This window comes from Gossypium arboreum, unplaced genomic scaffold (genome assembly GCF_025698485.1).
Source record: "Gossypium arboreum isolate Shixiya-1 unplaced genomic scaffold, ASM2569848v2 Contig00185, whole genome shotgun sequence".
Classification (NCBI taxonomy): domain Eukaryota; kingdom Viridiplantae; phylum Streptophyta; class Magnoliopsida; order Malvales; family Malvaceae; genus Gossypium; species Gossypium arboreum.
The window spans coordinates 68,150-140,238 of NW_026440307.1; the positions used below are offsets into that span (position 1 = coordinate 68,150).

General features: G+C 33.7%; 1 protein-coding gene, 2 long non-coding RNA genes and 1 other non-coding gene across 4 annotated transcripts; 1 reads left to right on the top strand and 3 right to left on the bottom strand.

Moving 5' to 3' along the window:
- Window positions 1-16,672: 16,672 nt before the first annotated feature.
- LOC108466518 (glyoxylase I 4-like) lies at window positions 16,673-18,074 on the bottom strand. Its single transcript, XM_017766884.2, has 3 exons — window positions 17,744-18,074; window positions 17,521-17,626; window positions 16,673-17,262 (listed from the first exon to the last, which is right to left on the bottom strand). The coding sequence occupies exons 1-3, from the start codon at window positions 17,896-17,898 to the stop codon at window positions 17,014-17,016; spliced, it is 510 nt and encodes a 169-aa protein (XP_017622373.1). The 5' UTR covers window positions 17,899-18,074; the 3' UTR covers window positions 16,673-17,013.
- Window positions 18,075-21,793: 3,719 nt separating this feature from the next.
- Window positions 21,794-24,203, top strand: LOC128288277 (uncharacterized). Its single transcript, XR_008278709.1, has 2 exons — window positions 21,794-21,869; window positions 23,934-24,203. It is a non-coding gene; the product is annotated as an uncharacterized LOC128288277 (long non-coding RNA).
- Window positions 24,204-34,293: 10,090 nt separating this feature from the next.
- LOC128288276 (uncharacterized) lies at window positions 34,294-37,454 on the bottom strand. Its single transcript, XR_008278708.1, has 2 exons — window positions 37,343-37,454; window positions 34,294-34,544 (listed from the first exon to the last, which is right to left on the bottom strand). It is a non-coding gene; the product is annotated as an uncharacterized LOC128288276 (long non-coding RNA).
- A 12,243-nt stretch (window positions 37,455-49,697) lies between these two features.
- LOC128288278 (small nucleolar RNA R71) lies at window positions 49,698-49,804 on the bottom strand. The gene has a single exon (XR_008278710.1). It is a non-coding gene; the product is annotated as a small nucleolar RNA R71 (small nucleolar RNA).
- Window positions 49,805-72,089: the final 22,285 nt, after the last annotated feature.

Consider the following 72,089-nt stretch of genomic DNA (forward strand, 5'->3'; position numbering starts at 1 on the left):
TTGAATAAATTGCAAAACTTAGATTCTAGAAGCAATTTGCATGAAATTGCTTTAGATTATGAATTAGAAGATCTTGGAGATCAATTTTCCCAAATTCTAAATTTTTGGACAAAAATGGGCTTGCATGGATGAAATTTTAAAGAAAAGGCATGAGGGCATTTTGGTCATTAGGCATTTTAATGAAATAAAAAGGGAAAAATAAAGCAAAAATATGCTCATCTTCTTCCCATAGCTACTAAAATTTGTAGGACACCATAGCTAGGGTTTCTTCAATTTTCAAGCTCAATAGTAAGTGCTCCCAAGCCCCGTTTTTCATGTTCTTTGTATTTCTAAAATCCCGATAACTTGCCGTCTCTATTTCTACCCATATTTCATGCTAGGGTTCATGTTTGAAAATTTACCCATGCATGAGTTGCTTGTATTTTGATGGATTATGAAGGGATATGAAAGGTGAATGTGTATTAAACATCTTTTCTTAGTTGATTTTCATGAGAAACCCTTATAGGGACTATTTTGCAAATGATGTAAATATGTGGTAGAAATGAGAAAATAATGAAAAATGTGGGTTTCCAAAAAAGAGAAAAATGTTCGGTTAGGCTTGGGTAAGATAGAAATTGCATGTGATTCATTATATGAGCATAGAGACTAAATTGTAAAAATGTCAAAGGTTAAGGGCAAAACGGTCATTTGGACTGGGGGTAGATATTAAACTTTAAATGTACAATTTGGGGTATTAATGAGTTAATTTTGCTGTTATAGACCCCGAGGAACAAATTTCGGAGGTCAATCATGGTAAACGCAAGGTTTCGGAATAACCGAAACACAATCCCGAAAAGAATACCAGGTAAGTTCGGATCACTTAAAGTAAACCCCTAATATGCATAATTGAATGATTTATGGGTGCATGATGATTGCATTTATTATTAGCATGAAATATTATGGAAATGCATATTAATGGTAGCATGTGAAAAATGCCTTGGATGAGGTTGACAGAGGGAATTCAATGGATAAACCCTTATTGACATGTGAACTGAGATCCTGCATGTGTTGCAGTAAGGATTTAGCCCGGATGGGTAATCTGTGATCGCAAGTTTGAAAGGGATCTAGCTCGGACGGGTGTTCCTTGAATGATTAAGCCTCCCGAAGAATATATGTGCATTTAGGATTTAGCCCGGACGGGTAATCTGATTAGAGTCTGAATTTAGCCTGGACTGGTAATTCAGATCCAAGCTCACGAAGGGTGTTTGTCGTTATAAAAGATTTAGCCTGGACTGGTAATCCCGACAACACCTTATAAGTTCATATAATGGGATATTTAGCCTTGACTGGTAATCCTGCCATATGATGTGAGGTTCGCGGGAATGTATAAATGAACTGATCATTCGTGTGAATTGACGGATAATGGGTATTCCATCAAGATTTCCTAAAAACTCAACGAGATTAACATGGGATATATATATGTGAATGAAATCTTGAATGATGAGCTCATCTAGTTAAATTACATGATACATGATTATGTGACTAACTCATTGATTGAGTGCATGTGATAGGAAATCATTTCATAATGGATGATTTCAGGAATTAAATATGGATTTATGCTAATTACTCGGTAAGTTTACTTTCTGATTATTCGAGCTTACTAAGCATGAAAATGCTTACCCCCTCTCTTTTTCCTGTTTTACAGAGCTCGAGGACTCATAAAGATTGGAAGACGATTGGAGAAGCAACACACTATCAACTAGTCAAGCTTTGGTAAAAAGACACTTCTATTTTGTTAATGGCATGTATAGGGCTCTGAGTATTTTGTCATATGTGTCATTTGAATTGCCGAATGAAGGCATGTAAAGATGCACTCATCTTTTTGTATAAGGCCATGGAAATTGGCATATTTAAAAGTAGGCTATGATCTGCCTTTATATGCTTGTTTATGCTCTATTATGATGGATTGCTGCAAGTGGCAATGAGTGCAAAAATGAGCCAAATTTTGAATGTGCTACAATCACATAAGAACCCATAAATACTAGATGGGAAATAACCTTTCTGTGTGAAACCAATGATTCGAGGTTTCCATATAACTATTTTCATTAAGATTATTTACAAGCGTAAAATTATGTTTTCTCTCAAACTTGATAACCACTGGGCACAAGTAGTAGAAAGGGGCGACTAAAGGCTTGGAAAATAGGCTAATAAAGTCCACATGGTTGGACATATGGGCGTGTGTCTAGGTCGTGTGTGACACATGGTTCCCTCCTATAGGCGTGTGCTATGGCCGTGTGTCCCCTGCAGTTAAAACTTTAGCTCAAAGTTGTACACGGGTAGGCCACACGAGCGTGCGCCATGGCCGTGTTAAAATGACAGTGTCATCCATGGGCAGGTAGCACGGGCGTGTTCCATGGCCGTGTTGATAAGTCAGTGTTGCCCACGGTTGAAGGGCATGGGCATGCCCCAAGATACACGGGCGTGTGAGTCCACACGACCCAACTACACGGGCGTGTGTCCCTTTATGTTAAGGAAAATTTTCTGAGGAGAGCAAGGTTAATCGAACGTGCTCGTATTTGACCCGCATTGCTTTCCGATATGTTATAGGTCTCGAAGGCCTATACAAGGAAGAGATGTTCATGATTGAAAGGTTTTAAATTCAAATGAAATTTTGTGACCCGAGTTAGTATACTAAAAGTGTAAAGTTTCGGTAATGCCTCGAGCCCTGTCCCAGTGTTGGATACAGGTTAGGCGTGTTATAGTATCATTTTAAAAAGAATAAAAATTTAACCAATTCTCAATGATTCGACATGACGAAGCTCTAATACCACTTGTTAGATTTGTAAAATAAATCTAAAATAAAATTGAATAAACTAGGATCTATCATTGCAAATCATCAAGAATAAATCAAGAATAAAAATAAATGCGAAAGCGTACCTGAATCCATGAATTCCTTGAAGCTTTTCTCGATCTTGGGGATTTGATCTTCCAAATTAGCACATAAGAAATTCAAAGAATATTTACTCTCTCTTTCCTAAGAATGGGATATTAGAAAAGATATCTTGTGTGTAATTTAGGGACCATAACCCTAATATTTATAACATTGGCATATTAGTTCTAATTCCTAATTAGCTCATCATTAAATAGAATTTATTAGAACTTAAATACTAGAGTATCTATACATATTTGACCCATACTTTATTTAATAATTAAAACCCAATAAAACTTTAACCAAACTAGATCACTTTTAATTTGGGCTAACCTATCATGATAGTAAATAATAACATGTAATTACCCTTATTATATATGTGATGTCCATATTTTCCAACAATCTCCCACTAGAAATGCAAGTTATGTAAGTTTACATGGTCAAAAAACAAACAACAATGGTATTAAACAGCAACAACCCTTATTGTTAATAGCAATAATATATTAACAAATATACATGTATAAACTAAAATTGACACACTGCTGGGAACATTATGCTAAAGAAGAGAAGAGTGACTCTCATAAGCACAACAACAATATAAATAGGGATTAATCAAAAAATTAAAAAGTATTAATAAGCAAAAAGTTTCCTTTAATCATATATATGCTTTACCAGTGAATTGGCCCTTGATATCAGTCAATAAGGACATGACAAATGGCAAATTCTTTATTGGATGCCATACACTTTAGGAGTGAAATGAGACAAATTTGATAGTTTAGTTTAAAAGACTAATATGAGAGTTGAAGTACAATTCAGGGACCAATTTACTAATAAATCCTATTATATATATACATTACATACATTGATCACAGTTGAATTCAAGAAGCAATATTACATAATCCTCCAAAAACCAATAATATTACATAATACTACTGCTTGTATAAATTGAATGCCCCACAATCATTGCAAGATTCTTAAGCTTGGCATGTAGATAGTAATTACTGAACCCCACATCAAGTTTCCTGTAATTTCTCAATATCCTATTGTAACAGCCCGTACCCGAGACCGTTGCCGGAGTCGGACACGAGGGGTTTGCAGACTTAAATCACTCGCTTTCACAGTCCATTTTAAAAATTTCCAGGCAGTTGGCTAACTGTGTCACTGTCACTTTAAAAATCATATCTTGAGTTCCAAAACTTGAAAATCAGTTTCGTAATTTTTCCCTGAAACTAGACTCATATTTCCATCTACAGAATTTTTTATAGAATTTTTTGTCAGGCCAATTAGTACAGTTTATTAGTTAAATTCTCCCCTGTTACAGGGTGCAACTACACTGACCTTCATGCATTACGATTTGGATATCTCCCTGTACAGGGATTCAATACTGATGCTGTTTGTTTCTATAGAAACTAGACTCAAAAAGGAATCTATACATATATGGCATGACTTCTAAATGTCTCTGGTTAATTTATAATGAATTTCCAAAGTCAGATCAGGGGATCCAGAAACCGTTCTGTCCCTGTCTCACGAAAACTTTAACATCTCATAATATACTGTTCATATGAGTGTTTCGTTACTTTACTATGAAAATAGATTCATCAAGGTTCTATTACATAATTTATTCGCTATTTAATTCCATTCCTACTATTTTTAGAGATTTTTCACATCCACATCACTGCTGCTGCCAGCATCTATTTTTAAGGTAAACTTTACCTATTTCATGATCCTCCATGGATCAACTAGAGTTTGTCATACATATACCAAAAGTGATCATGAATAACCATTCTCATGACTAACCGTTACCAACATTTCCATACCTCTCGATGGACAACATACAAAACGATTATAATGCTATGATCAAAGTATACTTAAGCCATTTTCGCATGGCTATCCAAATTTACACAAAACCGAAAGGTACATGACCTACAACAAAAGGGTAGTCCTATACATGCCATTTCAAAGTTCAACCAAAAATATACCAAAAGGAGCTTTGATAGTGTGGGCGACTTCGACTTCAAAAATCCCGAGTCCGATAGCTGACGAACCAAAATCTATAAAATAGAGAATCAAAGAAACAGAGTAAGCATTTAATGCTTAGTAAGCTTGAGCCATGAAATTAAACAGAACCAAAATATAGCATTCATATGGCTAAACGGATAATCTCATATGCACAAATTCTCAATATCATACTTACTTCACATTACCGACCCTTATATTCATACACAAAAGATCAACTTAGCCAAGGCCGGAAGCTCATTAATTTACTGAGCGAATATTATTTAAACGGAATCACTACCCCAATGCATAAACAAAACGTACCTCATCGTTGGGTTTTACGAGCGTATCAATCTAACTTATTACAGCAAGATCACTCGTTCTCAAACCAAGTACCTTCGGGGTTTAGCCGGATATAGCCACTAGCTCAAATGCCTTCGGGATTTAGCCCGGTTATGGTAACTTGCACAAATGCCTTCGGGACTTAGCCCGGATATAATAGCTCGCACAAATGCCTTCGGGACTTAGCCCGGATATAATAGCTCGCACAAATGCCTTCGGGACTTAGCCCGGATATAATAGCTCGCACAAACGCCTTCGGGACTTAGCCCGAATATAGTAGCTCGCACGAATGCCTTCGAGACTTAGCCCGGAATTAGCCACTAGCTCAAATGCTCTCGGGACTTAGCCCGGTTATCATCCGAACATTCATGCACATATCAATAAATCATGACACATCTAATTTCATTTTCATAATTAGAATTCAAACACAAGTCACGTATTAAGCATTCCCATTTCGGCTCACTAGCCACATACAAACAACATGGTTTAGTTTGCTTTATAACACGATCTCTATGCACATACGGCTACCCGTCATACGTATAGACTAATTAACTCAACATATAATTCAAGTAAAAATCATCATATCATCAGATATTTGTTATGCTCATACATTATGACTTAATCAAATCATAAACTAAGTCTCATTGCTCAAAACTTACCTCGGATGTTGTCGAACGATTTCGATGGCTATTCGACCACTTTTTCCTTCCCTTTATCGGATTTAGTTCCCCTTTGCTCTTGAGCTTAATTTAACAAATAAATTGATTTAATCATTTGAGCATCAAAAGAGGAACTCAAGGTACTTAGCCCATATATATACATTAGACACTAAAGTCACATACATATGAAACCATGAATCAACTCAACACATTAGCCAATATTCACCTTAGCGGAATTTTCTAAGTCAAGATAAAGCCATCAATATGTTTACCTATGGCCGAACATACACATCAACCTACATACTCATTCATGTGGTCGATTATATTCGGTATGCATACACACATAAAATCAATTTGGATACTCTATCAATCCAACATACATTCAGCAATAGTCCATAATTCTCTCTCTCGGCCACTCATTTCACACTTAACAAAGCTTCCATTCGAACTCATTAGTGAGTATCAATTAACCTAAGCTATCTTTTAAACCTTTATTATCACTTCATGCCAAACCAAAGACCACATTCGGCACTTTCATCCACCATTCTACCAAGCATGCAATATTCAACCACAACCAACTCACATTCGCCCTAGTTCATAACAAGGTAGCGAATTCTTTTATGGTTCAAACACTCATCCATCATCATCATTCACCTAACTTTAACATGAAACAACAAAACTCACCATTATTAACTACCATAGTCAAAAACCTTACTCAATCTAAAATCAAAATTCGTCATGGTTTACAAAAATCACTTGATATCTCACTCAATATCAACTAAAATTTCAAGAGCTAGTACAAACTTCCTTACCTTAATAGTGACCTAAGATGACCGATTGCTTCACTCCTTCTTCTTCCTTTCAATTCGCCAAGAAGAACCAAAGAACACAACTTGTTTTTTTCTTTCTTCCTTAGAACATTCGCCAAGAGAAATGAGAAAAGATGGACACTTTTTTTTTTGTTTTCTTTCTTATATTCACGGCAATGGGGAGGGGGAGAAACAATCTCACCATTCTTTTCCTTTTTCCATTTCTTTATTACCCATACTCATTATTTTATTGTTCCTAACATACATCACTACATAACATGTTTGTGACATGTTTCCACTCATAGCATGGCCGGCCATTAGCTCAAATATTGGGCAATTTGACATGCAAACCCACCATTTCTATAACATGCATTATTAGGCCACTTTACATTTGCCTAGCACATTTCTAAATTTTCTCACATAAGTCCTATGTACTTCATTCACATGCAATTAACTAAATCGAAGCTTAAAAATTTTCGCACATTCCTATTCACATATTTTAGACAATAAATATCACATTCAAATAATTTGGTGACTCGGTTTTGCGGTCCCGAAACCGCTTTCCGACTAGGGTCACTTTAGGGCTATCACAACTCTCCCCCACTTAAGAAATTTTCGTCCCCGAAAATCTTACCGGTAAACAGGTTTGGGTATCGTTCTTTCATAGAGTTCTCGGTTTCCCAAGTAGCTTCTTCGATTCCGTGTTTGAGCCATAACACTTTTACCAATGGAACCCTTTTGTTTCGCAACTTTTTCACTTCACGAGCTAGGATACGAATCGGTTCCTCTTCATAACTCAAGTCAGATTGAATTTCAACTTCTAATGGATTAATCACGTGTGACGGATCAGATCTATAACATCGAAGCATCGAAACATGAAAGACGTCGTGAATCTTTTCAAGTTCAGGGGGCAAAATCAAATGATACGCAACTGGACCAAGTCGTTTGGATATCTCATATGGCCCGATGAACCTCGGACTCAGTTTTCCCTTACGGCCAAATCTGAGTATCTTTTTCCAAGGTGAGACCTTAAGAAACACTTTGTCTCCCACCGATACTCAATATCTCTTCGTTTTAAATCAGATACGACTTCGACGATCCGATGTCGCCTTGAGACTTTCACGAATTATTCTTACTTTGCTCAGCATCTTTAATCCAATCCACTCAAAATTTTACTCTCACCGAGCTCGGTCCAAAACAATGGTTTACGGCATTTACGCCGCACAAGGCCTCGTAAGGTGCCATCTTAATACTTGATTGAAAACTATTGTTGTAAGCGAATTCAATCAAAGGTAAATACCGCTCCCACGAACCATCGAACTCGAGGATGCAACATCTCAACATATCCTCAAGTATCTGAATTATCCGCTCGGATTGACCATCGGTTTGGGGGTGAAAAGCGGTGCAAAAATGCAACTTGGTGCCCAAAGCTTCTTGTAATTTCTTCCAAAATCGTGAGGTGAATCTCGGATCTCTATCCGACACAATAGAAATCGGTACCCGTGTAATCTCACAACTGAGAAACATACAATTCAGCTAGTTTATCCAATGAAAATCCGTGACGACAGGATAAAATGAGCCGACTTAGTCAGTCTATCGACAACAACCCAAATCGTATCCTTCTTACTTGCCGACACTGGCAACCCAGATACAAAATCCATCGTGACTCGATCCCATTTCCATTCAGGTATCATGATCAGTTGAAGTAAACCCATAGGCACTTGATGTTCTGCCTTCACTTGCTGACATACTAAGCACTTCGAGACAAAATCGAAAATGTCTCGTTTCATACCATGCCACCAAAACTGACGTCTCAGATCGTTGTACATTTTCGTACTCCCCGGGTGAATCGACATTCGGCTACAATGAGCTTCGTTCAGAATCATCGAAATGAGTTCTGAATTTCTTGCAACACACAACCGTCTTCTGAACCTCAAACAATCGTCATCATCAATTTGAAACTCTGATTCCATATTCGAAACACATTCAGCCCGTTTTGCAACCAGTTCATCATCGACTTTCTGAGCTTCACAAATTTGATGAATCAACAATGGTTTGGCCTTTAATTCTGCCACTAACACATTGTTGGATAGAACAGACAAGTGTACATTCATCGCTCATAAAGCAAACAGTGATTTACGACTTAAGGCATCCGCAACCACATTAGCCTTTCCCGGGTGATAGTCAATGACAAGTTCATAATCTTTCAACAACTCAAGCCAACGCCTTTGTCGCAGATTCAAGTCTCTTTGAGTCATCAAATATTTGAGACTTTTGTGATCCGAATACACATGGCACTTCTCGCCAAATAAATAATGTCGCCATATTTTCAAAGCAAATACGATGGCAGCTAGTTCGAGGTCATGGGTCGGATAATTTTTCTCATGTGGCTTTAATTGTCTCGACGCATAGGCCACAACTCGACCTTCTTGCATCAATACGCAACCCAACCCAAGTAGGGATGCATCACTATAAATGACGAACTCCTTGCCTGATTCGGGCTGCACTAGTACTGGAGCTTCCGTTAAGTGCGTTTTCAATTGTTCGAAACTTTTCTGACACTTTTCTGTCCATTCAAACTTAACATCCTTCTGAAGTAGTTTCGTCATCGGTGTGGCTATCATCGAGAAACCTTTCACAAACCGTCGGTAAGTAAAGCAAGTCCCAAAAAGCTCAGAACCTCAGTAATATTTCTCGGAGGCTTCCAGTTAAGTATGGCTAAAATTTTGCTCAGATCAACTCGAATACCCGATGCAGATACCACATGGCCCAAGAAGCTAACCTCTCTTAACCAGAACTCACACTTACTGAACTTAGCATATAACTGCTTATCCCGTAAAATTTGCAACACTAATCTCAGGTGCTCAGCATGTTCGGTCTCATCTCTTGAATAGACCAAGATGTCATCAATAAACACAACCACGAACCGGTCCAAATACTGCCTGAAGATCCGATTCATCAAATCCATAAATACCATGGGGGCATTAGTGAGCCCAAACGGTATCACTAAGAACTCGTAGTGGCCGTATCTCGTTCTGAAAGCAGTTTTGGGTATATCCGAATCTCGAACCAGAATCGGTAATAACCCGATCTCAAATCTATCTTTGAAAACACTGAAGCTCCCTTCAGTTGATCAAACAAATCATCAATACGTGGTAACGGATATTTATTCTTTATCGTCACTTTATTCAGCTGACGATAGTCAATGCACAACCTCATGGTTCCGTCCTTCTTTTTCACAAATAATACTGGTGCACCCCAAGGTGAGAAACTTGGTCGAGCGAAACCTCTATCCGTCAACTCTTGCAACTGAGCTTTCAACTCTTTTAACTCAGTTGGCACCATACGATACGGAGCTATCAAAATTGGCGTAGTCCCAGGTACAAGCTCAATACCAAACTCTACCTCCCGAACAGGTGGTAAACCCGGCAATTCTTCAAGAAAAACATCCGGGTATTCACAAACCACCGGCACAGATTCGGGTTTCTTTTCTAACTCTTTGTCATCAAGTACATACGCAAGGTATGCTTCGCACCCCTTTCTTACATATTTCTGGGCCAACATTGCGATATTACATTTGGTAACCCTTTAAGTCCGTAGACTCAACTCGGATTATCTCGTTATTTACACACCTCAAATCGATAGTCTTGCTTTTGCAATTCACAACCGCATCATGCACGGTCAACCAATCTAAACTGAGGATAACATCAAATTCATCAAACGGCAAAAGCATCAAGTCCGCCGGAAAACAGGAACCTCTAATTACTAGGGGGCATTTCTTACACGCTTTGTCGACAAGCACGTAACGACCCAAGGGATTTGACACCCAAATTACGAACTCAGTAGACTCAATAGGTAAAGTCTTACTGGATGCTAAGGTTTCGCATATATAAGAATAAGTAGAACCAGGGTCAATCAAAGCAATCACATTAGTATCAAAAAGAGTAAAAGTACCGGTAATAACATCTAGCGAGGAAGCATCCTCGCGTGCGCGTATAGCATAAGCCCTAGCAGGAGCACGAGCCTTAGATCTGGTCGTAGCATCTCTAGATCCTCTCTGACCACCACTAGCATTGCCCGTATTTCTAGATGGTCTACCTCGAGCAGTGGTAGCACCCGGTTTCCCACCCTGATTTACATTCTGTTCAGACAATCTCGGGCAATCTTTGATAAAGTGGTCGGCTGACCCGCACTTGTAACAGGAGCGGTCATGGAATCTACAACTCCCAGAATGCCATTTGCCACAATATTGGCACTCCGTTCTGTCTCGACGATCATTTCCAACACTGGCGATCGAAGTGACTCGTGTGCTCAAAGAGGGTCGATCGTGATCTCGTCTAGAAAAGCCCGAAGTGTCCCTAGACCGGCCTAAGCCATCTCTAAATTTCTTCGATGACTGTGGGAAGGGCTTCCCCGAAGACCTCTTACGAAACTCCCTTGCTCCCTCCTCAGCTTTTCTTTTCTCCATACTGAGCTCCTCGGCCTTGCAAGCTCACTCGACAAGTGCCACAAATTCTCGGATTTCCAAAATGCCTACATACAGCTTTATATCGTCATTCAGCCCATCCTCGAAACGTTTACACATCACGGCTTCTGAAGAAATGCATTCTCGTGCGTACCGGCTAAGCCTTACAAATTTTCGTTCATAGTCGGTAACCGACATGGAACCTTGTTTGAGTTCAAGAAATTCCTTCCGTTTTTGGTCAATGAATCTCTGACTGATATACTTCTTTCAAAACTCGGTTTGGAAGAACTCCCAAGTTACTTGCTCTCTGGGCACGACAGAAGTCAACGTGTTCCACCAATAATAAGTAGAATCACATAGCAAGGAGATAGTACACTTTAGGCACTCATCGGGTGTGCAAGATAGCTTATCGAGTACCCGGATAGTGTTGTCCAACCAAAATTCAGCTTGCTCGGCATCATCGTTGTCCGTAGCCTTCAATTCGGTAGCACCATGTTTTCGGATTCTGTCAACTGGGGGCTTATTTGACCTTATTTGGTCAGTTACCGGAGGTATTGTAGGTGTGAGGGTGGTATTTGTCGGGAATGGAGGTTGTGGAACAGCCGTATTAGTTCGAATGTATTGGTTGAACCAATCATTCATCACGCTATAGAAAGCTTGGCTAGCTTCATCATTCGGATTACTAGCATTAGGTTGAGAGTCCGTCGGCGTTGTCCCTTGTGCGGGAGCAGGCACTACACTCTCAAGATCATCAGCTATCGCTCGGTCGGGATCGGGATCCATTACTATAAATAAACACATTTGCAAATGTCAGAAATCACCACAATATCAAATAATCACATAAAATGGCATGTATAGCTAAACCCAACGCATTACGGTAGTCCTAGAATCGACTAAACCGTAGCTCTGATACCAATTTAAATGTAACACCCCATACCCGAGACCGTTGCCGGAGTCGGACACGAGGGGTTTGCAGACTTAAATCACTCACTTTCACAGTCCATTTTAAAAATTTCCAGGCAGTTGGCTAACTGCGTCACTGTCACTTTAAAAATCATATCTTGAGTTCCAAAACTCGAAAATCAGTTTCGTAATTTTTCCCTGAAACTAGACTCATATGTCCCTCTACAGATTTTTTTCTAGAATTTTTGGTTGGGCCAATTAGTACAGTTTATTAGTTAAAATCTCCCCTGTTACAGGGTGCGACTACACTGACCTTCATGCATTACGATTTGGACATCTCCCTGTACAGGGTTTCAATACTGATGCCGTTTGTTTCTATAGAAACTAGACTCAAAAAGGAATCTATACATATATGGCATGACTTCTAAATGTCTCTGGTTAATTTATAATGAATTTCCAAAGTCAGATCAGGGGATCCAGAAACCGTTCTGGCCCTGTCTCACGAAAACTTTAACATCTAAAAATACTGTTCATATGAGCGTTTCGTTACTTTCCTATGAAAATAGATTCATCAAGGTTCGATTACATAATTTATTCTCTATTTAATTCCATTCCTACTATTTTTAGAGATTTTTCACATCCACATCACTGCTGCTGCCAGCATCTATTTTTAAGGTAAACTTTACCTATTTCATGATCCTCCATGGATCAACTAGAGTTTGTCATACATATACCAAAAGTGATCATGAATAACCATTCCCATGACTAACCGTTACCAACATTTCCATACCTCTCGAAAGACAACATACAAAACGATTATAATGCTATGATCAAAGTATACTTAAGCCATTTTCGCATGGCTATCCAAATTTACACAAAACCGAAAGGTACATGACCTACAACAAAAGGGTAGTCCTATACATGCCATTTCAAAGTTCAACCAAAAATATACCAAAAGGAGCTTTGATAGTGTGGGCGACTTCGACTTCAAAACTCCCGAGTCCGATAGCTGACGAACCAAAATCTATAAAACAGAGAATCAAAGAAACGGAGTAAGCATTTAATGCTTAGTAAGTTTGAGCCATGAAATTAGACACAACCAAAATATAGCATTCATATGGCTAAACGGATAATCTCATATGCACAAATTCTCAATATCATACTTACTTCACATTACCGACCCTTATATTCATACACAAAAGATCAACTTAGCCAAGGCCGGAAGCTCATTAATTTACTGAGCGAATATTATTTAAACGGAATCACTACCCCACTGCATAAACGAAACGTACCTCATTGTTGGGTTTTACGAGCGTATCAATCTAACTTATTATAGCAAGATCACTCGTTCTCAAACCAAGTACCTTCGGATTTAGCGGATATAGCCACTAGCTCAAATGCCTTGATTTAGCCGGTTATGGTAACTTGCACAAATGCCTTCGGACTTAGCCCGGATATAATAGCTCGCACAAATGCCTTCGGGACTTAGCCCGGATATAATAGCTCGCACAAACGCCTTCGGGACTTAGCCCGGATATAGTAGCTTCATACGAATGCCTTGGGACTTAGCCGGAAGTAGCCACTAGCTCAAATGCTCTCGGGACTTAGCCGGTTATCATCCCAACATTCATGCACATATCAATAAATCATGACACATCTAATTTCATTTTCATAATTAGAATTCAAACACAAGTCACGTATTAAGCATTCCCATTTCGGCTCACTAGCCACATACAAACAGCATGGTTTAGTTTGCTTTATAACATGATCTCTATGCACATACGGCTACCCGTCATACGTATACACTAATTAACTCAACATATAATTCAAGTAAAAATCATCATATTACTGTATATTTGTTATGCTCATACATTATGACTTAATCAAATCATAAACTAAGTCTCACCGTCAAAACTTACCTCGGATGTTGTCGAACGATTTCGATGGCTATTCGACCACTTTTTCCTTCCCTTTATCGGATTTAGTTCCCCTTTGCTTTTGAGCTTAATTTAACAAATAAATTGATTTAATCATTTGAGCATCAAAAGAGGAACTCAAGGTACTTAGCCCATATATATACATTAGACACTAAAGTCACATACATATAAAACCATGAATCAACTCAACACATTAGCCAATATTCACCTTAGCCGAATTTTCTAAGTCAAGATAAAGCCATCAATATGTTTACCTATGGCCGAACATACACATCAACCTACATACTCATTCATGTGGTCGATTATATTCGGTCATTACACACATAAAATCAATTTGGATACTCTATCAATCCAACATACATTCGGCGAAGAGTCCATAATTCTCTCTCGGCCACTCATTTCACACTTAACAAAGCTTCCATTCGAACTCATTAGTGAGTATCAATTAACCTAAGCTATCTTTTAAACCTTTATTATCACTTCATGCCAAACCAAAGACCACATTCGCACTTTCATCCACCATTCTACCAAGCATGCAATATTCAACCACAACCAACTCACATTCGCCCTAGTTCATAACAAGGTAGCGAATTCTTTTATGGTTCAAACACTCATCCATCATCATCATTCACCTAACTTTAACATGAAACAACAAAACTCACCATATTAACTACCATAGTCAAAAACCTTACTCAATCTAAAATCAAAATTTCGTCATGGTTTACAAAAATCACTTGATATCTCACTCAATATCAACTAAAATTTCAAGAGATATTACAAACTTCCTTACCTTAATAGTGACCTAAGATGACCGATTGCTTCACTGCCTTCTTCTTCCTTTCAATTCGTCCAAGAAGAACTAAAGAACACAACTTGTTTTTTTCTTTCTTCCTTAGAACATTCGGCCAAGAGAAATGAGAAAAAGATGGACACTTTTTTTTTGTTTTCTTTCTTACATTCACGGCAATGGGCAGGGGGAGAAACAATCTCACCATTCTTTTCCTTTTTCCATTTCTTTATTACCCATACTCATTATTTTATTGTTCCTAACATACATCACTACATAACATGTTTGTGACATGTTTCCACTCATAGCATGGCCGGCCATTAGCTCAAATATTGGGCAATTTGACATGCAAACCCACCATTTCTATAACATGCATTATTAGGCCACTTTACATTTGCCTAGCACATTTCTAAATTTTCTCACATAAGTCCTATGTACTCCATTCACATGCAATTAACTAAATCGAAGCTTAAAAATTTTCGCACATTCCTATTCACATATTTTAGACAATAAATATCACATTCAAATAATTTGGTGACTCGGTTTAGCGGTCCCGAAATCGCTTTCCGACTAGGGTCACTTTAGGGCTGTCACACCTATAGTGATGTTCATATAACGATAAACATATAAGGATTGTGACCCCAAATGCCAAGGAAACAAAAAAAACAAGGAGTGGATGTAACTTATAATAGTAGTAAAGCTTGTTAACCAAGGATTTGATCATTCTAACAGGGTAAAATGAAGAAACTTTAGACCTTTTGGTTCTTTTAATATTACCTAATTCAATATATCAGTACCCCTTGGATAGGCATTGAAGGATTTAGGACTATTTTACCCAAATGGATAGTTATTCATGATAACAGAAATCTAGCTGAAAAGCTTTAGATTTATGTAAACAAAGCATACCTAGACAGCAATTCAACAAATTATCGACTAAAGATCAAGAATTTGGGTATTCAATTCAACAAAGCCAACACAAAAACTACTGGAAAACAAAACATGATCATCAAAGTTCAACTTCTTGTTTGTAGCTTAGGAAAGTAGAAATGATTTTTAGGATAGATAAACAAAACGGGGTTTTGATTTATATGAAAAACAAGATTAAAGCAGAGGTAGAAAGGGTGAACTCACGGAAAGCCTGACAGGATAGAAATTCAAATCCAAGATTTCAAAAATATTATTTATTAAAAAATATCAGAGATGATGGCGAAAGGAATAAGACTAACAACAATCGCTGATTGTTGATCGGAGCCTCGCTATTCCCACAATTGATGGGATACACAGTGGGAGAAGTGCACATTTCTTTGGAAAGCTCTGCCTTCGATATCAAATTTTCCATATTTTTCACTATATGCAAAATCTAAAAACAGAGTGTTCTAATACATTTTATGCAAAACCCAAGAAGATCCCAGAATGATGAGCGAAAGTGAGAAAATTTTTGTATGAAAAAGAGAGAAAGCTATTACGAGAAGCATCGAATAGGCAATTCAAAACCCGACCCTCTAAATAGATACGCAGTGTTTATACGTAATAGATCCCACATGGAATACATGGAATAATTGATTTGATAGTCAAATTTCAATCAAACAAATGTATCACTATAAATGTTATTATTTTCGTGAAGCTTTTGAAGCAAAAATATAACTTTGGTTTATGAAAATAATCCAAAAGAACATTCTTGCCAATCCAATATATTATTTTTAATATATATAATTATGTATTAACTTCATATCATATATCCATAATTGTTACTAATCATTATTATTATTGTCCATTGACTAAAAACATATAAGATAATTTTATTATTTTTATGACTTATTAAACAATACATTAATACCGAAAATACTAAAAATAATGGTGACAATACTTTTATTTTTAAAAAGTGGGTAAACAAGAAATAAATATTGAAAATGATAATCACAATAGGGTACAAAAGATATTATTGCCATCCTCTAATGATTGGATTTTGTAAATACTCCGGAATCACATCTGCTTTGACTTCATGAGAAAATGAACAATATTTAAAGAACACACATACAAACCCAAGAGATAGACATAGAATAATAATTCTCATACAAGATCACAAGACAAACGAAGCAGATGGTGGCACTATATTTTTAATTTTAATTTTATTTTCTCATATTAACATGCACCTAAAATCAAATGACTGAATTCATTTGTCCAGTCCAAGATGCCGCAAGTGTTTCTTCACTGCTGAATCACTTGTTGAATCTGATGCTGCAACAGTTGCATATCGACCCGAGAGCATGATCGCGCCATCTCACCAGCCAGCGGGACCACTGGTAAGTTATCACAGTTGCATATCTCAATCATGAATCCATCTGGGTCGTGGAAGAACAGTTGTTCAACGCATATTCCACCTTCTTCCACTATTGCTCGCTCATATTCCATTTCCATTTCCTTCAGCTTATTCTCCACACACCCCATGTTCTCGCACTATTAATATATTGGAAAGAAACAAATTACTTAATAGCTTCGTTTACTAAGGCTACAACTTTAAACCAATCTTAGACGGAGAACAGCATCAAAATGTTTTCATTTTGTCAAGCATAAACAGGCCCAACACTGATTCAACCAGTGCCGATGCCAGGGACAGACAGAAACTCTGGCCCCCAAAACTGTAAAATTCTACTATAGATTTTTAAATATATATATATTAATACAACTCAGAAATTTATAATTCAAACAAAAAACCTGGAAAGAAATGTGGTTATCTTTGGGATTGATTTTCCATTTCTTTGGCAAGTTATCCGGATCTTCTGATTGCAAAAGATGAATCCCAAATCCATATCCAAACAACCTGCAATGAAGAAAAAGAAATCCACAAGAAATATAATCTTAAAACGAAAAATTAGAAACGAAAATCAACCCAAGTTTTGTTTCCCCTTTTTCATTTTTATATCTTGTTTTTCATTACCATGCCCCATTGAAATCAAATGATCCAGGCCTCCTTATTGGAACAAACCCAAGAGTCTTTTGATAAAAATTAATGGATTCCTCAACTGATCTACAAACAAGAGATATATGGTTCAAAGATTTGAGATGAAGAGGGTTTTCCGCACTTCCCTTCATCTTTTCTGTCCCGAGAAAAAAAAATGCTCCAAACACGGAAAAGACAAACGATTTCTTGAGAGAAGATAATGCGAAACAAACAAATAGAGAATTTCTGAATCAACAAAAAGAAGAAAAAATATAAAGAAAGACAAGGCACTGATATACCAGAGGCGAAAGAAATGGTCAAGGGGGGATTATATACAGAAGGAAAAGAGGCAACAGGGGCTGGGTGGACCTCTTTTAGAGGTCCTCTAATGCATGTGGTAGACACGTAGATAGCACATGCTGACAAGGATCAAACCCATAAAACCCAAACGAAAAGGATTCTGGTCTTATTAATAGACATTTATTATATATAACCTCGGGTAATCCTAAAAATGCCGTTCTTTATAAGAAGTTATTGAATTAGGTTTTTTTTTTAATTATTGGATTAGGTAAAAAAAAAAGGGAAAAAAAATTGGTTGGAAGCGTTTTTCTTCTGTTAGGTAATTTTATTTTAAGGTTGGAGTTAGATTTTTGTTTATGTAGGGTTAGGGTTTTGTAAGTTTTAGTTTTTTAGAGATTATGGATTTAAGGTTTATGATTTTTTATATTTTTTATATATTCTTTAGACTTTTTATAATTTTGTGTTATAAAGTTAATATTACTTTTAAAAATCTGAAACTATTTAAAGCTAAATTTGGTGTAATATTAAAAATATATGTACTAAAAGGGTATTTATAACAATTGTATTTATACCAATCATAAATTCAAATTATTCGAATTGTATAATTTAATTCGATTCAAAATCAAAACTCGAACTACTCGATTTGATTAACACTTAGTTTGTGTTTTTTTTCGATTTTTTCGAATGGAACTGAGTTTTGATCACCCGTAGTTTATGGCAGGTTGAGGTCGATCAGAATTTTTCAGAAAATATTAACTTGGGAATCCCAGGATATTTGATGGGTGAGTGAAAATTTTGTAGGAGTTGAAATTGGTAGTGAGAAACGCTCTACGTAAGGCGCGTTTTCAGTGCACTGTTAGAAAAATGCATAATTTTTTTTCGATTTTAGTTATTCATATATAATTACAACTCTATTTTTGTACGTAATGTTTTTGCTTTGAACATGTGAAACAGGTTATTTAGTTAAAAATGAGTTGACAAATTAATGTTGATGTTTATTACAATGGTGAAGCCCGTGACACCCATAATGGGATCGTTTTTTCATCGGAGAACATAGCGCAATTGACTTTCAACCCTAACATACAATTTTCAGAGCTGTATGCAAGAATTAGGCGAAAAATTGTCGAATCCAACCAGATGAGAGTATCGTCATTGAAATATCGATTTTGTGCTTCGGTCGACCTTGTCAAATATGATGCTTTCGATGTGCAAACGCATATTGCTAGTGGATCACCAATACTCAAGTTATATGCAGAGTTTGCAAACAAATATGAAGGCAGTTAAAAGTCAACATATGTTTTAGTTCGAGAGGCTCAAACAGAAGAACAAGCTGGGAGTCCAACGACACAGTTGTGCGGTAGGTTCACTGCTTTGTTAGATAGTTCCCATTATGATATCTTGAAATCATCAATAGGAAGAAACTCATTGGTTTTAGCCCTAGATTTCAACTACGACAGGCAAAACGCCCAATAGTCGGGGTTTGGCGGTAACCTAGAATACTGGTCCCTGACACGACACTCAATTAGTGGTTTTGTAACACCCCTCGCCGTATCCAACGCCGGGACAAGATTCGAGGTGTTACCGGACTTAAACTCAACCAATTACATTAAATCAGGCCGTAAAATTTTGATCAATTTAAAAATTTTCATTTCACATACATTTTGTCCCTTAAACAGGCTCACGAGGCCCAAAACATGCTTTAAAGACGGTTCGGGACTAAACCAAGAACTTAAGAAAAACTTGGAAAAATTTCATGCTTTAAGGCTCCACACGCCCGTGTGAGTATAGAACACACGCCCGTGTACTAAGGACACGCCCGTGTCCCGAACCTGTGTCCAAAAACCTAAACATTCTGCCAATTTGGTCATGAACAAATTAGAGCCACACGGCCAAGGCACACGCCCGTATCCTATGACCGTGTCCTTCACACGGCTGAGACATATGGCCGTGTCTCTTGCCCGTGTGCATACTACCATCCATACTGACTTGAAAAACTTAGGTACAGAGGACACACGGCTGGACAACATGCCTATAGAGGCAGACCGTATGTCACACACGTCCTAGACACATGCCCGTGTGTTTACTCGTGCGGACAAATACAAGGCTATTTTCCAAGACATTTTGTCACCTTTACAACACATGCACGCATACTTATTCAATAGCATACAACATGGAAAAATTAGGCACTTAAACATTCCTAACATGTCATGACCATGGCAATTTCACATGCAACCAATATCATAGATTTTACCTTCATCTTTACCACATTAATGTTATAGCTATCAACATGTCATCAAATCTCATTTTCATCACTAAGGATTCATGATCACATCTACATACCATTCATACTAAGCCATTAAAGACTCTTCATAAATAAATAGGTTTACCAACCCCATAATCAAAATAAGCCAATACATTTGGCTAAAGCAAGATCACATACTCAAATATTTAAACTCCTATACATGCCATAGACTCAATGTGACACCCCTAACTTGACCCTGGTCGAAAAGTGGTTTCGGGACCACAAAATCGAGTCACAAAAGTATATAAATTTTCTTTTCTATGTTTATTATATGTAAAGTTTCATGTGTGAAAGTATCGTGTTTTAATTTTGTCATTTGAATGTGGAATTATTAAAAAGGACTTATGTGAGAAACTTGAAAATGTGATAGGTTGATTTGTAGTGGCCAAATATTGTATGGTTTAAAGTATGAGGACTTGCATGTCAAATATCCCTCCCTCAAGTTAGTGGACGGCAAGGCTAGTGGATGATTGCCATTTTATGCCTTTTATATTAATAATTAAATGTTAAATGAATAAATAATATGAAGTATGGACTTATATTAAAAGAAATGGGTGATAAAAACAAAGTTGGTTCATCTTTCTCTTCTCCATTGCCGTACCTAAAGAGAAAAAGGGAGAAATTGAAGTTAAGGCATTTGGTCACCTTCAAGGGATTAAGGTATGTTAATGCTCTTTCATTGAAAATCTTTGTATATTTGGAGTGGTCATCAAGTATAGAAGCTAGCTCATGGCAAATGTTTTGTAAATTTATGAAGATGACATTCGGTCATGGATGTTTGTATTTTTTTTTATGTTGTTTTTGATGCTTTAGTGTATTGAAGGTTGATTATAGATGAGTTGAGCTTGGTAAAAATTGAATAGTTGTGGATTAATTGGTTAATGACAATCGGCTATGTTGAAGTGCTAAATGAGTGCTAAATTGAGCTTATGATAGTAATTAGAATTTGGGAAATTTATGCATTTTGTGGTCCAAGTGTGATAAGAACCATACGGTTATGGCATGTAAGCATGAAGATTTGTGGAAGTTTTAGAATTGGCCTAAGTGTTTTCGTCATTAACATATATATATATTGCCGAATGTATGCTTGAAGGATTGGTTAAGTACATTGTTGTTAAATGCTTGTTGATTTGTATAATTGTTGCCTAGCTACTAAATGAACTTAGGATATTATGGATAAGTTCAAGAGTGGCAAAATTGAAATGAAGTTTGCTTGTGCGAATGTGCATATAAGTAAGTGGAGTTATGTTATAGTAGAACTAAGTGTGGCTAGTAAAGCCTATTTAGTTTTCTTGCTATGTTTGACCATAAATATGATACATATTGAAATCTATTGTTTTAGATATAGATTAAATGATATGTGATTGCCAAATGTGATTGTTAAGTGAATAATATTAGTTAAGTACTTAAGCAAATCTATTGTTTTACTTAAGCTTAAGAGCAAAGAGGATCAAAGTCGGATAGGGGAAAAGAGGAAGTAAACGAATAGCCGTGGATATCTAGTCGTCGACCACTTTCGAGGTAAGTTTTAAGTGATTAAACGTTGAGTAAATTCAATCATAATAGAACATAATGAGTTGATTTAATAAGATATGATGTGGCCATGATATGTTTTAAACTCAAATGGTAAGTTCATAAGTGTTTGGACTTCGAAATTTAAGAGCAAATTGTAATAATTTGCTTAGGACAGCAGCAGTAACGTGATTTTAGAAAATCACCATAAATTGTTGGTGTGGAATTATAGGCTGAATAAAATATGTAATCAAAGCTTAATTAGTCTAGTTCCTTATAAAAGAGGCTGTGTGAGCAAAGAAATTTCCTATAAAGAGATATTTAAAGTTGTGTGAGACGGTGTCAGAATGACTCCGAAATCCCCTGTTCTGTTTTTAGAAAATCGTTATAATTTGCAAAAAAATGGTTATAAGGTAAAATTTATATTCTTAGACTCCTTAATAAGTCTAGTTTCAAATGAAATTGAATATAACACATTTTGAATTCTGTACAATGAGAAATCTGATTCGTAGTGAGGAGTGGTCATTAGTCAAACAGTGAAACAGGGGAAAACTTTAAGAAAAATCTGGTATTGATTGGCCACACCTAAAATTCTGAAAATTTTATGGATGAAAGATACATGAGTCTACATTCAGGGAAAATTAACGGCAATTGATTTTGAGTTTTGTAGCTCCAGTTATAAACAATTTAGTGACTGTTGCTCAGGAAAACTGCTTGTAGTGAATATGTGATTTTGTTGTAAACTTTGATGAAACTATTTGAGTTGCTTATAAGCTATTGCTGAAATTGATGTACAAGAAAAATATGAAATATGTATGAGATATATATATGTGATAAGGCCGAATGGCCAATGTGATGAATGTGAAAGTGCATATATGTGATAAGGCCTAATGGCCGATGTGATGAATGTGAAAGTGTATATATGTGACAAGGCCTAATGGCCGATGTGATGAATGTGAAAGTGCATATATGTGATAAGGCCGAATGGCCGATGTGATGAATGTGAAAGTGCATATATGAGATAAGGCCTAATGGCGGATGTGATGAATGTGAAAGTGTATATATGTGACAAGGCCTAATGGCCGATGTGATGAATGTGAAAGTGTATATATGTGACAAGGCCTAATGGCCGATGTGATGAATGTGAAAGTGTATATATGTGACAAGGCCTAATGGCCGATGTGATGAATGTGAAAGTGTATATATGTGATAAGGCCTAATATATGTGATAAGGCCTAATGGCCGATGTGATGAATGTGAAAGTGTATATATGTGACAAGGCCTAATGGCCGATGTGATGAATGTGAAAGTGCATATATGTGATAAGGCCGAATGGCCAATGTGATGAATGTGAAAGTGTATATATGTGATAAGGCCGAGTGGCCAAGGTGATGGATGTGAAAGTGTATAAATGTGATAAGTCCCGAAGGGCATTTGTGTCAGTACTATATCCGGGTTAAAACCCCGTAGGCTTTATGCAAGAATATTATCCTGATTAATGTTCGTAAGCTCCGTGCTCATACTATATCCGAGCTCTAAAGACCCGATGACTACGTGTGGAGATTATGTCCGGGTAAGACCCGATGACCACGGGTGGAGATTTTGTCCGGGTAAGCCCCGAACTAAAGGTTTCGCTGAAGATTCGGTAAAGCGTAAGATTATACGACTTCACAGTAACAATTGGTAATAAATACATTCAATGCGTTAAGTTGGTCAGGTATGTATTTTGAGATTATATTTAAGCTTGATTTGGACTAAATCACAAGGTCGTTATATGATGCATATGTGAGTAAAGTAATAAGACTGTTCTATGATTATTGTGCATTTGGTCGATGTGGAAAGTTAGGTGAAAATATGTAATGTACCTATGTTTACAAGAGATCACTATCAAGTGAGAATTTATCTACCTATTATATATGATGAGATGTGCATATTCGGTAAAGGGATGGTATGCCCGAAGGAAGAGTGAAATAAAAATACTAACAACTATGTTATAATTTGGTTGTTATCTGTTGACACTGCTTAAAACTTTGTAATGCTTACTCCGTTTACTTTGTTTCCTCTGTTTTATAGATCTCATTTGGAAGCTACAGGCTCGGGGATCGTCAGCAACTAGTCACACTATCACTATCCACTGTTTGGTACTGCTATGTTTTGGATTATCTTATGGCATGTATAGAATAGACTAGTAGTGGGAGGATATTTTGGTTAATGTATATAAGCCATGCGAAAATGGCTTTAAGTATACTTTGATCATAGCATTATAATCATTTTGTATGTCGTCCGTCGAGAGGTATGGAAATGTTGGTAACGGTTAGTCATGGGAATGGTTATTCATGATTACTTTTGGTATATGTATGACAAACTCTAGTTGATCCATGGAGGATCATGAGATAGGTAAAGTTTACCTTAAAAAAATTGATGCCGGCAGCAGCAGTGATGTGAATGTGAAAAATCTATAAAAATAGTAGGAATGGAATTAAATAGCAAATAAATTATGTAAATTAACCTTGACGAGTCTATTTTCATAGGAAAGTAACGAAACGATCATATGGACAGTATGTTAAGAGATATTTAAGTCTTCGTGAGACAGGGCCAGAACGGTTTCTGGAGTCCCTGTTCTGACTTTAGAAATTCATTATAAATTAACCAGAGATATTTAGAAGTCATGCCATATATGTATAGATTCCTTTTTGAGTCTAGTTTCTATAGAAACAAACGGCATCAGTATTGAAATCCTGTACAGGGAGATATCCGAATCGTAATGCATGAAGGTCAGTGTAGTCGCACCCTGTAACAGGGGAGACTTTAACTAATAAAATGTACTAATTAGCCTGACCAAAAATCCTAGAAAAAAATCTGTAGATGGGCATATGAGTCTAGTTTCAGGAAAAAATTTACAAAACTGATTTTCGAGTTTTGGAACTCAAGATATGATTTTTAAAGTGACAGTGACGCAGTTAGCCAACTGCCTGGAAATATTTAAAATGGACTGTGAAAGCAAGTGATTTAAGTCTGCAAACCCCTCGTGTCCGACTCCGGCAACGGTCTCGGGTACAGGGTGTTACACTCAAAGTACTTGAAATCACTTACACCAATAGTGATAGCTTGACAGTGTGATAATATCTCTGACGAACTCCAACTCGAGCTAACCTGGCAACACTAGAGAACATGGAAAAGGAAGGGGGGTAGGCTTTATGCTTAGTAAGTTCATATGAAAAGAATAAGCAACTCATTAACATGTTTTATCAATGTTCCCAACATATTCTCAAGTTCATGATAAGCTTTCTTCTTGTACAATAGTCAATAAAATATTTATATCTGGAGCTACGAAACTCCAAATTAAGTTCCATTAATTTCCATGAAACAAGACTCATGTACCTTTTTACCATAAAATTTTCATAATTTTTGGTTTAGCCAAATAGTACAGTTTATTCCTCAAAGTTACCCCTGATTCACTGTCTGACAGTTCCAACCCTTATGCACTAAAGTTCAATTATCTCATAGCACAGGACTTGAATAATGTTCTCTATTTCTCTTGAAAATAGACTCACTAAGGATTCTAAAAATATAAATTATAACTCGTAAATATTTTTTTAAAATTTATAATGATTTTCTCAAATCAAAATAGGGGATTTCAAAGTCATTCTAACTCTATCTCACACAACTTCAAATATCTCATTATAGGAAATTCTTTTGCTTACACATTTTCTTTTATAAGAAACTAGACTCAATAAGATTTAACTCCATATTTTATTCAGCCTCTAATTCACTTTCTATTATTTTTGGTGTATTTTCAAATTTACACCACTGCAGTAGCCCAAAACTGTCCAGGCTAATTTACTCTTCCACAATTATTGTTCACCAAATTAATTCATCATCATTTCATCTGTCATGGTAAGAACACATAGCTATGCATCATAAGCATGGACCCATAATCTCAAGGTCATTACAAAATCATTCTCATAAACATGACTTACTTATTTTTAACCTTACCAAAGGTACATCATAGACCGAATCATTTCTCATGAGTTTTGCGTACATACATGTACTACTTCATAACATAATCATTCCTTATCATAGCTTTGTTAAAATCTTTGAATTCCCCGTTGAACCACTTGGAATACAAAAGGGTATTCGGGGAAATTCGTACACATAGTAAGATGCCAATGTCATATCCCAGATATGGTCTTACATGAGTTCACACACATCGATGCCAATGCCATGTCCCAGACATGGTCTTACATGGAATCTTGTAGCGAAACTTTATCGAATGTCATCGAGACATCATGAATCCATTTCATAAAGAAAAATACATGTACATATACATTCCATGCAATTTTTGAACATTAGACATATAATAATAACAGCACGTTGCATTATTTTCATACAACTTTACCTCGACACCAAATTGGTAAAAGAGGCCTAAACATAAATTTCTTATTTTTCCTCGTTCTAAGCCCGAATCTCATTTTTTATCATCTATAACATCACATTTAACTTATTAAAACAATATACTAATCAAATTAGTCTAATGAAACATTTTGCAAAATTTTTTATTTTGCCCCTATACTTTACCAAATTACCAAATTTCCCCTAGGCTCGAACAATGATTTTTATCACATTTTCTTACTTACTAATCCTAGACAAGACATTTTCATAACTATAGCAACTCACAAATTCAAATATTTCACACATTTACACTTATTTTACAAACTTTACAAAATAGCCCATTTAGGTGCTTTCATGCAAATTTCTTTCATGAAAGTTGTTTATAACACTACCAAGCCTCATTTTCTTCCAAAAAAACTCAAAAAACAACACATATTTTATCATGGCAAAACCTTAGATTCTTAATCATTTTGCAAAATAGTCCCCTCATTTGAAAGCTCATGCTTTAGCGGTTCCAAAAATGTAAAAAAACATCAAGAAAGACATTAAAAATCACTTACTAGCATGAGATTTTCTTTGCTGAAATTTTCCAGCTTCTAAACCCTTTCTTTGCTGCCATTTTAGGTGGAGAGAAGATGAAGAAAAGATGAGATCTTTCTTTTCTTTCTTTTATTCTTTTTTTAGTGAATTTAGTCACCTAAAAGCCACAAATTTTGGCTTTTTGACCAATTTGTCTCCCTTGGCCGGCCATCACACTTTAAATGCCCAAATTTCACTTTAAATACCCCCAATTTAAGATACAAAACAATTTAACACCTTTAGATATCAAAACACAACTTTTACCTTTTACGCGATTTAGTCCTTTTTCGAAATTGGACTAGAAATCGCTAAAATTAATATACCAAAATTTTTATGCACCTTTATAAACATTCTATATCACATAAAATAACTTAAAAATAATTTTATCCTACCTTAGAATAGTGGTTCCGAAACCACTGTTCCGGCTAAGCCCAAATTCAAGCTGTTACAGGTTTTGATTTGAACTCTGGTCAGCCGATGTTCAACGCTTGGAACACTTATAAAGGTTAACATCAAGTTCTAGCAATTTGCAATAAACAAGTGATTTTGGTTGTTTCGACAACTATACAAGAATGGATGATGTACACCCTACGAACTCTACCGGTGAGGGGAAATCCAACCCTAGAGATGCTGGTGGAGTTGAAAATGAAAAAGGCACTAAATCTGATGCTGATCCAATCTAGGAGCTCGAAGAAGATGGTTTAGAAATTGCATTATTTGGTTCCAACTAAACTAGAAGATGGAGGTTCAGACGATGAATGTCTGGGCGAAGATGCTAAAGAAGGTTTGGGCCAAGATGTCAAAGAAGATTCGTGGGTTAGAGGGCAGGGCTTACTCACCTCTAAACCACATGCATTATGTGGACCTTTTAGCAAAAAGTGGTTGGAGTTTGAATAACTTCCACACAAAAGATAGGACCATGCGATTTTTTCGTTGGATTAGGGTGATTTAGAAGTGGGGAAGGAGTTTTCCTCTAAAGATGATTTTGTCACTGCAGTGAATTGGTACAACACAAAGAATAGGCTAAAATTTAACGTTGTTAAATCTCGATCTGACAAATTTGACATGAAATATGGAATGCGAGACAAGTAATGGAGCAGATGCATGCAACCATCGATTTTAATTTTCTACGGTTGTCTAGCCCGACACATCTCTCAATACAATGTCGCCAACACGACTGACCCCTAACTAAGTTCATCCGCTTCTCTAAAGTTGACAAGTTTTAGCAACCACTTTAAATGGATAAGATTTCGTGATTTATTGGACATCAGGAGACCCCCAATAATCATAAGGATGTATGCCCGAGCGTGTTGTTCTTTTTCAACTTCACTCGATTCCACATCGAGCCCACCAAAATTTCATTTCATCCAATTCATATCTATCCAAGCTCTAGAAATTGTGTTTGAAACCTTCCCCAAAAGTTGCTTGCATACATCTCTCCAATCGACTACGACAATTGACCCAGTCACTATTGCCCCATCCACCGATAACCCGAGCTGTAACTGCACGTCCTCGAATGTGATAGTACACTTGCTGAATGAAAGATGAAATTTGTGTGTCTCGGGTTTCACCTTTCCATCAACACGTTTACAAGTGTAGCGTCCAATTTACACCCCTTACCAATACGGGCCACGTGCAAAAATCTCGCATCTCGTATGTATGGTTTGATTAAAGACGATGGAGGAGCAGGTAGATTCTGAATATACGTTTCTGAAATTTGATCTTCTCACTATATATAAAAAAACATACAAAATATTAAATTTCAATATAACAAGAAAATATTTAAATTAAATTAGATAAAATATACTAATAAAATTTCTTACCATTTGTAAATGATCGACCAAAATGTGCTTGTCATCCAAACGAATTAGAGATTTTTCTATTACTAATTTCAATAAATACGAAATAAGTTGCAATAAAAAAATTAATGTAAAAGCAGTAATACAATTTTAATAAATAAAAAAAAGAGAGTTGAGAGAGGAATAAAAAATGAGTGAGAAATTAAGAAGGAATTTAGAGAAATTTGAGAGAGATTTGAAAGAGGTTTGAGAATGTGAGAGAGAAAGAGATGACTTGAGATTGAATTGAGAAATGAATAGATTTAGGGGTTTAATAGGAAAAAAAGTAGTTTTTGGGTGGGGGGTTAAACAGCTACTGAAATAGCCACCACGGATGGGATAGCCATTATGGAAAATGCTTCTAGCTGGAAGCGTTTTTGTTTTTTCTACCTAATCCCGTATTTTTTCGAAAAACTGACCTAATCCGGTAATTTTATAAAAAAATGGCATTTTTAGGTATTTTACCCTATAGGGTAAGTAGTTTAAAATTTTTAAAGCCTCTTGTTAATAACCTTTTGTTAAGTGTCTTTTTTTTCAAAATAATTTGTTAAATTTTCCTTCTTTTTATTTTAATATTTTATAATTGTTGTACTAGGTTATTCTAATGATTTGTGGTATTTTTTAGTTGAAATAAAAATATCCAAATAATTTTTCTCTAGTTAACTCTCATGAGTTTAAATTATATTAAAATTAATTTTAGGTATCAAATAAAATATGCTACTCTATTTTTAAAAGAATTTTTAATTAATATTATACATTTAAATTTTTATTTTTTACTTACTAATTATTTGATTGAGATTTCTTAAATGATTAATTATGTGTATATTTAATTTTATGTTTTAATATGATTAAATGAACAATTGATCAAGTGGATCGCTTTGATGACCATAGTAATGCTCCGACAACCACGATCACACGTTAGTACAAAATATCCGGTAAGAAAAATCTCAAACACATGAACGAAACTCGAACAAACAAAGAAGAAATAGGACAAGGCTCCAAGGTGTGTGTATCTAGTCACTATCTTTAAGGTTATATTCGCCCCCTTATCTTCGGTATGCAAAAGAGTTTCGAGCAAATTAACCTTGAGGATACAATAAAGCCAATAACTATTTGCATTTTGCACTGACGAGGTGTATAACAATAAACTCAATTTCTACAAAGGATTTCTACATTAATACTTTATAGGGTAATCTAATAATATTAGAAAATGGAGGAAGGAAAGAAAGAATTTTAGAATTTATTGGTGTGATTTCCAAATGAAATTTCATTCCTATTTATAGGAATTTGCATGTCTCTTCATAGAGACATCTTTCAATAGGTGCCTTCTTGAATAAATAAAATAATAATTATTCATTTAATTTTATAACTATTCAAGTAATATTGTTTGAATAGTTACAATTCTTTTCAAAAATCAAATGATATAACTTTTGACTAATGACCAAATGATTTATCATTTGATTAATTACACCCATTCATTTATATTATTTATAGTTTTTAGAATACTATAAATATTTGAAAATGTTCCAACAATCTCCCCTCATTTTCAAAATATTTTCGATTTTGATATTCTTGGAAATCAATTTGCATAAATGAAGGTGTCTTACGATTGAACCTTTACTTAGTGAAAATATGTTAAAGTTAATTGAAATTGCGTGGTAGACTAAGCTTTGAACCAACTATTCCATTTGATTAACCGAACACATCTCACATAATGATTTCAACATCAGTCAATGCATAGTATCTAGGGACACTATTATGGCTACGTGTCTGTGTCCCCTTTTCATGAGTGCTATTAGTGTCAAGCCCTTGAGCTCCTAGAATCGACCACACTTCCACTTACATAGGTAGATCCCGTTAAGAGTGTTCTCGTAATTATAACACTCTAATATATTTATGTTATGGGTCAATTAAGAGTACATTACTCATCCTTCCCTTATCATTATGGGTACCTAGCACTTTAATCCTAGGATGGATTTATTTATAGTGTTAATAGTCACATACTAATGATGTACTTTTTCTCAATGAACTCAAGACTTGACGTTATGCCAAGCGTTGAGTTGAGTTTCCATCATGGGTGACTCTAATTAATGGGTTTGAGTCCCATCCCTTTTGAGGTCCTTTTTACTACATCTCTAGAAAGACTTTTTGTCAAAGGATCCGCCAAATTTTCACTTGACCTCACATAATTAATAGTGATCACTTCATCAGAGATTAATTGTCGGACATAGCTATGTCTTAATCAAATGTGTCTAGACTTTCCATTATACACTTGGCTATATGTCTTTGCTAGAGTAGTCTCACTATCACAATAGATAGAAATAGGTGACCATTCTGTTTCTTTAGATGCAGCGGTTAATGCAATAAATTCTGCTGCCATGGTGGAATCAATAACACATGTTTGTTTCTTGGAACCCCAAGAAATGGCTCATCCACCAAGAATGAAGATCCATCCACTAATAGATGCTTGATCTTCTAAACTTGTAATCCAACTAGCATCCGAATACCCTTTTAAAATTGAAGGATATCCATTATAATACAATCCATAGTTAATAATTTTATTTAAGTACCTAAGTACTCTATTTAAGGCTTGCCAATGCAAACTACTTGGATTACTTGTGTACCTATTCAATTTTCCAACATCATATGCAATATCTGGCCTTGTACAAGTCATTATGTACATAAGATAACCAACTAGACTTGCATATTTCAATTGATCAATTTTCCTACCAGTATTAGAAACTAATTTTATTTGAGGACCCATGGCTGTAGATGTTGGTATACAATTGAAAAGATCAAACTTTTTAAACACCTTTTCAATGTTATATGATTGCAATAAAGTTATAGTGCTTTCATCTCAGGTTATTTTAATCTCAAGAATAAAATTTGCTACACCCGTATCTTTCATAGCAAAGTTGTTTGACAATAATTTCTTTGTGTTTTCTATTTGTTCCAAATCCATGCAAAAAATAAGCATGTCATCTACATATAAGCAAATTATGACACCTTTTTCATTTTCAAAATTTCTATATATGCGCTTGTCAGATGTATTTATTTTATAACCATTAGCTAAAACAACCTTGTCAAACTTTTTGTGACATTGCTTTGGTGCTTGTTTAAGTCCATATAGAGATTTAACAAGCTTACATACCTTATGCTCCTATCCTGGAACAACAAATCCTTTCAGTTGTTCCATGTACATTTCCTCTTCCAATTCACCATTTAAAAATGTAGTTTTAACATCCATTTGGTGAACAACCAAATTATATACTGAGGTAACTGAGATTAAAAGTCTAATTGTAGAAATTCTTGCTACTGGAGCATATGTATCAAAGTAATCAATACCTTATTTATGTGTAGAACCTTTGGCTACCAATCTTGCTTTAAATTTATCAATGGTTCCATCGAACTTCATTTTCCTTTTGAAGATCTATTTACAACCTATTGGTTTGGAACCCGGTGGAAGATCAACTAAGATCCAAGTTTGACTTCCTATTCTTGAATCCATCTCATTATTTATTGCTTCTTTCCAAAAAGTAGAGTCTTGAGATTTCATTGCCTCTTCAAATGTAATAAGATCAGATTCTATATTATAATAATAAGATATCTTATTGCATATACTTTCAACTTTTCCTTATATAAGAAACATAATAAAATCTGGTCCAAAATCTTTGACCTTTTAATCCTTTTACTTCTTTTTAATTCTTGACAAGATTCATCATTATTATCAATTTGTTCCAATGGATTCTCATTCTCATTTGAAAAATGAATCAATTGTTGTGGTTGTAATTGTCTTGAAATAGAATTAAATCTATTTTCATAAAAAAATATCATCTTTTGATTCAATAACAGTATTAATTGAAATTGAGTCATTTGGTTCAATTGCCATTAACCTATATGCCTTGCTATTATGTGCATATCCTATAAATATGCATTCAATTCCTCTTTCACCTAACTTTTTATGTGTAGGTGTTGGAACTTTGACAATAGCTCTATAGCCCCAAACCATCAAATAATTAAGTTTTGGTTTCCTTTTCTTCTATTGTTCATAAGGGTTATTTTAGCTTCGTTATTAGGAACTCTATTCAATATATGACAAGCTATTAGAACAACTTCTTCCCAAAAACCTTGTCCAAGACCTGAATATGATAACATTGAATTTACCATTTCAGTCAAGACTATATTTTCCCTTTCAGCTACACTGTTTTGTTCTGGTGTGTAAGGGGATGAAACTTGATGGACAATTCTAGTGGATTCAAAATAACTTGGATTTTAGTATTATCCACCTCTATCCAATCTGAAGCACTTGATAAATTATTCACACTAAAGTCCAACTTTGGATTTATAAACTTTAAATTTATCAAACGCTTCATTTTTTTAACGCAATAAATATACAAAATAATATCTGGAACAATCATCAATAAAAGTAACAAAATATTTCTTTCCACCTAATGTAGGAGTATTCTGCATATCACATAAATCACTATGTATCAAGTCAAGCAATTTTGTTTTCCTTTTAATCTTAGGGAAAGGGTTTCTTGTAATTTTAGTCAACATATATGTATTGCATTTTTCAAAATTATTTATTAAAAACAGGAATTAAATCTAACTTATGCATGTCATTCAATTTTCTATAATTCAAGTGACCTAATCTATAATGCCATAAATAAGAAGATTCAACCAATAAGCAAAAATAATATTTTTGTTCTTATTAATAATATTGAGTTTGAACATGCTCTCATACATATATCCTTTCCCTACAAAAATTCCTCCCTTAGACAAAATAAACTTATCTGTCTCAAAAACAAGTTTGAAACCAAACTTATTCAACAGACTTCTAGACACTAAATTCTCCCTAACTTATGGTACATAAAGTACATCTTTTAAGGTTAAAACCTTTCCAGAAATGAATTTTAGTTCAATAGATCCTTTACCTTTGATTGTTATGGTGGAAGAATTTCCTATGTATAAGACATTGTCATTTTCACATTGTGTGAACTTTTTGAACATGCTTTTGTCTTTGCACACATGTTTGGTTGCTCTAGTGTCAATCTCTATGCATTATCATCGTGTGCCATATTAATTTTAGATATCATTGCAACGAACTTTTCATTATTATCAGGCTTAGAAGATGATCTCTTCTTTAAAAATCGACATTCATTCTTGAAATGTCTCGGCTTACCATAATGATAGCATGAGCCCTTTTGTTTCTTTTTGAACTTAAGTGCTCTATCAGTCTGTTTGAACTTTCTCTTGAATGGTTTAGTAGTCTATACTTCCTCCATAACATGCACTTTGGCTTTTTTAGAATTTTGGTTCTAATCTTGCTTTCAATATCGTTCTTCAGTACGAAGATGGTTTGCTAAAGCCTCAAGAGATATTTTCTCTTTCTTATGTTTTACACTTCTTTTAAAGTCTTTCCAAGATGGAGGAAGTTTGTCTATTATGGATGATACAACAATAATTTCATCCATTTTCATAACATATTACTTAAATTGATTCAAGATTTTTTCAATATCATGGAATTGTTCCATTGTAACACCCCTATCCCGTAGCCGTAGCCGGAATAGGACGAGACGTTACCAGAAATTAGGAATCGGATCAGAACAGTAAAATTTTGAGCCTTTTCTTAAATAAAAGATCATTTATATATATAACTAATAGATACAAACAAAGATCGAATTTAAAACTTATAAAAGTAAACTTCTATAAGATGCCATATTCGCATGGCTTATATACAATAGTCAAAATATCATTCTACTTATAGTCTAACCTATACATGCCATAAGCTAAGTCCAAAACACATGATAACCACAATAGTAGATAGTGTGACGAAGTGCTGACGATCCCCGTGCTAATAGTAAGAGTCAACGATCTACAAAAATAAACAGAGAAACATAACATTCAAAGTAAGCTTTCATAAGCTTAGTAAGTCTTAAGCAATTTAAACAGTTGAACTTAAAACAAACCAAATGTTCAAATCACATAACACTTTCGAGTACAATACTATTTGGCCGATTATGCACAAACACATATCATTTTACTCCGTTTATACTCAAACTCATATAAACATAGTATTTACAAGCTTAGGATTAACTTTAATTCTTTCAAATTTCACTAGTGTATCATTTCTTACCCACACTTACTTTCAACATTCATAGTTAAATGGCATATCGAAAACTATCTTGTAACTTTGCATAATAACTGAATGCACACATATACAAATATACATATGAATTTACCACATCTTTTCATATGCTTCTCATTACACATTCTTTATTCTCGCCGATCAATCTCACATAAATAATATATATTCTTGTCGATTAATCTCACATAAATAATATATATATCACATACGAATCACTTAATGTGTAATACGAGTTCAATTTATCATCTTAGCATAGGATCTCGTAGTCATATGCTTTATCGAATTCACTAGCATTTGGCCTGCGAGGTATAAAACCCGAACATAACACCAGCACAAAGCCTACGAGACTTTAAACCCGGATACAATCTCAGCACAATTTATTTTATATACTTTTTTACTAACTTTGGCCTCATCAAATATCTAATAATACCCACATTTGATAATTGGTCATTCGGCCACATTATATACACATAAACATATGTACATTTCACACTTGCCCATTCGGCTACACCACATACACAAGCACATATATAAGATAATGCTTTTATCATTACTTGCTAATACATCATATACTTTGCTTTCATTTAAATAACCACTCAGCCATATTACATTTCTAAGTAACCATTCGGCCTCACTATACAAATAAGATAGCACACATTTTCATAAAGGCCCTTTAGATAACTTGCACACATTTAATATTAGCCATTTCGGCCTCACCACGTATACATATCTTGTACATCAATTTCATCATATCAAAACCACTTATATATCATTTCCTAACATCACAATTCAAAATTCACATATGGTTCTAATCAATATCTTATAAGCAACTCAAACAGTTTTATCAATGTTTACAACATATTCTTAAGTTTACGACAAGCTGTCTTCTTGCACAATAGTCACTAAATTATTTATATCTGGAGCTACGAAACTCCGAATTAAGTTCCATAAATTTTCCATGAAATTAGACTCATTTATATTTCTTCCATAAAATTTTCAAAATTTTTTGGTCAAGCCATTTAGTACAGTTTATTAGTTAAAATATTCCATGTTTCAGGGTATGACTACTCTGACCCCTATACACTACGAACTGAATTTATCCCTGTACAGAATTCCAATGACCATGCCGTTTGTTTCCCGTAAAAATAGACTCAATAAGGAATCCATGCATGTAAGGTATGACTCTTAATAATTTTTTTACAATTTATGGTGAATTTATAAAATCAGAACAGGGGATCTCGAATTCATTCAGACCCTATTTTACAAGAATTCAAATATCACACAATATAGAATTCTTTTTCTTCCCCTGTTTCTTTCATGTGAAAATAGACTCATTAAGATTTAATCCCATATTTTATTCTGCCTCAAACTCATTTTCCACTATTTTTAGTGTATTTTCAAATTTACACTACTGCAGTAACTCAAATCTGTCAAGGCTAAGTTATTCATGATCATTGTTCAAAAAATTAATACAACATCATTTCATCCATCATGGTAAGAACACATATTATGCATCATAGATCATCACATATCAAGGCATTCTCATAGGCTTAGTATACATACTTGCACAACTCGTAACATAACTCAAGTGCATACTCACCAATGACTTACCTCATTGGAACCATCATCAACTCTTTCCTTGGATTACCCGTTGAACACTTGGAATACTAATTGGATACTCGGAAAAGCCTTTGCACATAAGTGCCTCAATTGTAGCTAAAGCTACCTCATATCTCATGACATTTCAATGCTCACTCTCGAGCTAGTCATCTAGACTCATAATTCCTAGTGACATGTCACTCGTATACTATTCTATTCCAAATGTTCAAACGGGATTTTTCCTCGTCTATTAAGGCTTTGTCTTATCATATTTCTATTAATCACATACACATTAATATTTGTACAATTCATGTAATGATAACATTTAAATACATGTATAACATGGTATTGTTTACATACGAACTTACCTCAATACCACAAAGGTAAAAAAAAGACGTAATTATCCCTAAATCGATTTCTTTCCGTTCTAGGTCCAAATCCCGATTTTCATCATCTAAAAGATCACATTCAACTTATTAAAACAATGTACTGATCAAATTAGTCCATTGACACACTTGGGCTATTTTTATAATTTTGCCCCTATATTTTACCAAAATTACCAAATTACCCCTAGGCTCGTAAAATAAATTTTATCACATTTCTTTACTCCTTGAGTCTAGATGAACCATTTTCATAACTATAGCAACTCATAATTTCAACTATTTCACACATTTACAACTCATTTTACAACTTAGTAATATAGCCCTTTTTAAGGTGTTTTCATGCAATTTCTTTCACAAAAGTTGTTTATTAGACAACTAGAACTCATAATCTTCCATAAAAACACAACAAACAACAAATTTACTCTCATGGCAAAACCCTAGACTCTCTCATCATTTTGCACAATAGTCCCCTCTTATGAAAGCTCATGATTTAGGGGTTACAAAAATGTAAAAATCTTCAAGAAAGACATTAAAATCACTTACTTGCTAAGCCTCAAAGTTGCTGAAAATATGAAGCTTTCAAAACCCATTTCTTGGCTGGAAAAATCGGTGGAGAGAAGATGAAAAAGGGATGATATCATCCTATTTTTGTTTTATTACCTATTTGGTCAAAAGTCACCTAATATCCCATAAATTTTGGCTATTTTTTAAAATTTTTGTCTCCCCTTGGCCGGCCACACACTTAAAAAGGGTACAATTGCCCTTTAAAGGCCTTCAATTTTAGTTCTCTAGTCTATTAACACCTTTAGGCACTAAAATACAACTTTTACCTTTTACGCGATTTAGTCTTTTTTCGAAATTAGACTAGAAATCGCTAAAATTAACTTACCAAAATTTACATGCACTTATAAAATTATATTATAACACATAAAATAATACTAAAATAATTTTCTCTGGCCTCGGAATAGTGGTCCCGAAACCACTGTTCCGACTAGGCCCAAAATCGGGCTGTTACATCCATAATAGAACGACCATCAACCATTTGATAATTATTAAAATGACTGACAAGAAATTTCTTACTTGTAGCATCTTCAGTCAAGTATCTTGTCTCCAATTTGTCCCATAATTCTTTAGCAATGACCTCGTTTTGGTAGGTGTTGAACAAACCATTGGATAAACCATTCAATATGTGACCCATGCACATGTAATTAGCATTGCCCCATTTTTGCCCTTCTCGGGTTGCAGCAACAAATTCATTTTCATTCTCTTCAGGTCTTAGAGTATCCAAAACATAGGAAATCTTCAAAGTTGATAATAAGAAGTGTATCTTTCTATGTCATCGTAGGAAATTGCCACCATCAAACCGATCAAGTTTAACAAAGTTGGAAGCCAACTCCCTTAATGTTCGACTTTCATGTGTTGTGATAGTTGTCATGAATTATAATCTTAAAATTGTTAGTACAAAATCTGCAGTGAGAAAAATCTCGAATACATGACAAAACTCGAACAGAAAAAGAAGAAATAAGATAAGGCTCCAAGGCGTGTATCAAGCCACTACCTTTAAGGTTATATTCACCCCCACCTATCTTCAGTGTGCAAAAGAGTTCAAGCAAATTAATCTCGAGGATACAATGAAGTCAATAACTATTTGTATTTTGTACTTGAGTAATTTATAACAAGAAACTCAATTTCTACAAAGGATTTCTGTAGTAATACTTTATATAATAATCTAATAATATTAGGAAATGGAGGAAGGAAAGAAAGAATTTTAGAATTTGTTGGTATGATTTCCAAATGAAATTTCATTCTTATTTATAGGAATTTTCATGTCTCTTCATAGAGACATCTTTCAATAGGTGTCTTTATGAATAAATAAAATAATAATTATTCATTTAATTTTATAACTATTCAAGTAATATTCTTTGAATAGTTATAATTCTTTTCAAAATCAAATTATATAACTTTTGACCAACGACCAAAAGATTTATCTTTTGATTAATTACACCTATTCATTTATAGTTATTGTGATACTATAAATAATTGAAAATGTTTCAACAAACGCTCCAGATCCGACCGAATTTTCAGACCGATTTTTGAGTATTACAAAAATGTTGTTATATATATATAGATATGGTCATTATGAAACTGAAACTCATGTTTTATGAATCATGAAATGAATGCCAACACTATTTTAAATGTTTATTTAATCTTTTGAACAAGATCCAGACCTCAATTTGAAAAGTAAGTATATTAACAATTTTCATATTTTCTTACTAAGCATTATGTTTAACGCTTTGTTGTCTTTGAGCATATATTTTCTGAATTGGAGCTCGATTCATCCATTGGATCGCCATCATACACCATTGCAATCATCAGAAAGTATGAAACAACAGTATTTGTATTTCTACTCCTAGTGGCAAGTACTAGAAAAACTTAGGGATGCATATATGTTTGTTTCATATTACTATAAATTTGTAGTGGATGCGATGCCAAAATTTATTTTGAATACCATGGTAAGCATTTAGTGAAAGATGTCTTAATATTTATGTTGGTTACATGCAAGCATATAGTTTGGTTTACTTTGAACAAGATTTTAGTATTTTAGATTAATTTTATCTATTTTCTATAATTTTTATAAAAATATTTTATTCGTTATTTACTTAAACAAAGTTAGAGATTTTATACAAAAATATTGTAGTAGCACCTTTTGTCTGTACCAGTAATCGAGAAAGATGAAGTTGTTATCGAGAATTTTACTATAGTCAAAGATTAAAATAAGAATTCACTATTGTAGAAACCAAAGTGAGAATTTCACTATAAGTCAAAGGATGAACAAATGAGGTTTTTTTTAATGGCAATGGTCAATGTGCTAGTGAAAAAAAAAAAAAAAGAATGAGAGTTTCACTCTAATACAAGGGACAAAATAAATATTAATTTTTTTAATAGAATGTATCTATACTATATATTAAAGGGCTAAGTTGGTATCACTTCTCAACTGAATTCCAACTCAATTAAAAATTACCAAAAACTTCTTTCTTCTATGAAGTAAGAAATATTATTTTGAGAGCGTTTATTATTTTTATTATTATATAAATTTAGAAAATAGAAACACATAATAAGAACAATTAAATTTAAATCTAAATCATCGTAAATTTTATAATTTTAACTTTATCATTCCACTAAAGTTACATTTGATTTTTATATCAATATTTTATGTTTTTATTAAATTATTTTTAATGGTGATTGTTATTGTTAAATTGCTATTTTATTAATTGAATAATTTTCAAAAGTCATTTCTAAATTTACTACTTTAGTAACTAATTAAATGCTCAGTAAAATTTGTTGGAAATTCTTAGATATAGTCAGCATGTCGAGAGTATAGGGTTTCTATCATTATTTATTGATCATTGTATAGACTACCTTGAGCGTTCTGGAGTATTGTCATTGTTGCAATTTGCGTATTTGGTGTAATGGTTGGTTATTGATTAAGTTGTGTTTATCGCGCAATGGAGTATTGTCATTGTTAGTGCTTGTGTCGTTTTCATTGATCACTTGATATTCGGTTGAACACTCGTGTGTTTGAATGTCTTTCCATCTTGTGTTAAATGAACAAATTTACTAAATGAATTTGAACACTGAATCAAAAAGCTATTTATTGACTCTCTTGATAATGTTTTTGTTTTATTTTAGATGTTATTTATAATTGATTATTGATTGCAAAGTATCTTTGAAAATTTTTATTGTATGTGACTTTCACTCCTAAAATTATTGCATAAATATATATACATACATATATATATATATATATATATGTTTCACTCCTAAAATTTCTATTGAATGTGACTTTCTATTGAATGCTTTTATTTTAGTTATATGCATTTGTAGTTTAAAATGTATTAGATCATTATTGAGATGTAAAAAGTTTAGAGCTCGAGTTTTTGATTTCGTGCATAGGTAAAAGATTGTTCTTGAGTTTATGATCGAGTAGCATTGCCAAAGAATCTCCACAATCCATTTTTCCTAAATATGTTTCTGCTTAATTTTTAGCCTTGGCATGTACTTAGTGTTTGTTTTTTTGGTCAATTTTGGTTTCTTAGACTTTTTAATTTGTACTGTTTGGTTATTTAATTGAGATTTGTTAAATGATTCATTATGTTTTTGTTTAATTTTATGTTTTAATATGATTAAATGAACAATTGATTGAGTGGATCGCTCTGGCGACCACAGTGATGCTCCAGCAACCATAGTGATGCTCCAGATTCAACCGAACTTTCGAACTAATTTTTGGGTATTATAAAAACACTCTTATATGAAAGTGAAACTGAATTATGTTTTATGAATCATGAAATGAATTCCAACACTGTTTTAAATGCTTATTCATGTTAGAATTTTAAATAATATCTAATATAAAGTTAGAACTATAAGCCAGGATCTATCATGTCAAATCATCAAGAATAAAACTAGATGTTGAAGCGTATTTGAATCAATGAATTTCTTAAAGTTTTTCCTTGATCTTCCAAATTAGCACACTTTCAGAGAATATTTACTCTATCTTTCCTAAGGATAGGATATTAGAAAAGTTATCTTGTGTGCAATTTGGGACCATAACCCTAATATATATAACTTTGACACAGTAGCCCTAATTCCTAATCAGCCAATCATTAATTAGAAATTGATTAGAACTTAATTAGTAAAGTATCTACACATATTTGACTCATACTTTATTTAATAATTAAAGCCCAATAAAACTTTAACCAAATTAGAGCACTTTTAATTTGGGCTAACCTATCATGATAGTAAATAATAACATGTAATTACCCTTCTTATATATGTAATGTCTATATTTTTCAACAATCTCCCACTTAGACCACATATATATACTAATTACTCTATAATAACATGTCATTATATAACCTTATGAGTTTAAAAATTTTACTATCATATTCAAAAGGTATTCTGAACAATATTGTCCATTAATTATAACCAATGCGACTTTCGTTACATATATCATAACTAAATCCATCCTTAATCACGTATATTAACACAACCAAATGACATAGATCAAGTATGGATGTGTAGCATGGAAATTACATGCAGTATGATCTAAACATGTCTATTTCCAACTGGTCCTTCTTAAACTTTAGTGAGATCAAACCTTACAAAAATCTGAGTGTGAATAAACCAAATACTTTATTTTTGCAAAAAATAAACTTAATACCCATAAACTGAAATAACTAAAAATGTGTATATAACAAAAAAAGCATTTAAAAGTACAAACTCCCACTAAAACCAAATATCCTTAAATGACATTACACCCATATGAGCATTGTGCTCTTATAAAACCTTAGGTGTAGTCCCTTAGTAAGCGGATCTACAATCATGGAGCTTCCCCTAATATGCTTTATAGGCACCTAACCACTCTGAACTTTTACTTTAACAACCAGGAACTTAAAGTCTATGTGTTTTGACTTTGATGTGCTCCTGTTGCTCTTAGAACAAAAGACTTCAATTTGTTTTCACGATTTGCACCTTAGTGACAAATTCTTGTATCCATATTCTATCAAAATCGGAGTCTGTATGCCTGATGATCTCTAACTGATTAGACCTCCAATATGTAATCATGTAATCTTTTTCTCTCTGAAAATACCTTAAAGCCCTCTTGGATGTTATCCAATGGTCCAAACCAGGTTTGTTTAAAATATCTGCCTAACATCCAATAGTGTACACAATATTCCAATATATACAAACCTTAACATATATTAGGCTTCCCATTGCTAAAATGTAAAAAATCTTATGCATTTTTGTAATCTCAAAATCATTCTTAAGGTATTGATTGAGACTAGACTTATTATTGACAAGCATTATGTCATTAACATATAAACCAAATATAGAACCTTACTCCCACTAAACTTATAATATATACAATTATTGAAAAAATTCATCTCTAAACCGAATGAGATAATCATTTGGTAAAATTTGTAATACTATTGATGAGAAGTATGTAACAGCCCGTACCCGAGACCGTTACCGGAGTCGAACACGAGGTGCTAACCGACTAATTCATTTACTCTCACAGTCCAATAAAAAAATTTTCCAGACAAGCTGGTTACTGCATCACTGTCGCCTTAAAAATCATATCTTGAGTTTCAAAACTCGAAAATCAGTTTCGTAATTTTTCCCTGAAACTAGACTCATATGTCCATCTACATATTTTTTTATAGAATTTTTGGTAGGGCCAATTAGTACAGTTTATTAGTTAAAGTCCCCCCTATTCCAGGGTTTGACTACACTGACCTTCATGCATTACGAATCGGATATCTCCCTGCACAGGGATTCAATACTGATGCCGTTTGTTTCTATAGAAACTAGACTCAAAGAGGAATCTATACATATATGGAATGACTCCTAATTATCTCTGGTTAATTTACAATGAATTTCCAAAGTCAGATCAGGGGATCCAGAAACCGTTCTGGCCCTGTCTCACGAAAACTTTAACATCTCATAATATAATGTTCATATGAATGTTTCGTTACTTTCCTATGAAAATAGATTCATCAAGGTTAGATTACATAATTTATTCTCTATTTAATTCCATTCCTACTATTTTTAAAGATTTTTCACATCCACATCACTGCTGCTGCCAGCATTTATTTTTTTAGGTAAACTTTACCTATTTCATGATCCTCCATGGATCAACTAGAGTTTGTCATACATATACCAAAAGTGATCATGAATAACCATTCCCATGACTAACCGTTACCAACATTTCCATACCTCTCGATGGACGACATACAAAATGATTACAATGCTATGATCAAAGTATACTTAAAGCCATTTTCGCATGGCTTATATACATTAACCAAAATATCCTCCCGCTACTAGTCTATTCTATACATGCCATAAGATTTTCCAAAATGTAGCAGTACCAAACAGTGGGTAGTGATAGTGTGACTAGTTGCTGACGATCCCCGAGCCTGTAGCTTCCAATGAGATCTATAAAACAGAGGAAACAAAGTAAACTGGGTAAGCATTACAATGCTTAGTAAGTTTTAAGCAGTGTCAACAAATAACAACCAAATTATAACATAGTTGTTCGTATTTTTATTTCACTCTTCTTTCGGGCATACTATCCCCTTTTTCCGAATATGCACATCTCATCATATACAATAGGCAGATAAACTCTCACATAAAAGTGAGCTCATGTGACATAGATATATCATATGATTTCACATAACCTCTCACACTAAACCGATGTCACATAATCATAGGAATAGTCCCATAGATTGCTCTCGTGTGCATTATATATAAACTTGGAGTACATACCTGTTTAACCTTTCGCATTGCGTATATTTATAAGCAATTCTTATTACGAAGTCTTGCTCGGACATAATCTCCACACGTAGTCATCGGGTCTTACCCGGACATAATCTCCACACGTAGTCATCGGGTCTCACCCGGAACATATTTCCAAGTTTCATGTACATTTAATCACATGTTACAACATTCACATTAGCCATTCGGCTTTACCACATATACATATCACACATATATTTCACATTAGCCATTCGGCTTTACCACATATACATATCACTCATATATTTCACATTAGCCATTCGGCTTTACCACATATACATATCTTATATATGTTTCACATTAGCCCTTCGGCTTTACCACATATACACATCACACATATATTTCACATTAGCCATTCGGCTTTACCACATATACATATCTTATATATGTTTCACATTAGCCCTTTGGCTTTACCACATATACACATCACACATATATTTCACATTCATCACATCAGCCATTAGGCCTTATCACATATATACACTTCATACATATTTCATATTTTTCTTGTACATCAATTTCAGCAATAGCTCATAAGCAATTCAAATAGTTTCATCAAAGTTTACAACAAAATCACCTATTCACTACAAGCAGTTTTCCTGAGCAACAGTCACTAAATTGTTTATAACTGGAGCTACAAAACTCAAAATCAATTGCCGTTAATTTTCCCCGAATGTAGACTCATGTATCTTTCATCCATAAAATTTTCAGAATTTTAGGTGTGGCCAATCAATACCAGATTTTTCTTAAAATTTCCCCTGTTTCACTGTTTGACCATCCTGACCAGTCTTCACTACGAATCAAAATTCTCATCGTACAGAATTCGAAATGTGTTCTATTTGATTTCATTTGAAACTAGACTCATTGAGGAGTCTAAGCATATCAATTTTATCTTGTAACCATTTTTGTATAAATTATAGTGGTTTTCTTAAAACCGAACAGGGGATTTCGGAGTCATTCCGACACTGTCCCGCACAACTTTAAATATCTCTTTATAGGAAATTTCTTTGCTTCCACGGTCTCCTTTATAAGAAACTAGACCAACTAAGCTTTGATTACATACTTTATTCAGCCTATAATTCCACACCAAAAATTTATAGTGATTTTCTAAAATCACATTACTGCTGCTGTCCAAGCAATTTATTACAATTTGCTCTTAAATTTCCAAGTCCAAACACTTGTGAACTTACCATTTGGGTTTAAGACATATCATGGCCACATCATATCTTATCAAATCAACTCATTATGTCCTATTATGATTGAATTTACTCAACGGTTAATCGCTTAAAACTTACCTCGGAAGTTGCGAACGATTCTGACGGCTATTCGATCACCTCTTTCTTTCCCTTATCCAACTTTGATCCTCTAGGCTCTTGAGCTAGATCAAACAATTTACTTCCCAAATTAAACATAGTCATCGACATCCATATACATTTTATACTAGCGAAATGTACCATCAAGATATACTTTACTCAAATAATTTACATTAGCCGATCATGTATAATGTTTTGTAACTTAATAAACTTATCATACATTATGTATTCATAATATTTGTGTAGCCAATTATCCATGGTCATACACACACAATCAAAAATGAATACCAATTTTTCATATCCTCTAGGCCCTAAGCCGAATACACTTGTCATGTTCACCTACATTTTCAAGTACAACATTCTCATTTTCGGCATTAGTATCAAGCATAATAGCTAATTCTTCCCACCACTTCATCAATGCAATCATACCATCACAAATCAACTTAAAATAACCATATCTAATAATCAAATACCTATAGCATTGCACATTTCTCACATAGCAAGTACAACTAAATTCATTATTAAAATATATATATATATATATATATATATATCTAAACACTTAACTACAAGATTTAATCACCATTATCAAATCATAAAACAGCTTATAACCATCATTATCTTTAAAACACTTAGCATTTTACCCATTTAATCAAGCCAACTCTCAAGACCATTCCATCACACAAATTATACCATAAATCATACTTACAATTTCAGTTAATGCATGACCGAAACTCACCATCATTAACATCATTATCAAACCAAAACCAAAACACATCTATGGGATGAGTAGAGTTTGAACTAATCATCTCAAGCATGCATAGATTTTCAAGAATCATTCAATACATACCTCATTCTAGCCATCTTCTAAGCCAAAATCAAAGCAACCAAACTTTCCTCTCCCTCCCTTTAGGCTACTGCAATGGAGGACAAAGATCAACCAATTTTGATTCAATTTTTCTATGACCCAATGCACATACTTGGATTTTAGCTTGCTATCTTGCTGAAATTCTCAAAGCATACTTCTTCTTTCTTTCTCCAACATTCGCCAAGGATGTTCAAGAATGAACATTTTTTCATTTTTTGTTTCCTTTCCTCTCACTCACGGCAAAGGGGGTCAAACACACACATTGCCCATGCTCTTTATTTTATTATCCTCACATAATGCATTGTCCCAACATGTTTATGACATGTTTTTAGCCATAACACTTTGTCCACCCATGCTCATGGCCGGCCACTACATTTTAGGGGGGAAAAATTGACATGCAAGTCCTCCCTTTTGACTACATGCACTATTAGATCCTTGTAGATTAGCCTATCACATTTCAAAAGTGTCACACAAGTCCTTTTGACTAAATTCACATGCAATTTACTAAATCGAAGCTTAAAATTTTCGCACATTCATATTCACATATTTTAGACCATAAATATCACATCCAAATAATTTGGTGACTCGGTTTAGCGGTCCCGAACCGCTTTCCGACTAGGGTCACTTTAGGGCTGTCACAAAGTATGCTTAAACCCATAGATGAAGTTTTTTAATTTGCAAATCATTATCTTTGCATCATTAGACACAAAGTTTTCTAGTTGTACAATATAAATGTATGATCAATGTTTCCATTGAGAAACCGTTAACTTAATATTCATCTGATGCAGCTTAAGGTCAAAATATTTCACTAAAGTCATTATAATCCTTTCTCTAGTGGACCTTTTTTAATGACATTCGTTCTTGAGGTTGTTGAGTTTGTTTTTCTAGAACAATTACCTCATCATGAATAGGGAATTGTTCAACATTGTCTTATTGAGGTTCTGGATTCACTTCTTGATCAATGATAGGTATGAGAACCAGAACATTGTCAAAAGTGATAGTAGGATCTGTAATGTCAAATCATCAAGAATAAATCAAGAATAAAACTAGATTCGGAAGCGTACTTGAATCCATGAATTTCTTAAGGTTTTTACGGATATTGGGGATTTGATCTTCCAAATTAGCACACTTTCAGAGAATATTTGCTCTCTCTTTCCTAAGGATAGGATATTAGAAAAGTTATCTTGTGTGTAATTTGGGGATCATAACCCTAGTATATATAACTTTGGCACATTAGCCCTAATTCCTGATTATCCCATCATTAATTAGAAATTGATTAGAACTTAACTACTAAAGTATCTACAGATATTTGGCTCATACTTTATTTAATAATTAAAGCCCAATAAAATTTTAACCAAATTACAGCACTTTTAATTTAAGCTAACCTACCATGATAGTAAATAGTAACATGTAATTACCCTTATTATATATGTGATGTCTATATTTTCTAACAATTTAATCTTTTGTACAAAATTTGGACCACCGTTTGAAAAAATGAATGGCCGTGTCAATTTGGCAGGATCGAAGCACGACTTACACGGGTGGATCACATGCCCGTTCCAATTTAACAGCCTTGACCACGGCCTTCAGTAATTGTACACGGGCGTGTCACAAGGGCGTGTCCCTGCCGAACCCAAGTTTAGTACAATTCGGAAAAGGCCAATTTTGAGGGCTCTTAGGCATTCCAAAGCCTATTTAAACACTTGAGGAGGCACTTAGGGAAGGGGAGGCAGAGTACATAGCAAGGAATTAATCAAGGAAAGCCAATTGATCCATCTCAAGAGCCGGATTCATCATCAAGACTGGAGATCTCCCTTTAAGTTCCTTCAGGAGTTTTGGGTTTTCTTATGTTTTGTTATCTTTAAGCTTTTGAGATGTTTTCCTTCATAAGTATGAAATAAACCCCTAGATACCTAAGGGGAATGAAACCTAAGACAGATCTTGTTATTATTATCTGAATTGTATGATAAAAAATTGACTTGTTCTTAATTATGTGTTCTTAATTCTTATTTTGATATTCCAGGATATTGATTCAAGTTAAGCTCTTATTCAAATGAGGAATAGACCCTGTCTAAGAGTAAATTTGTCATAATTAAGCAGAGTTGATTGCGCGCCTAGAGATAGGGTGACAAGATTTTGCCAGATTAGGGTGAAACCTAATAAGGGAATCCATAGATCGAGTTAATGCAATTCTAGGGTGTTAATTAGAAAGAGATTTCAATTATTCAACCTAGGGTTAGAAGTTATTAGTCTCGAGAGAGATAATAATATAACTTTGGGATTTCTACAGATCAAGTCAAATGAATAAATCGTATGATTCAGAATCAAATAACAAGTGAAGTCTAGGTGGATTTGTCCTTAGGTATTGTCTTAATCAATCGAATTTTCCCAAAATTATTTTCCCAACTTTTTCTTTCTGTGCATTCTTAGTTAGTAATTAGTTTAGACAACCAAACCTCTTAAATTTTAGGCTAGATAATAAAAAGGAAGTAAATACTAGTACTAGTTGTTCCTTTGGGTTCGACAATCCGGTCTTGCTGAACTATACTACTGTTCGATAGGTACACTTGCTTTAATCGTGATAATAAGTTAGTCTCAAGAACATTTCATTTATAAATCTTTAAAACCTGTTATGAATATCACGCATCAAGTTTTTGGCGCCGTTGTCGGGGAATTAAGATATTAGAAAAACTCGATTTTATTACTTTAGCCACTTTACTTTTATTACAATTTAAATTTTTATTTTTTTCTAATTTTTCTCTTATTTCCTTCTGATACGTTTTTCTAGTTTATGACCAGAAGAAACCCGTCAGGACCACTACTTTTTGACAGTGAGATTGATTGCACAGTTCACAGAAACCGGAGAGAAATAAGGCGAAGCCTAAGATACACAGAGGACAAGCAAGAGGGCGATACTCTAACCACATCCAAGGAGATGGCTGAAAACCAAGAAAATCCGCTACCTCCTGCGATTGCTGTTAATCAGAATCCTGCTCTGCGCACTATGTATGATTATGCTAAACCTTCTTTAACAGGAACTGAATCGAGCATAGTTAGACCGGCTGTAGCCGCAAATACTTTTGAACTGAAACTTAACACAATTCAAATGATACAATAGTTTGTTCAGTTTGATGGTTTGCAGGACAAGGATCCCAACGCTCACTTGGCAAACTTTTTGGAACTATGTGATACATTTAAAATTAATGGCGTTTCTGATGAAGCCATTCGTCTTCGATTATTCCTTTTTTCATTGAGAAACAAATCTAAACAGTGGTTGAACTCGTTGCCACGAGGGTTAATCACTACTTAGGAACAAATGACCGAAAAGTTTTTATTAAAATATTTTCTGCCGGCTAAAACGGCTAAATTACGTAATGATATTTCTTCCTTTGTACAGATGGATTTAGAAACACTCTACGATGCATGGGAAAGATATAAGGACCTCTTGAGAAGATGCCCTCACCATGGGTTACCGCTTTGGCTACAGGTTCAAACCTTTCATAATGGCATGAATCCTTCGACTCGACAAATGGTTGACGCAGCTGCTGGTAGAACCATCAATAATAAGACATCTGAAGATGCCTATGAATTTATAGAGTAGATGTCACTGAATAACTATCAGTGGCAAGTCATGAGGACAAAGCCAACGAAAACAGCCGGCATTTATAACGTCGATACGGTTACCATACTTTCTAATCAGGTAGAACTCTTGAATAAGAAAATTGATGGTTTCCTTAGTTCTTCACAGGTTCACCCAGTAAAACAATGTGAAGCAAGTGGAGGCTGATCAAGCAGTTCAGAATAGCCACCTTATGGCTACAACATGGAGAACAAATAGTTAAATTATATGGGTAACAATCCTGGATCTCAAAACAATCCCTATAGCAATACTTACAATGCAGCTTGGAGGAACCACCCTAATTTTTCATGGGGAGGCCAAGGGAATCAAAGACCACCACCTCCAGGCTTCCAACAACCACCCTACCAACAAGAGAAAAAACTGAACCTTGAGGAGATGCTAACAAAATTCATCTCAGTGTCAGAAACTCATTTTCAGAATGCCGAGACCGCACTCAAAAATAAAAAACATCAATCTAGGGGCTCGAAAGTTAGATTGGATAGCTTGCCAAGTTGATTTCTGAATAACCACAAGGTAGCCTGCCAAGCAACACTGAATCTAACCCAAGGGAGCAACTCAACGCGATTTCCATTCAAGATGAGGAAGGGCTAGTTTCAGAACCAAGGCTAGAAATGGGGGTAAGCATAGGTAAGGATAAGGTCGGCCACAATGAGCCAAAGCTGGTGATTACAGAATATAAACCTCACGTGCCATACCCCAATGCGACAAAGAAAGACCACTCAGATGAACAATTTGGTAAATTCCTTAAACTTCTAAAGAAACTACATACTAACTTACCGTTTATTGAAGCCCTTTCGCAGATGCCAAACGCAGTCAAGTTTTTAAAAGAGCTTCTGGAAAATAAATGAAAGTTAGATGAAGCATCGCATGTGGAGCTGAACGCAGTCTGCTCAACCATTCTACAGAATAAGCTGCCTAACAAACTAAAAGATCCATAGAGTTTTACAAGTCATTATTTAATTGGTAGTTTAGATTTTAATAATGCGTTGGCTGACTTAAGGGCTAGTATCAATGTTATGCCTTACAAATTGTTTAAGCAACTAGGTTTGGGGAAACCCAAACAAACTAGGATGAGCATTCAATTAGCAGATAAAACTATCAGATTTCCCAGGTGTATTATTGAAGATGTACTCGTTAAAATCGACAAATTTATATTCCCAGTTGATTTCGTTGTTCTAGACATAGAGAAGGATAACAACGTCCCCTTAATTTTAGGAAGGCCCTTTTTAGCAACCGCCAGAACAATTATTGACATTGGCACAGGTGAACTCACACTTCATGTGGGAGACAAAACAATCATCCTTCAAGCCCGTAATTCAAATAACACATCAAAAATCGAAGGTGACTGTACAAATCATTTGGCTAAAACTAACCATATAGTGCAACCTTCTTTGTAGAAAATAGGTTCGAAGAACATACATAAGCCAAGCAACAACAAAGAACCTATCCATGAAGAACGAAGGTTACAAATCGAGGAGTTAGATGAATGGCGGACACATAAATCGAGAAAACACGATAAACCAAAACCACGCCATGAGGAGCTTAATTCCTCCAAAAATCAACTTAAAGTTGGAGACAAAGTACTACTCGATGCAGCAGATCCTCGAATCGCCACTTCTGAACCAAATGAAGAAACCCCTCTTACGGTAATTAGTATTTTTCCATATGGTACGGTCGAGGTAAACCACTTCAAATTTGCCATGTTCAAGGTAAATGGTACTCGTCTTAAACCTTATGTAGATAAAATTGATAGCAAGGATAAGGAGTGTAAACTCCTCGATTCACCATGATCACGCACCAGAGAAGTAAGTCAAGCTTAGACTATAAATAAGCGCTTCTCGGGAGGTAACCCGAGCACTAACAGTATTAATTTCTTTAAATTTGAGTTTTTAACATCTAACGTACTAACCGAATCATGGTACACAGAATCTCTAAATACCACACGGTCAGGCACACGGGCATCCCTTAGGCCGTGCTAAAACAAGGCAAATTTTTCTAACACAGAAAGCGATAAAGTCGCACGACTGTGTGACATGGCCGTGGGTAAACCTGTTAAAACAACACGGACGTGTGACACACCCATGTTTTGAAACCGTGGGCAAACCACACGGGTGTATGCCTTCATACACGAGTGTAGGAGAAGCGAACGGAGATTGACACAGTCGTGCAACATGGCTGAGCACACTGATGCGCCTAATTTCGAAAACCATGAAATGCACGAGCTGAAACAAAGGCACACGGGCATGCCCTACGGCCGTGTGCCCCAATTTCTCTATAAACACCTATTATCTATCTTAGCTTTATCTTTATATTTTGAATTTACTTTTTATTTCCTGTTTATACTATTTTATCTTGAGTTTTTACAATTTTCAATTCAGCTATTTCATTACGAGTAATTATGCTTCCTTATAGTTCCTGATTCTGTCGCAGTTATAAAGAGATCCAAAGCTCATCGTCGCATAGGAACTAAAAACTCCACCGGGAAAGGTTCTCCACGACTACCATGTCCTGTTCGACCACGACCATAGCTACCACCAGATATAATATTCTTTTGAAGCAACATTTGTGGAACCCAAACTCTACCACCACTGGAGTATCCTCCTTTACCCTCATCATTGCTTTGGCCGATTATTCTCTATAAACCCGATTCAAGGAGTTCATTCATCATTCAAGAAGTTTCACTTCTCTTCCTATTTTATGATTATCAATCTATCTTTTTCAATATATCTATCTTTGTACATTGAAGGCAATGTGCATCTTAAGTGTGGGGAGGTCTTTCATATCATCATTAGAAATCCCTGAATTGTGTCTTATTCTCATGTGATCTTCTCATGCCATGATTAGAATGAATTTTGATTATTAATGATTTTATTGATATGTCTTGAATTAAAACTTAGACATTCATGCATTGATTGTTTACACTTTAAGATATTAAAGAATCAAGCATGATAAGTTGACTTTTGAATTTGAAATTTTATAGGTTGTTTCTCCCAAGTTTAGGTATTATCTTGAGTTGAAATTCACAGGTTTAAACATCAAAAATCCGTATTTTTATGAGATTTTGAGCCTTTAGAACATCTACTATTTCTTTCATGCTCACTTTTATTGTTACTTTGAGTGCGTCAGTATTGAATTATTATTCTAGAACTTGCTTGACTATGCATGTCAAGAACACACCATTTGATTTGATATGTCAAAATGATAAAGGCACTTAGGTTTAACCCACTCACTCCACAAAAGCCTACCTTCATAATTAACCCTTAGTAAACCCCTTTGAGCCTAACAAGCCATTAATTTACCCTCAATATTAACCCATAGACCATTATTGTTGAAATCCCCTAATTTGATCCCTATTTTTTTCGAGATTTGATTTGAACTAATTGCTTAGCTATGCTTTACTCTTCTATGTATTTGACTTGTTGTTAAAAAAAAAATTCATACTTACATATTAGTAGTAATTCGGTAGTGTTGAGCCGCAGTATCTAAATTCCATCTTCTGAGAAGAAGCTCACTTGTACTCAATTGATGTTTAATTACTTTTTCTAGTTAGGCAATTTTTCAATTCAATCTCGATTCTAACCTTTTCTTTCAGCTTGTGACCACACCCCCTAACCAAAGTCACGTTACAACCCTTTAAAGACCTTTTGATTGATGTTCATTTCAATATATAGTGGTGGAGATTTGATTTTCATGCAAGCCTCTGGTAATGACTTTTCATTATTGACTATTGAGTGCTTTATGTATTGTCCTTAAACACCTCGAGTGATTTGAGTGAATCTTTAGTGAGGATGTGAAACTCTATGATATTTTGAGTCAAAGGTAATTACTTAGATGAGGGGAGACACCTATACTTTCATGATAAAATACTCAACTTGGAATGTTTTAGAACTTTGATGTTCTTTCAGTCAAATTCTCAATGTATGATTACTTATGGATTATTTTGAGATATTATTAATAGGAATTATAAGTCAAGAAGAATTTATTTTGATTGTAAGTTGAGGGTTTTGCTTGAGGATAAGCAAATGTTTAAGTGTGGGGGTATTTGATAAACCGTAATTTATACATATTTTTACCCTATGCCTAACGCATTTATGGATGGTTTCTCCTGAGATTTGGTGAATTCGATACTCCTAATCCTTTAATTTCATGTTTTATACTTAAGAGAGCATAGAAGAGTAAAAAGAGTGAGAAACGGGCCGAAAACGAAGAAAATGAACCCACATGGGAAAACAGCACGGCCTGGACTTCCTCACACAGGTGTGTCACACGGCCGTGTCAATTTGGTAAGAGCGAAGCACAAGTTACACGAGTGGATCACACGCCCTTGCCCATTTAACAGCCTTGAGCATGGCCTTCAGTAATCGCACACGGGCGTGTCACACGAGCGTGTCCCTGCCAAACCCAAGTTTAGTCCAATTCAGAGAAGACCAATTTTAAGGGCTCTTAGGCATTCCAAAGCCTATTTAAACACTTGAGGAGGCACTTAGGGAAGGGGAGACAGAGTAGGAAGTAAGGAATTACTCAAGGAAAGCCGATTGATCCATCTCAAGAGCCGGATTAATCATCAAGACTAGAGATCTCCCTTCAAGTTCCTTCAGGAGTTTTGGGTTTTCTTATGTTTTGTTATCTTTATGCTTTTGAGATTTTTTCTTTCATAAGTATGAACTAAACCCCTAAATACCTAAGGGGAATGAAACCTAAGACAGATCTTGTTATTATTATATGAATTGTATGATAAATATTTGACTTGTTCTTAATTATGTGTTCTTAATTCTTGTTTTGATATTCTGGGATATTGATTCAAGTTAAGCTCTTATTCAGAGGAGGAATAGACCCTTTCTAAGAGTAAATTTGTCATAATTAAGCGGAGTTGATTGCGCGCCTAGAGATAGGGTGACAAGATTTTGCCGGATTAAGGTGAAACCTAATAAGGGAATCCATAAATCAAGTTAATGCAATTCTAGGGTGTTAATTAGAAAGAGATTTCAATTATTCAACCTAGGGTTAGACGTTATTAGTCTCGGGAGAGATAATAATATAACTTTGGGATTTCTATGGATCAAGTCAAATGAATAAATCGTCTAATTCAGAGTCAAATAGCAAGTGAAGTTTAGGTGGATTTGTCCTTAGGTATTGTCTCAATCAATCGAATTTTCTCAAAAGTATTTTCCCAAGTTTTTCTTTCTGTGCATTCTTAGATAGTAATTAGTTTAGACAACCAAACCTCTTAAATTTTAGGCTAGATAATAAAAAGGAAGTAAATACTAGTACTCGTAGTTCCTTTGGGTTCGACAATCCACTCTTGCTGAACTATACTACTGTTCGATAGGTACACTTGCCTTAATCGTGATAATAAGTTAGTCTCAAGAACATTTCATTTATAAATCTTTAAAACCTATTACGAATATCACGCATCAGTGATAGTGAAAGAAGTTAATTTCAATGGTAATTTAATTTAAATAAAAAATGGAAAACCCATGAAAAGATTAAACTCAATACAAAATTAGAAAAAATTATCCAAAAACGAAGCCCAACTTAAAAGAAAAGTAAAAAAGAAGAAGTTATTTACCCGAAAGAAATGGATTATAGGTGCCTCAAATAGGAAAATCCATGACACTGCCAGAAGATTGCAACAACCTTCCATGCCTAAGTCTGTTGAGTTCTCTAAGTCCACCCAACTCCATGATTCATATGTGGAATCCGACTCTTCAGTTTAAAATTTGCTTGAAAACTACCTATAACCAAAGTAGCCTTCAAAACCAAAATCATGAAACTAGAAAAATTTTTTAGGGGTAGAAATTAAATTAATTTTTAATAGTCTATATCTTTATAATTTTTAAACGATGAAATCAAAATTTTATTCTTTTTAAGGGTCAAAATATAATTTTATTTTTACTAATTTTAAATTTTAAATTTTTATAGGACTTAAATGGACAACTTTCTATTTTATAAGGGATTGAGCCCCTGCCAGTCCCAAGATACGTCACTGGGTGAAAACATGAGTGGTGTAAGGAAAGAAGATGGTGAACAATAATAGTAGGAGTCAAAAAATGATGATATGACGTGTACAGTTGTGATTAATGATTTAACATTCAATGACTAAATGAAAATTTTCATTAATAGTTGTGATCAAATTACAAATATTTTTATATAAATAACCGAAAATGCTAAAAAAATTGTTCCAACGAGGTAGGGTTTTTTACCCTAATAATATAAAAATAAAATAAAATACCAAAATGGGTTATTGCTAAAATTAAGTACAAAAATGGTACATTTAGATGGGTGGAGGGTGGTGCATAGGCGGCACCACCCTAATTTTCTGACAGTATACAGTAAAAAAATAATATATATTATTTTAGTAGTGGATGGTGTCAAACAGGCGGCACTGGTTGTGCCTATCTGATAGACGGCACATCCAGTATATTTTCCTCTTGAAATTTTTTTGGCATGTTATTTTTTTTTATTATTTTAATATTATTTTTATTTTTTATGTAGGTAAAAGATGAGACCATTGATATGAAATTTGAAATTTATGAGATAAATTAGGAATTAGTTTATATGTTTTAATTTTTAAGATTTTGTGTTTTTTTAATTTTTATTTTATATTTTATAAATAATAAAAATGAAATTTATTTTGAACTTCTATGAAAAAATTATATTTTTGACAATAATTAAGTTGGCGTGTTATTATATATATATATATATATATATTATATTTTAAACCAAAATGTTTACTTATTATCATTTTAAACTAATAATAAAATATTCACATTTATTATGTACCGTTTATGTTATGTTTTTGTTATTCTTTTCCAAACTATATGAGCGGATAGGGAGTGGGGAAAATATATATTGTGTGTGCCGCCTATCAGATAAGCACTACTAGTGCCGCCTATTATATAGGCACAACTGGTGCCTCTTATTTGACACATTCCACTGGTGAAATAGCCCGATTTTGACCCTAATCAGAACGGTGGTTTCGGGACCATGAATCGGAGTTAGAAAAATATTCTTAAATTATTTTTGGTGTTTTTAATGTGTGAATTTGTGTGTGCAAAATTTTTGTATAAAAATTTTATCGCTTGGATGCCCGATTTAATAAAAAAGGTTTAATCGCATAAATTAAAAAATCTGGTATTTAAATGTGCAAGGACCGAATTAATGTTGTCTTTTTAAATTGAAGTGCTTATTATGCAATTAAACCAATGGTTTTATGCATGGACACATTTGGTCATGGGTTAGTGGAGTTGAAATAATATTACCAAGGTTATTTTAGGTATTAAACAAACTATTTAGTAATAATTAAACATAAAACAAAAACAAATTCTTTCATTTTGGTGTTAGCCGATAGTTGTAATAAAAAAAGAAAAGAAAAGAAAAAGAGCTTTAAAGGGTTCGGCCATAAACAAGCTTGATTAAGGTATGTGTTTAACTCAGTTTTTTATAATTTTTACGTTTTTGAGATCGTTGCTTCGAATACTATTCGACCCATGCTAGAATTTTTTATTTTGATGAATATTTTAAGATATGCCATTGATGAATAATTTTGTTTTGTGGTGTTTAAAAATGAAATATGGAAGATAAGTTTTGGGTTAATATGTATTTTATTGGAAATTTTTGATAAATTGAGTAATTAGAGCTTAATTGCAAAAATAACAAATTGAAGGACTAAAATGCAAAATAAATGAAATGTGTGTATTTGTATGTACTAGAGGAACATTCGGCCTACGCATGTTGCATGGAGATTTTGTGTATTTTGTACTTTATGCAATTAGGACTAATTTGTAAAAGTATGAAATATCAGGGGTAAAATGATAATTTGCCCATTTATGTGTTGTTGGATTAAATTGAATGAAATTGTGTTTGAATGAGATTAATTTGAAATTGTATAGATCAAGAACAAAAGAAATCGGACTTGGATCGGGGAAAAGCAAAAATAGTCGAATAGTCGATTTACATCGTTCGTCGATATCCGAGGTAAGTCTATAAGCACTAAACATTGTTAAATTTGAATGTATATGATCTTTATATGCTGAATTTAATTGTGTGAATTTCTATTAGTTTTAGCCGAATGTATAAATGTTTATGAGATTTGGGAACAAGTTCGATTCAATTGAGATATGATATTTGAAAAGCTTCGTATGAACCTTAAGGAATAATTAGGATTTCTGAACTATGAATTATGTGTAAGACCGACTTTGTATCAGTGATATTCAGGCTTTATGCCTAGCAGGCTTTGTGCCAGTGTATAATATCAGGCTTATTACGTAGCAGCCTTTATGCCGGTGTATTATATCAGGCTTATTGCCCAGCAGGCTCTGTGCTGGTGTATTATACTAGGCTTTATGCCTAGCAAATTTTATGTGAGCAACGGTAAAAGTAATCAAATATGTTAAATGAGCTAAAGTGACCAGGTATGTGAATGTGGTTTACTTATTTGAAATGAAGGTAAGTTGACTGAAAAGTATGTGATAAAAATATTATGTGATGCTATTGAAAATGTATGTAATTATCAGTAGTGTATTCGGTCTTATGATAGGTATAAGTATGTGATGATGTCGAAAGTGTAACGCCTGCTTCCGCGCAAGGGATAGTGCTAGTTGATTCATGACCAACTTTGTGTAACCAAGAGAGTGAGGCTAAACAAGCAGTTTATCAAATGATAAATGATTGGTTTACTCAATATATCCAGATGAATCCGGCTGTACAACAACCTTCAACCCCGACTAATCCTCGTCCGATACCTGTTATACCTCAAGTGAGTGATCCGTTGAGATCGCATGAGCCTTTTGTTAATAAAATCAGAAAACACAGGGCTGAGGAATTCAAAGCTACTGATGATGTTGATGCTGAGCGAGCTGAATTCTGGCTTGATAATACTATCCGTGTGTTTGATGAGTTATCTTGTACCCCAGATGAGTGCTTAAAATGTGCCATATCTTTACTACGAGACACTGCATATCACTAGTGGAATACACTAATATCAATGGTTCCGAAAGAACGGGTGACCTGGGACTTCTTTCAGACTGAGTTCCGTAAGAAATATATCAGTCAGAGATTCATTGACCAGAAATGCAAGGAATTTTTCGAATTAAAATAGGGTCACATGATTGTGACAGAATATGAGCAGAAATTTGTGAGACTTAGTTGATATGCCCGCAAGTGTGTTTCGACTGAAGCTATCATGTGTAAAAAATTTGAAGACGGGTTGAATGAAGATATCAAATTACTGGTTTGCATACTTGAAATCAAAGAGTTCGTGATACTTGTTGAGCGAGCTTACTAAGCCGGAGAGCTCGGGAAAGAGAAAAGAAAAGCTGATTTTAAAGCTAGAGATTTCTGAAAAAGATCATCGGGTAAGACTTTTCACTCAGCAGCGAAGAAGTTCAGAGATAATTCTAGTCTATCTAAGAATACTTCAGACTTTTCTAGACGAGATCGAGACCGACCTCCTGTGAGTTCACGAGCCACTTCGATTGCCAGTGTTGGCAATGTTTTGCAGATTAGACTCAACTGTAAGCATTGTGGTAAATGGCATTCCAGAGATTGTAGATTGCATGATTGGTCTTGTTTTAAATGTAGATCGATGGATCATTTTATCCGAGATTGCTCGATGTTAGCCAAGCAAAACACTATTCAGAATGTGAGATCGAGTAATATGTTAGTGTGAGACAGGCCACCTAGGCATTCGGGTAATGTGGGTGGCAGTCAGAGAGGGACTAAAGATACAATAGTCAGATTTGAGGCTCGTGCACCAGCCAGAGCCTATGCTATACACGCACGAGAGAAGGCTCCATCTTCAAATGTTATTACCAGTACATTTACTCTCTATGATACTAGTGTTATTGCATTGATTAATCCTGGTTCGACTCATTCTTATGTGTGTGAGACCTTAGTATCTAGTAAGACTCCACCTGTTAAGTCTACTAAATTTTGAATTAAAGTATCAAACCCTTCGGGCCGGTGTGTTATGGTTGACAAAGTGTGTAAGAATTGTTCGTTGATGATTTGAGATTCGTGTTTCCTGGCTGATTTAATATTGTTACCATTCGACGAGTTCGATATAATTCTGGGTATGGACTGGTTGACTTTGCACGATGTTGTGGTTAACTGCAAAAGAAAGACTATTGATCTATGATGCTAGAATGATGAAGTTATTCGGATTGAATCTAATGATTTGAATGGTTTATCGGCAATGATATCCTCGCTGTTAGCTCAGAAATATGTGAGAAAAGGTTGTGAAGCTTACCTAGCATATGTGCTTGATAGTAAAGTGACTGAAAAGAATATCGAATCAGTACCAGTTGTGTGTGAGTATCAAGATGTGTTTCCTGAAGAATTGTCGGTTTTGACATCAATTCGAGAGGTAGAGTTTGGTTTTGAGTTAGTGCTGGGGACGACTTTGATTTCGATGGCTCCATATCAAATGGAACCTATTGAATTAAAAGAGTTGAAAGCACAGTTGCAATAGTTGACAGATGAGGTTTTGCGCGATCGAGTTTTTCTCCCTGGGGTGCGCTAGTTCTATTTGTGAAAAAGAAAGACAGAATTATGAGAATGTTCATCGACTACCGTCAGCTCAATAAGATGACTATAAAGAATAAATACCCATTGCCACGTGTTGATGACCTATTTGATCAGCTGAAAGGGGCTAAGTGTTTTCGAAAATAGATTTGAGATCAGGCTGCTATCAGTTGCGAGTTAAAGACTCCGATGTGCTGAAAACTACTTTCCGAACGAGGTACGGACACTATGAGTTTTTGGTTATGCCTTTCAGACTCACTAATGCACTTGCTATTTTCATGGATTTGATGAATCAGGTCTTCAGACAGTATTTAGATTTGTTTGTGGTTGTGTTTATAGATGACATTTTGATCTATTCATGTGATGAAACCAAGCATGTCGAGCATTCGATACTTGTGTTGCAAACTTTATGAGATAAGAAGTTGTTGCAAAATTTAGTAAATGTGAGTTTTTCTTACACGAAGTCAGTTTTCTGGGACATACTGTATCAGAAGAGGGTATTCTAGTTGATCTGAGTAAGATCTCGGCTATCCTTGATTGGAAACCTCCAAGAAATATTTTTGAAGTTCAGAGCTTTTTAGGACTAGCTGGTTACTATAGACAGTTTGTGAAAGGTTTTCCTATGATTGCGACACCGATGACAAAGTTGTTACCGAAAGACGTTAAGTTCGAGTGGTTAGAAAAGTGCCAGAAAAGCTTTGATCAGTTGAAAGCCCTTTTGACAAAAGCTTCGGTATTAGTTCAGCCAGAATCTGGTAAAGAATTTGTTATTTACAGTGATGCATCTTTGAATGGATTGGGTTGTGTTTTGATGCAGGAAGGCAAAGTTGTAGCTTATGCCTCGAGACAGTTAAAGCCACATGAAAAGAACTATCCGATGCACAATCTCGAATTGGCTGCTATTGTGTTTGCTTTGAAAATATGGCGCCATTATCTGTTTGGTGAGAAATGTCACGTTTATTCCAATCATAAAAGCCTGAAATATTTAATGACTCAAAAAGACCTGAATTTGAGACAACGACGGTGGTTAAAGTTGCTAAAAGATTATGATTTTGTGATTGATTATCATCTTGGAAAGGCTAATGTCGTTGTTGATGCTTTAAGCCAAAAATCACTGTTTGCTTTGCGTGCAATAAATGCGCATATAGCTATGTCTGATGATGGTACGATAATAGCTGAGTTAAAAACAAAACTGTTATTTATTCAGCAAGTTTGCGAAGCTCAAAAAATTGATGATGATTTGTTAGCAAAGTGAGCTCAATGTGAATTGAATGCTGATTCAGAGATTATGATTGATGCAGAGGGTTGTTTGAGATTCATAAAACAATTATGTGTTCCAAAAAATTCAGAGTTGATTTAAATGATATCGAATGAAGCTCATAATAGCCAGTTATCTATTCACCTGGGTAGCACGAAAATGTATAATGATCTGAAACAGCACTATTGGTGGCATGATATGAAACGAGACATTTTTTATTTTGTTTCAAAATGTTTAATATGTCAGCAAGTAAAAGCTGAGCATCAGGAACCTTCTGGATTACTTCAGCCGATCATGATACCTGGATGGAAATGGGACAGAGTTACGATGGATTTTGTATCCGATTTACCGTTGACACCGAGCAAGAAAGATGCAATCTGGGTTATTGTTGACAAATTAACAAAATCGGCTCACTTTGTTCCAGTCGGTACTGATTATTCGCTTGATAAACTTGCTGAGTTATATGTTTCTTAGATCGTGAGATTGCACGAGGTACCTATTTCTATCGTTTCGGATAGGGATCCGAGGTTTACATTGCGGTTTTAGAAGAAACTACAAGATGCACTAGGTACTAAACTGCATTTTACCACTGCTTTCCATCCCCAAACAGATGGTCAGTCTGAATGAGTTATTCAAATACTTGAGGATATGTTGAGATGTTGCATTCTCGAGTTCAAAGGTACGTGGGATCGATACTTGCCTCTGATTGAATTTACGTACAATAATGTTTTCAATCGAGTATCAAAATGGCACCTTACGAGGCTTTGTACGGTCTTAAATGTCGTGCACCTTTATATTGGACTGAGTTCAGCGAAAATAGGATACACGGGGTTGAATTGATTAAAGAAATAAAACAGAAAGTAAAAGTGATCCGCGAAAATTTGAATGTAGTGTCAAATCGTCAGAAGTCGTATGTTGACTTGAAACGTAAAGATATAGAGTTTCAGATTGGGGACAAAGCATTTTTGAAAGTCTTGCCATGGAAGAAAATACTTATATTCAGACGTAAAGGCAAATTGAGTCTGAGATTTATTAGGCCGTATGAAATTATTGAGCGTATCGGGCCAGTTGCGTACAGACTGTTGTTGCCATCTAAGTTAGAAAAGATTCATAATGTATTTCACATTTCGATGCTTCGACAGTGCAGATCCGATCCCTCACATGTGATTAGTCCGTCAGAGATTGAGATTCAATCCAATTTGACTTATGAAGCGGAATCGATTCGTATTCTAGCTCACGAAGTTAAAGAATTGTGTAAAAAGAAATTTTGTTACTGAAAGTGTCGTGGCATAAGCACGGGGTCGAGGAAGCAACTTGGGAGCTAAAGGATTCAATGAAAAAATGATATCCTAACCTATTCACTGGTAAGATTTTCGGGGACAAAAATCCCTTAGGGGGAAAGAGTTGAAACAGCCCGCTTTTGACCCTAATAGAAACAGTGATTTCGGGACCATGAATCCGAGTTAGAAAAATATTTTTGGTGTTTTTAATGTGTGAATTTGTGTGTGCTAAATTTTCGTATAAAAATTTTATCGTTTGGATGCCCAATTTAATAAAAAAGGGTTTAATCGCATAAATTTAAAAATCTAGTAGTTAAATGTGCAAGGACTAAATTAATGTTGTCTTTTTAAATTGAAGTGCTTATGATGCAATTAAACCAATGGTTTTATGCATGGACACATTCGGTCATGGGTTAGTGGAGTTGAAATAATATTACAAAGGTTATTTTAGGTATTAAACAAATTATTTAGTAATAATAAAACATAAAGCAAAAACAAATGCTTTCACTTTGGTGTTAGCCGATTGTTGTAATAAAAAAAGAAAAGAAAAGAAAAAGAGCTTTAAAGGGTTCGACCATAAACAAGCTTGATTAAGGTATGTGTTTAACTCAGTTTTTTATAATTTTTACGTTTTTGAGATCGTTGCTTCGAATACTATTCGACCCATGCTAGAATTTTTTATTTTGATGAATATTTTAAGATATGCCATTGATGAATAATTTTGTTTTGTGGTGTTTAAAAATGAAATATGGAAGATAAGTTTTGGGTTAATATGTATTTTATTGGAAATTTTTGATAAATTGAGTAATTAGGGCTTAATGGCAAAAATAATAAATTGAAGGCCTAAAATGCAAAATAAATGAAATGTGTGTATTTTGTATGTACTAGAGGAACATTCGGCCTAAGCATGTTGCATGGAGATTTTGTGTATTTTGTGTTTTATGCAATTAGGACTAATTTGTGAAAGTATGAAATATCAGGGGTAAAATGGTAATTTTCCCATTTATGTGTTGTTGTATTAAATTGAATGAAATTGTGTTTGAATGAGATTAATTTGAAATTGTATAGATCAAGAACAAAAGAAATCAAACTTGGATCGGGGAAAAGCAAAACTAGTTGAATAGTCGATTTACATCCTTCGTCGATATCCGAGGTAAGTCTATAAGCAATAAACATCGTTAAATTTGAATGTATATGATCTTTATATGCTGAATTTAATTGTGTGAATTTCTATTAGTTATAACCGAATGTATAAATGTTTATGAGATTTGGGAACAAGTGCGATTCAATTGAGATATGATATTTGAAAAGTTTCGTATGAACCTTAAGGAATAATTAGGATTTCCGAAATATGAATTATTTGTAAGACTGACTTTGTATCAGTGATATTCGAGCTTTATGCATAGTAGGCTTTGTGCCAGTGTATAATATCAGGCTTATTACCTAGCAGGCTTTATGCCGGTGTATTATATCAGGCTTTTTGCCTAGGAGACTCTGTGCCGGTGTATTATACTAGGCTTTATGCCTAGTAAATTTTATGTGAGCAACGGTAAAAGTAATCAAATGTGTTAAATGAGCTAAAGTGACCAGGTATGTGAATGTGGTTTACTTATTTGAAATGAAGGTAAGTTGACTGAAAAGTATGTGATAAAAATGTTATGTGATGCTATTGAAAATGTATGTAATTATGAGTAGTGTATTCGGTCTTATGATAGGTACAAGTATGTAATTTAAAAGCTTGATTTATGAGTATGTATATATGAATGCATATGTATAATCGATTATATATGATAGTATGACTTTGAAATTGGAGAATATATTGATAATTTATATATATGTATATTCGCCATGGTATATTTTGAGTATAAATATATGTTTGATATGGTTTATTTCTTTTAAGAATGGAAATGTCTATATATATATATATATATATATATGAAATTGATAGCATGATTCGATTTTATTTTATTGATATATCAAGGTCATTAATTTGTTTAAATTGCTTATAACTTACTAAGCTACGATAGCTTACTGTGTGTATGTTTATTCTTTGTTCTTATAGATTTTGGAAGTTAATTACGGGTACGGGGATCGTTAGTGAAGTCATCCACACTATCGTCAACCTTCAGTACTTTTAAAAGTTTTGATTCGAACTTGTGGCATGTATAGGCTATAGGCTAATATGTATTTTTGTCTGATCTTGGATATGTATATAATAAGCCATGCGAAGTTCGCTTGTCATTTTGTAAATCTTGAAATTTATGCTTTGGCTTGATGATTATGTGTGGTTGTGGTTTGATTGATTCGGTTTTGATAATTGAAAATTTTAATGTATTAGCCAAACGGTTGTTAAGTCATTTGTGGGGCGCATAGTATTAATGTTTTTTTTTCTTATTGTGACATGAAACCTTTGCATAATATATTAATTGGCTCTATGCAAAATTATATGTTTAGTTCGGCTAAGGATTTTGTAAAGTACCAAATGAATAGTGTTTTGATTTAAATATGCATATTTGTTAGCATACAAAGTTGACTTGTGTGCATAAATTTTATGCTTTTGAGAAATGTATTATTTCATGCTCATTTGTAATTGGTTTAAATGGGTAGCAAGTTTAAAAAAATGTGATGTATAAACTATATGGCGAAATATATATATATACATTTGACATGAATTGCTCGTGATTATACATAGAATATTCGTATTGTAAAATTTTATAATATGGTTCGTAAAGTTATTAAGTTGATTAATTTTGCATAAATCTGCTTGGTAATTGAACTATATGCTTGATTATGTTTGTGATAGTCTGAAAGCTGTATCTTGTCTGGTAATACCTCATAACTCATTTCGGCGACAAACTCGGGATAGAGGTGTTGCAACTGGTGCCGCCCATCTGACATCCTCCACTACTAAAAAAATATATAATTTTTTACTGTATGGTGTGGCACCACCCTCCTCCTATCTAAATGTACGAATTTGATACTTAATCTTAGCAGCAACCTATTTTCGTATTTTTTATAATATTCCCATAAAAAATCCACGAGATAGTTTATCCTTATAATTTAATATTTCCTAAGAATTTCCTGATAAATTATATAATTATACAATTATATCCTTATCAAAAACACTGTGCGGGATTGAAGAAAAATTAAATAGAGTTTAGAAATTTTGCTATAAAAGGAGATATATGTAGCCTAAACAAGGAATCGAAAAATCAAAATCAAAAATAGCTTTAGAAACTTTTACTTTTCAAATATCCTCTCATTGTAAACTTTATTTTGTAAACTTTTCTTTGTAATAATATAATCCTTCTTCTTTTGCATCCCTTATTCCCCTGTAATTGGTATCAGAAGCCCCCAGAGTAACGATACTTGGAGAATTAATATCGTAGTATTCATTGTAAGTTTTTATCTTTAAGTTACAATTCAGTTAATTTTGTGGTTATTTATCTGAAAACACATACATCTGTTATTTTGTCTTACTTTTGCCTGTTTAAGTCTGAGTGAGAGACGTTAGGCCTTTGAGTGTTAAGACATAATAACATAACAAACGGTTTTAGGTACCATAGATAAATATCATGGAAGAAACAGATTGTTTATATAAAGGTAAATCATACTAAGCATATAGACTCTAAGAATGAAAATACTATTTTGGCTCTTGGTAAAGGAATTAATAGTTTAATGGATTTAACCTCTATATATTTTAATAAATTATATAATAAAGTTAGTAAAATTGAACAACAAGTTAATAATCTAGGAGAGGTAACTGAATTAGATTTGAATAATGAATCTAAAAAGAATTATCTAATATAAATAATAAATTAGATCAGGTTCTTATTAACAAAATATAGAACAAGAAATGGATTTAGGTCTTTTATATTATGGTAATAGTAATATAATATTAATCTTATCGAGGAAGAAGACACTTCTTCGTAAGAATCATCTTCTACTAATAAAAGATGTAAAAATCCTGAAAAATAGAAAAGAAAATATACTGTCAACAAAAATATGATTTCCAATCTTATAAAGAACTTATAGAACATTGGAAATTTAAATTTACTAAAAGTACTGAGATAAAAATGAGCGGATAGAATATTTAAAATTAATAGAACAACTTTATGAAAAACATAAAATTTACTTTCTTCATTTAATTATCACTATATGTTAAATTTTGACACTACAAACAAGAATAGTTCTAGTAATTACGATAATCAAGAAGATTTAAAGGTTACTAGTTATAAATTTGATGAAGAAAACACTTCAACAGATGAGGAAGAAAATATAGAAATTCCAGAACCAATGGATACTAAAGAAACAGATACTAATGGAAAAATAAAAATGGAGTCAAATATTCAAAACGATGATTATCTTAGAGCTTTAAATAAAGATTTTGAAAAAATTGAAAATACAACTAGAATTTTTGGTACTCAAACCGAAATTTAGCTACTAATGAAATCAAAACTGAATATCCAGGAGAGTCATCTAGTCAACCTAGTCAACCTATACCATATAGGATTGATGATTTAAATAAAAGAAATGTGGCCCAAGGAGGAATATATTTAGACTTAACTAATATTTCAATATCAGAATATGAAAAAACTATAGATGATTGGGCAAAATCAATAATAATTATTGTAAACAACAACAATACTTGGTCAAAAGAAAAAAATTTAAATTATTTTGTTGGAACATTCCAAGGGGATGTTTTACAATTTTTAAGACGTTGAGAGGAATCTGAAAAAGGAAAACAACAAAAAAGTCAGTTAATTAATCAGATCAGAACTCTTAAAGATCTTTTAAAACGATTAACTTTTATTCTAAAAACAAAATTTTGTGGCTATTTTGATAAAAAAAAAAGATCAGGATAGTATATCTAGCTATATATTGTCAAAGATTAAACTATGTGATATTAGATATTTAGAAGAATTTTCTAAAAATTTCTTCATGAATATAAAAATTAAAAAATAAAAATATGGAATTTTAGAAAACCAATATTTTCATAAATTACCACCAACATGGGATGAAATTTGCATACAAAAATATGTCAATTATCTAGAAAACATAGCAAAAAGATGGAGAAGAACCAAAAATATAGATTCTATAGGTAATAGGATAAATTTTGCAAAAGAAAGAATAAATTTACATTGCTTACAAACTAAAACTTCTAAACAAGTCAATAATAAATTAAGTGATAAACATTGTACTAAAATTTAGAAAATGAATGGGAATTTGGATGTAAATCAATACGTCCTAAAATTTATATAAAAAAAACATAGAAAGAATAGTTAGATGGAAACCAGAAATAAAAAATATACTGGTTATAATAATAAAAGAAAAAATTTGTTAGAAGAAAAACTTCTAAAAATCTAAAAACAAATATGTAAATGTATCATATGTGATGAAAAGGGTCATATAGCAACAAATTGTCCTAATAAAGGAAAAATGCAAAGAAAAGGATAAAAACTCTTGAAGAACAAGATTTAGAAATATGTTTAGAAGAGGAAATAAATCTTGAAGAAATATTATATAAATTAATATCGAAATAGACTCGATTCAGATAATGAAGAATATATATTTATATTTAATGAAGGAAATAGTTCTAAAACCAATTAGAAGAAATTCCTAAGACTAAACAACAGTATATAAAATTAGGTAATTTAATCGAGAAGAAAAAGACTTTTTGATGAAATGATAGAAAAATAAATAAAAATCATATTTCTAAGGAAGAAATATATAAAATTTCTAAATTCAAGATATGGAGTCAAAGACACATAGAAAAAATTAGTGGCAATATAGTCGCTAAAGATACTAGAGGTAGATTAACAGAAATTCCATTATTTACTAAAGATAAAATTAAAAAAATTAGGAAGAAATATCCTCAAGTCGATATATACATTTAGGTATAATTATGATAACAATTAGAGTTTTATTTAGAAAAGGTCATGATATACCTATAATAGCAGTTTTATTAGATAAAAGATTTGAAAATCCAATAAAAGCACTTATTGGAGGTATTCATCTAATTTACATCTTGGTGTAATAGGTTTTAAAGTTAAATCAAATTACTTTATATCTATTACGGATCCTCTAATAGAAGACTGTTTATGTTTAAGAATTGCACAAAAATTCTGAAATAAATGATTTAGCGAAGATCTAGTAATAAATTGGACTTCTATTAATGAATATACTAATATTGCGAAGTAGAAATTAAAGAAATAAATTATAAAATTTTTGAACCTAATAAATTTACTACAAAATTCAACCAAAATTATTATATTTAAAATATCTATCAATACCAAGAGACTAGATGACAGATAGAATAAGTGGTGCTAGTACTTCAAAACCTGTAAGTACTACAGAATATATGTCATCAGGAGATAGATTATATTTTAAAAATAATGCTATAATAAATACAAAGGATAATTTAGTTTTACCCTCAAATACTCAAACAGAGAAAGACGAGGATAATATAAGTACAAGTTTAATACCAATAGGAATGAAAACAGTTCAAATACCTATTTTTCCAGCAGAACCTAGTAGAAATTCTAGAAACACTAGAATGGATGAAATTCAAACCACAACAATTATTCAACAGATGAAAATTGGAAATAGTGATGTTATTACATTTTCAAATTTTCAAGCAAGAAAATATTATACATATATTGAAATTACATTTCAATTTAGAGAATATAAAGCATATTCTTTACATGCTTTATTAGACATTGGAGCTACCACAAGTAGTTGTAGAAAAAATGCCATTCTTGTAGAAAAATGGGAACCAATGAAAAATCCAATTAAAACTATAGGAATAGATGGTAATGAAACCATAATAGTATTTAAGGCTAGAAATATACCAATCTACATAAATAATGTTATATTTGTTATTCCTAAAATATTATGTTTTCCTGAAATACATGGAGACATATTATTAGGAAATAATTTTATATATCGGCATTTACCATTTTCTATAGATAAAAATCTAATAATATTATCTGCAGAAAAAACCTCAGAGAAATACCTTTAGTAGAAAATCATAAATTTGTGTGTGATAAAAACTTTACACGACCAAGAAAAGAACATATTAAACAATTAGAAATAGATCATTGGTTGTTTAAAATTCTAGAAGATAATTTTAGTGAAGAACCATTAAAATTATGGCGAATAGTCCTAGATATTGTGAAATAAAATTGGAAAATCTCAATAAAATCATTAGAGTAAAACCTATGATCTATACTAAACAAGATATATATGAATTTGATACACAAATCAAAGAATTATTAGCTATTAAAAAGGAATAAAAGCTTTTCTTATATATTTAGCATATGAAAATTTTTATTATAAAAGCGATAATCGATGGATAAACAATTTCTTACTAATAAAAATTTAGAAACTATACCTAGAAGAATTAGATGGTACAATGAAATATGTACTTTTAATTTTGAAGTTTTATATGTGAAAGGCTCTGATAATACTCTTGATGATTATCTTAGCAAGCCCTATGGATAGAGGTAAAAAACCACTAGAACAATTAGGAGAATGGATTAGTGTCCATAAAAAGCCCAACAAAAGGAAGACAACAAATCCTAATCAAGGATTTGTTACAATATCTCCACAAGTTTCATTTTATCCTAATCAGGGATATTATGTTCCTTATCTACTGGTAAAACAACCAGTTAGATCTCAACTATCTCCAATTAAATTTTAATTATCTTTTACACCAAGAACGGTAAGCCAATACCCTTGGTCTCAAGATCCAAATTCAGCATTTCAAGCTAGTTATTTTGAAATTGGTTATTTGAAATTATAAAAGGAGTGGAAAATTTGTTGAAACAACAAAAAATTCCAGAAATAAAAGATTTTTATAATCTAGGATTATCACCAGAATTATATAATTTTATAAATGAAATATGGAAAACCCATATTTCTAAACAAAGAGCTAATTTCAAAAGAGCTCTTACAAAATTTTCACAATTCTTAGTTGAAAAAACAACTAAAGAAAATGAAGCTCATGATTTATTATTAAAATCTATTTTATATAGAGATTGGTATGAGCTTGAAATAGAATATATGGATATTAAGGAGATAAACAATCATCTTGATATATTTCAATATTTTATTAATAAAGGGACAAATAGTCCTATCATGAATAAAATGTTTAGATTGTGCCTATATAATAAAGCTAGGAAAATATTACCAGTAGAATTTTTTCAAAAATAAATAGAGGATTTGCAACCACAAATTCAATTTAAAAATATTTTTTCAGAATATTTCTTACAAGCATATGTTTTACAAATGGTATAGATGAAAATTTTCCTACTATTAAATTTAGACTTGATCATGAACCATTTGATATAAAAAGTATTGAATGGGGTTTTGTCAAAGAAATAATAGTTCAAAATTTTTCCTTTTATTTATTAAAAGATTTTCCTGCAATTATTAAGTCTATTTTATCACAAAAAGTAAATCAAGATGATTTTTCTATTATTTTTATATTCAAATAAGTAGCCTGATTGGTATTCCTGAAAAAGAAAGATTTTATCAGCCATATTAAATTTGGATTATTAAAAGAATGATTGGAAGCCCCAAGTTATCAACTGTAAAAGAAGATCAAGAACATTTGACAAAAAATATTGACAAGTGTTATAATAATTTTAATTACTATCAAACCTAAGAAGGGATTGATTTAATGACAACAACCCAACATGTTCTTCGACATTAAACTTATAGATTAATGACTGATGGAAAAAGAATAGTAGCTGATGAAATTGGAAATGTCCAGAATAACAGAGATGAAGAATCTATACAACTATTAAAAAAGATAGTTGATATGGAGATTGATGATTTCCCATCACAAATAATAGAAGAAATCAGAATTACGTGGAAGCTTTGGAACGCGCCAAAACTGTCACCAGATTCATCACATCTAGATGAAATAGAGTTAATGAATCTAGATAATATCCAAGAAGGATAAAGCCAAAATAGGCTATGTAACACCTCAAACCTGGCCTAGACGTTATGGTCGAATCTGACGATGTCACATTGAAGTGTTTTTCGTAA

Bases quoted from the DNA above. Each gene is read 5' to 3' on its own strand.
- LOC108466518 (XM_017766884.2), bottom strand. From the start codon at position 17,898: ATGAAGGGAAGTGCGGAAAACCCTCTTCATCTCAAATCTTTGAACCAT. The intron at 17,627-17,743 runs GTAATGAAAAAC...TCTTCATTGCAG, and splicing joins TTTGATTTCAATGGGGCATG to GTTGTTTGGATATGGATTTG. The intron at 17,263-17,520 runs GTTTTTTGTTTG...ATATATTAATAG, and splicing joins ATAACCACATTTCTTTCCAG to TGCGAGAACATGGGGTGTGT.